Below are 70,636 nucleotides of genomic sequence, written 5' to 3'. Positions count from 1 at the left end.
TATTTATGTGGGCACTTTTTTCCTTCCTGAAAAATGCTTGCAGAGCTATGAAATTTCTCCTTAACACTTCTTTAGCTATGTCCCACAAGTTCTGTTAGCTCATGTCTTCATTCTCATTTGTTTCCACGTATCTTTTGATTTCTTCCTTGAATTCCTCTCTGACTCACTCATTGTTCAACATTGAGCTATTTAATTTTCAGGTGTTTGGTTTGACTCTTCGTTTCTCTGTGTGATTAACTTTTATCTTCAGTGCATCCTGGTCTGAAAAGAGAGTTGATACAATTTCTATCTTCCTGATTCCATTGAGGTATGTTTTGTAGCCCAGCACATGGTCTATCTTGGAAAATGTTTCATGTGCACCAGAAAAGAATGTGTATTCAGTTTTGGGGGGATGAAAAGCCCTGTGTACATCTATTAGCTTTCTCTCTTTCGTTTTTTCCTTCAGAGTCAGTACTTCCTTGCTGAGTTTTAATCTTGTTGATCTATCAAGAGGTGATATGGCAGGGTTGAAGTCTCCAGCTACTATTGTGTTGTTACCAATGAATTCTATTAGCAGTTGTTATAAGTATTTAGCTGGTCCCTCATTGGGTGTGTATATGCTTAGGAATGTGATTTCTTCCTGATGTACATATCCCTCGATAATTAAAAAAATGGACTTCGCTGTCCCTTCTACTCTTTGGAATCTATGTTGTCAGATAGTATGGCCACCCCATCTTTTTTGAGGGAGTTGTTCACTTGAAGAATTGTTTTCCAGGGGCTGGAGCAATAGCACAGCTGGTAGGGCATTTGCCTTGTACACGGCCAACCTGGGTTCGATTCCCAGCATCCCATATGGTTCCCTGAGCTCCCGCAGGGGTGATTCCTGAGTGCATGAGCCAGGAGTAACCCCTGTGCATCGCCGGGTGTGACCCAAAAAAAAAGCAAAAAAGAATTGCTTTCCATCCTTTGACTTTAATTCTGTGTTTGCTCTAACTGTTCAGATGTGTTTCTTGTAGGCAGCAGAATGTTGGGTTCAGTTTTTTAATCCATTTTGGCACTCTGTGTCTCTTAATTGGTAGGGGGTCTGTTTTGTTTTACAGTAGCCCATTTAGTTGTTGTTGTTGTTGTTGTTGTTATTGTTCTTCTTCTTCTTCTTCTTCTTCTTCTTCTTCTTCTTCTTCTTCTTCTTCTTCTTCTTCTTCTTCTTCTTCTTCTTCTTCTTCTTCTTCTTCTTCTTCTTCTTCTTCTTCTTCTTCTTCTTCTTCTTCTTCTTCTTCTTCTTCTTCTCCTTCTCCTTCTCCTTCTCCTCTCCTTCTCCTTCTTCTTCTTCTTCTTCTCCTTGTCCTTCTTTTAAGGTTGGTTTTGAATCTATGAAGTTCCTGAGCTGTTTTATATCCATGAAATAGTGTATCGTTCCTTTGAATTTGAGTGAGAGTTTAGCCGGACAAAGTATTCTTGGTGAGGCGTTCATTTCTTGAGTTTTTTTTTTTTCACTATATCCCACCATTGTCTTCAGGCTTGGATGGTTTCCTCTGATAAGTCTGTTGTAAATCTAAGGGGTGCTCCTTTGTATGTGATTTTCTTCTTTGACCTTGCTGCTTGCAGTATTGTGACTCTATCTGTGGCATCCGTCATTCTGATTATGATATATCTTGGAACCTCTTTTATTCGAGTCTCTTTTAGCTAGTACCCTTCAGATCTGTATGCCTGTGTTCTCCAGCTCTGGGAACTTCTCAGCAATGATATCTTTAACTATTGCTACTTCATTGGGGTTGCCTCCCCGTCCTTCTGATCTCTGAGGATTTTTATGTTTCTCCTCTTGAATTCAGCCCATAGGTCTCTGATTTGCCCTAGAGCTATTTTGAGGTCTTTTCCCATTGTATGTGGCTCCCTGTTTGCTTTCTGCAGCTCATCTTCAAACTCTCTGATTCTGTCTTCGGCTGTTATCTTTTTACTGTTGAGAGCACTCACTGAGTTTTTAATCTCATCTACCGAATCCTTTATTAGTGACACTTCTGTTTGTACCTTTCTTATTTCTACTCTCATCCCGTCCTGTATTTTGTTGGCTGTCCATTCCACTGTCTCTTTCATGTCCTCTTTTAATTTACTGGATACCTGTTCCACCAATTCTTTGAGCTCATTGAACATCCTCAACATTTCATCTCTGAATTCTTTATCGAAGAAATTGTATTTGTGGGTATTCCCTGTTGAGGCTTCAGGGCTCTTTTCTTCCACTCCTCGTGGTGGGGATCTGTGTCTTTTTTTCATGTTGCTATGGTAATATGGGGGTCAGTCCCGCTAGCTCACTATCAGCGACCCCCTCTCGCTATAAGGGAGGATTCTAGATGGGCTCAGTCAATGGTGGTCTCCTTTTCCCCCCATAAGGATACTCCCTCTTTGGTGCTCCTCTGTGCCTTATGTGAGGCCACTAGTACAGTTTCAGGGGATGTGTTCTTTTACATTAGGCTTATCTACATTCTTGTGTTCACCGTTACTTTGATAAGTTTTGGGAGTGTTTTGATTGGAATAGCGAGGTGGACTATTGGTCTAATGTGTTTGGGATAACCAAGTTGTCCTCATCATAATCAGGTCATGGAGGCGGAGGTGTGAGTCCAAAGCAGCGCTGTGGGGGGGAGGGGCTGCTTCGATGCCTGCGTGGGACCAGCAGTTCACTCTGACACCCTTTTAAGGCTTGCAGTGGTCCTCTTTGGCCAGGTGCTTGGAGGGCATCTCGACCAGGAAGGGGGCTCTTCGGGTTCCTAGGGTCAGGGAGCTGGGCACCAGAAACGCTATTTCTAAATAGGCTCATGAATATAGGATTCACCATTTTCTGTCTGCAGAGTCAAGTCCAAACTCCCTGACAAACCTGATTTCAACCCAGAAATCTCTGTCATTTTGAGCAATTTTTTTGAACAATGTACACTGGCTCCTTCACCTGAAAACTTTAGTTAATGCCTGAGTAACCCCCTAAGGTTGTTATGAAGAGTGTGACACTGAGCTTAAAATCACTGGGACATCTGACACAAAGTGAGATCTCAATACAAATTGTTTTGTTCTCATCTCTACTGTTATGATCTCTATCGCTAAGATTTCTACTGTTGCCTTTTAAATTCCTTCCAGGCATTTGAGTGAGTTTTATATGTGCATTATTTCATTTAGTTCTCTCAGATACCTAGAAAGATAAACACCATTAACCTCATTTTACAGATAAGAAAACTAAGGCACAGTGAGAAAAGATAATCCATACAATGCTAAAGTGAGAACAAACAGAAAAGACAAGTTTTAAACTTGGTTAAAAAAAAATTAAAATGTAAAAGCTTAACTAAAGATAAACCAAATGTGGCAACCATGTAGAATATAAAGAACATTCACACCTTACCATGGAAGTGCAAATAATATGCAATCTCTTTTGGGGTGGTGGGGAGAAGAGCTACAGTCAGCTAAGAGCTCAGAGCTTACTTCTGGTTCTGCCCCTCCCCCCCAATCACTCCTGTAGGCCCTGGGGACCCTGTGGTGTGCTGGGGATCAAACCTGGGTCAGCATGTGCAAGGCAAGTGCCCTCCTGCTGTCTGATCCTCTGGCTCCTAATATTCAATCTCTTCAGCAAGCGAAGTATGGCTAAGGTGAAGCTGTTCAAGAACCACGATTCCGCAGATGCATCAAGAATGTAGCCTAAAAATTCTCACATCTATGCAATAGGAAGGCGTGTAAAGAACGTTCATAATATGATTATTTGTTGACTAGAAAGATGTTTAAGTGAATTGCAGTACAATTTAAAAATGAAATTCTGCAGCATACAGAATTCTGTAGTATTCAGAATGAATTGTGTAGTATATAGCAGTTACAGCGGGTGAATCTCAAAAACAATATGGAGGGGGAATAAAAGGTGTTGTAAAAAGAGTGAGAGTGGGATACATTATATATAAAACCTAAAATATGCACAATAATCCATTATCCTTGTCTATTAAAAAAGAAGAAGAAGAAGCACCGTTAAATATGTAAGTCCCAAGTTTAAGGTGGCAGTTACCCAGGCAGAGGAAGAGAACTGGCGAGAATTTCAGCTGTAGATTCAATGTTTCATCTTTTAAAAGAACAGAAACAAAAAGAGGAAACCGCTAAGCTGGATAATGAGTAAAAAGAGATTAGATATACTCTCTTATGTGGTTTGGGGACCCCACATGCCCCCCACTCCAGGCCCCGCCCATGCCTGCCCCCCCCCCCCCCCCCCCCGTCCCAGCTCCTCCCCGGCCCACCCCAGCACCACCGCGGCCCCGCCCTGGCTCTACCCCAGCCCCGCCCCTGCTCCACCCTGCCCCTGCCCCAGCCCCGCCCCTGCTCCACCCTGCCCCTGCCCCAGCCCCGCCCGGGCTCCACCCAGGCTTCACCCAGGCCCCGCCTCTGCCCTCCCAGGCCCCGCCCCAGCTCTGCCCCAGCTTTGCCCTCTTCACCCCGGGCGTGCCATCCTGCAGCTTTGTTTTCTCCTGTAAGTGGCAGGGGCCAGGATTCCACTGAGAGCCTCATATTTCAGTTCAGAGAAGTTCCCTTGGCGCTGGCTAGTGCGCCAAGCTTATAAAGCTGTATTCCATCAATGCCATCACAACTGTCACGGCAGAGCCTGGCAAGCTCCCCTGGGTAGTCAATATGCCAAAAACAGTAACAAGTCTCACAATGGAGACGTTACTGGTGCCCGCTCGAGCAAATCGACAGGCCAACAGTGCGACTATCACAACTGTATTTGTGGGCATGGAGAGATACTGAAATATGTCATAAATATTGATAAGCATGAAAAGCAGATTGCATAAATCAAATCTCAGTTTTAAGCGTGTGTTGGGGAGAGGCAAAAATGGTGAGGATTACATGTATTTTCTAACTATTCTACAATGTTTTCATTTGTTTTTAAAACTAGAGTGGATGAGGGAAATCTCTGTCTTTATGCATATATGTGTATATCTCTATATATACTATAGATATCCATATATATTTACTATAAATATATGTATATTTGTGTGTAACCATTTTAACTCCTTGGCTGATATCCCCAATTTCAGAAAGAAATAATTGTTTAGGGCTTCAAAACTAAGTGTGGGAGGTATTTCACAGGGAGTAAGAAGACCGAATGTTTGGTAAACAAATGTTTGCTCATACAGGTAAATCCAGGTGAAAATATTATCTCTGATAGTAGCTTTCTTTCAGGTACAAGATGTTTTCTAAGTTATTTTCTTGAGGGTCCGGAGCTGGTATAGTACCTGCCTTGCACAAGGCTGACCGGGATACAGTTCCTGCATCCATATGGCATCCAGACCCATCAGGAGTGAGCCCTGAGCACAACAGGGTATGAGTTTCTCTGCCACATCCTCCCCACACCCCAGAAAAACCTGCTTTACTTCAGTCTTGGTTTTCCTTTGTTCAAAAATAATTCACAGCTCAAAATGATGTATTTAGGTGTATTTTGCACCCACCCCCCTTTATTAACTGTAAAAAAGAATGACAGCGACATAGCTTAAAACATTCACTACATACAAGAGTGCTAAAAAGGTGTTTTTCACTTCCCACTTCCTCAACCCTCCACTCCTGAGAACTTTGTGTTTAATGTTTATAGTCAGAAACAAATGAATATTTGCAAGAAATGGATATTTGTTTCTGGATATGCATCTTCCTTGAGTAACTGCAGTTATTAGGGATAGAAAGAACTCCAGCTTTGGAATCAGATAGAAATTTGATCATAGCTCTGTAAGTCTTGGACAAGTCACTGAACTTTTCTAATCTTCAGTTTTCTCATCTTTGAAGTGGAGAGAACTATCCACCGCAAAATTTTACTGTAAAGATTAAATGAGATCACAGGTACAAAATACTTGGGGTCATTGAACGCACTTTAAGTACACAGTAGCTTCCAGCTATAGTCATTACAGTATTTATTACAGGTGAGTGGTACGTCAACTGGATCTTAGCTATGGCTTCAGAGCTGCACTAATAAACCATTATATCGGGGGAAAACAATTTATGAGATGAAAAGCAACTATAAAAATGCTCCCCTGAAGGTCATGTGGGCTTCAAGGAACCACAAACTTCTTTGTAGCTTTAATAGCCAGTGGGTGGTACCAAGGGCTCCATATTGACGCAGAGGCTGTGCTCTGGCCAACATGGGCCCTAGGAGATAGTGAGTAAGCCCCAACATATATGTTCTCAAAAGGTTCAGAAATAGCCAGTAATCAAATCAGAGGGAAATAAAACAGGACTAGGAGTGAGTATGTGAATATGCACTTGCCCACTCTGCTGAACTCATTACCCTTGTCTTCTGTGGGTGAGTAATTCTCTGCAAGTACAGACTGAGTCTTTGGCTTAGGGCATAGAACTTGTAGTACTGGGTAATTGTCATAGAGATAGTGCTGAGTGGGAGGCGCAGAGGAAGGACATAGTAGGACCAGGTAAGAAACTAAATATACCAATTCTAGCTACACACAAGGCAATTTTACACGTTTTTCAAAATTTAAACCTCATGATTTTGTGAGGAAAGTGAACTGACCCTTCGTAAGGAAATACTCAGGTTGTGATTTAAGATCACACAATAGCTAAGTGATTAAACTCAAAACTTAAACTCCAAGGCTTGACTTCTTGTAAACTGTCATCCTTTCCCATTACGTCAAGCTGCTTTGTTGACTTCTGTTGTCTCGATGAAGACTCTTTGGAGGAGATAACTTAATGAAACAAAGAGCAAGGGCTCTGAGTTTGGAAAAACTGGGTTCCATTCTACAGAGTTTCTGTGTGGAACAATATGCTTCACTTAATGTCTTTGGACCTGGGTCTGTAAAACGGGCATGATGCTATCAGTAGTCCTGGATGGCTGGCAGAATGAAGAAGGTAGGCAGAGCTCCTTAAGCTTGGGACCATTCCACTCCATGAAAGTGCTCGCTGTCAGGGGCTGGAATTTTAGGGTGTCTCTGAAGGAGGCTAAGCCCTGCAGGTATCTCTGTTAGCACTGTAGCACGGGAGTCCTGTTGTTCATCGATTTGCTTGAGAGGGCACCAGTAACGTCTCCACTGCAAGACTTGTTACTGTTTTTGGCATATGGAATAAGCCACGAGGAGTTTGCCAGGCTTTGCCATGCGGGGAGGGGAGGGGATACTCTTGGTAGCTTGCCGGGCTCTCTGAGAGGGAATTTTTACTAGCACAGGAATTGAAAAATCCTTTTCTAGATTAGTGGGATTCAAAAACTTGAGGCTCCTGAGAGACGGGACAGCAGGGAAGGCGCTTACCTTGTATGTGGCCACGGTGGGCTCCATCCCGAGCACCACATATGACCCCCTGAGCCCTGTCAGGCAGGATTCCTGAGTACAGAGCCAGGAGTAAGCTCGGAGCAGAGGTGGGTATGGCCCCCAAACTAAGACAAAACAAAACAAAAACTTGAGGGGAGGGGGCTGATGACATAGCTCAAGTGACAGAACATGTCTTGTATGTTTGAGGCTCTCAGTCTGATTCCTGATGCCAGAGTCCCTCGCCCTGCCCCAACCCCCAGAACTGCTTGTTACAGTCACTGTAAGAAGAAAACAGGAAAAAAAAAAGGCCAGGGCTGGGGTGACAGTACAGCTAGTCAGGCCCTTGCCTTGCACATGGCCAACCGGGGTTCCATCTCCACCACTCAATAGGGTCTCTGCCAGGAGTGATCCCTGAATGCAGAGCCAGGAGTAAGCCCTGAGCACTGCCAGGTGAGACCTCAAAGCAAGCAAATCAACAGGGGGTAGAGAGATATGGGGAAGAGGGAAGGAAAGAAAACAGGGTGCAGCTAATAGGCTTCTCCCCCCAGAAGCAGAGCAATGCCTGCTGTTTCAGAGCCAGCTATTTGGGATATTCTTGTTATAAGACGAGAAAATTAAGCCAACATCTAGCCTGCTTAGCCGTGAGAAAATACTGTCTACATCTAGGAGCACATGGACATGTATTCCTGGATGAAGGCCAAGACTTTAGGCATCAGGTTAAGTATGTAGATGAGACAAAGAGAAATTGAATATATATGTGTGTATATATATATATATATATATATATTTTTTTTTTATTTTTTTTTTATTGTGGAAAGTTACAAAGTTACAAAGTTTTCAGGTTTAAATCTCAGTTATACAATGCTCGAATACCCATCCCTTCACCAGTGCTCATATTCCACCACCAAGAATCCCAGTAATATATATATTTTTAAGTGGTGCTAGAGATTGGACTCAGTATCTCACACATGCAAGGCAAGAGCTACAAGCCCAGAGAGATCTAATTGAGAGAGGTTCGGGCAGGGAGTGTTCCAGGTCATAAAGATGGGACTCATAAGAGTACCTACAGGCACTCTTTTATTTCAAGCACTTTCAAGTATTTTCAAGTCTTCAAACCTCTGTTAGAACCTGGAGAAAAGAGATGGAGAGAGATAATGTTTGCTCATTTAAACACCAGGTACTCTACTGGAAGTAGTTTGGATTAAGATGGATCTTTTCATCAAATATTTGTTATTCACCCTGAATCAAGCCTCTAAGCTGGCTCCTGGGAAGAAAAAGGAGAATAAAACAAGTCCTCTGTCACTCTGGGGTCCTCTTAAGGTGGGGACAGGAAGTACCACCTCTTATTCTTCTGGAAGCCCCAGCAACCACACTCACATTCCATAACCATTTGAACTCTGCCTAGTGAAATATTCTGGAGTTTCTGAAGCACTGGACTACAAAACCTAAACTCCACAATACTGACTTCCCAGTAGGAGTAGACCAAATTAGATGGAAAAATAACATAGTAGCCAACTAAGTTCAACAAACAAAAACATGAACACAGAACGCTCAACTAGCAACAACAAGTTAGTAAACCCTCAGACAAGGACTTAATGACCCCACCCTGAGATTCAACAATTTTCACAATTTTTTTTTTTACTGATGTACTCCTTGATAATTTCATTAGCCATTTAGTTGTAACAAGCAATGTAAAAGAAATTATTTTGTGCCGCTATTGGGGCAGGCTGAGGGTGGTTGGGAAAAGGGGGACAATGGTGGAAGGGAGATGACAGTGGGGTGGGATTGGTGTGGGAATATTGAGTGCCTGCAACAAATGTATCAGGCAACTTTGTAAACCACTGTTTAAATAAAGGGGGAAAATAAACCCAGATCCTCTCCCTAGCAGGAGACACAAGGGGTTAAAGCTACTTGACAGGCAGTTCTCTGATCTGCTGGGGAACAAGCATGAATGACTCCGGCACTTGCTAGCCCCCTGGGGGAGAGGCTATATAGCCTCCAGCAGAGAAGTCAGGAGTCAGCAGGGTAAGAGAGCACTGTGGAGATGGGGGTCTCCATGGTGGGCAGGGACTGAGAGAGAGGGAAGGCGGGAAGCAGCAGGCGAGAGATCAAGGTTCTTGGCTACTGGCCCTAGCTCAGGGGCGATCATCACAAGCAGTTTGAAACATAGGCCATGGGGAGTTTGAGGTCGGGACAGGAAAGGGGCAGCAATGGGGGCCAATGAGGGCGGGGGCTGCTGTGAAGAGTGGGTGCAGGAGACCTGGAGGTAGGTCCAGAAAGAAACTACCTAGGGGGTGGATGAGAAGGTGGGCTTCTCCTCTGAGGGTCCACTTCTATCACGGAAAGATGCGCTGTAGAACAGTCTCGACACTTGGTGTTACTCTCTCTCTCTCTCTCTTTTTTTTTTTTTTTTTGCTTTTTGGGTCACACCCAGCAATGTGCTGGTGTTACTCCTGGCTCTGCACTCAGGAATCACCCCTGCGGGAGCTCAGGGAACCATATGGGATGCTGCGAATCGAACCCAAGGCAAACGCCCTACCCTCTATGCTATCTCTCCAGCCCCTCCTCTCACTCTCTTAAATGTCCTGAGCCTCAGTGACAGTATGTCTTAACTGGGCTGCCTTTATGTGTACTCAGGGTGGTGGTAGAAATGAATTAGATCTAGACTGCAGTATCTCTGCTCCGGAAGACAGGCCCCAAGTGCTCCTAGCAGTATGACAACACCGAGGTCATCTGAAGTGCCCCTCAACCTAGTGGATTGACAACTTATAATGTGTATAGCTGACACTGTATTAGAATTCTATGCATCTACCAGCTTTAATCTCAAGAACATAATATTGACTAAAAAATAAGTCACAGAGGGACTGGAGCAATAGCACAGCGTGGGTAGGGTATGTGCCTTACATGCGACCCACTCAGGTTAGATTCTCCAGCATCCTATACTGTCCCCCAAACACTGCTGGGGGCGGGGGTTCCTTCCTGCAGAGGTGTGAGTAACTCCTGAGTATCACTGGGTGTGACCAAAAAACAAACACAAAGCCACTGAAAAAGATAAAGCACTCTAGTTTTATTTTGATATTATTTTATTTTATTAGTTTTTAATTAAAATCCTCCACCCCTCTCAGAGAGCCCAGCAAGCTACCGAGAGGATCCCGCCCGCATGGCAGAGCCTGGCAAGCTCCCCGTGGCGTATTCGATATGCCAAAAACAGTAACAACAAGTCTCACAATGGAGATATTGCTGGTGCCCGCTCGAGCAAATCGATGAACAACGGTGCTACAGTGCTACAGTGAGAATTAAAATACAATGATTAACACAGTTGTTCAGAATAGAGTTGTTTCAGGGTTGTTACAATAGCAAACACCAGTCCCACCACCGATGTTCCCAGGTTCCCTCCCACACCCCCTTCCCATCTGCCCCTTTGGCTCACATATAGCAAGTTTATTTCATATTTCTTGCTCCAATAACAATTAAAGCAATGGCAAATAGAATTATCAGCAGATGCATTAATAAACATCAGCTTGTGACTATAGCTTCAAGAGCTGTGGTGTCAGCAAGAATCAAGAAGCGTTGCCCGGGGACAACGAAAGTACTTGTGATGTTCATTTTCAGAAATGACTCTGTGTAGGTGAAGGGATATACATGATGACCTCTCAGTACCTATATTGCAAATCATAATGCCCCGAGGAAAGAGAGAGAGGAAGAAGAAATTTGCCTGCCATAGAGGCAGGCTGGGACCCGGGACGGGGTGGGTGGGGGGTGGGAGCGGTTGGGAAGGGTGGCAGGAGGGAAACTGGGGACATTGGTGGTAGAAATGTACACTGGTGAAGGGGTGGATTACTGGAACATTGCATGACTAAAACCCAGTCATGAACACCCTTGTAACTGTGTATCTCATGGTGATCCAACTAAAAAGTAAAGGAAAAGAAATTATTTTGTGTACATGCATTTTGTCCTGGCATTTACTTTTCTACCTTGTGCTTATCAGACGTGCTGCAGGTGGGGCCACTCTGCGGCGCCACTCTACGGGATGACGCTCAGCCTAGTGGTCTGAGAGCAAGGACTTGGAGCTGGTCCAGTGAAGCACTATTCCTTGGGCACAGTGCTCAGGAAGCCATGTGACCCTGGGGTTCTCACACAGGCCTCACATATGCCAGGCGTGTGCCCTTCCACTTGCACCATCTCCCTGGCCTCTATTTTATACATATTTCTTTTGGGGGCCGCACCCAGCAGTGTACAGAGGCTACTCCTGGCTCTGTACTAAGGGTCATTCAGTGGCAGAGCTCAGGGACTAGTGTGAACTCAGGGCCATGCCTGCTGGGGATCAAACTGGGCTTGGCTGTAGGCAAGACAAGCACCTTAAATGTAATGACTGACGGGGCTGGAGCGATAGATAGCACAGCGGGGAGAATGTTGGCCTTGCACACTGCTGACCTGGGTCCGATTCCCAGCATCCCACATGGTCCCCCGAGCACCGCCACGAGTGATTCCTGAGTGCAGAGCCAGGAGTAACCCCTGTGCAGTGCCAGTGTGACCCAAAAAGAAAAAAAAAGTAACAACTGGCTACTGATACAGTGTTCTAGAAACATATCCCATCTAATACCAACTGCTAGAAACTGCCTACTAGGTTTGAAAAGAAGAAAATCTAGGGAATTCTCTTGGAAGAACTTGGCTTTCAGTGAATTTGCTTCCGGTCTATTAATAACCGCTTGGCAAAGTGATGGTTTAAAGAAATGCTCCCGTGGGCAGCTGGCTTCTGTGGGCTGCTGGTTGGAAAATGGACCTAATGTCGGACGTGCTGAAGGTAAGGGCTAGTCACAGGAAGCAAGGGACCGGTGAGCCGGGGGGCAGGGAACAGAGGCCTGAGGAGTGAGTAAGCAAAGGACTGTCCTCAAGGGCCCTCCCCCCCTGTAGCTTCATATATGCCACTTTGCTGCACGCCCACTGCTGCCTCCCAAACCCAAGCTCCCTCCCTGCCCCTCCGCCCCATCCCCTCTCCCACTCCCCCTCCCCATCCCGGACAGCTCCTGTGAGGGCGTCAGCTGCCCGGAGTCCCCTGCTCTGAGGCTCTGACAACCTTCAGTGCTTCACAGAGAGAGGCTGGTGCCGTGAGTCTAGCTTCCTTTCCGCTGGGCACCAGTCCGTGGCTCCCTCTGACTCACAGGCCTGTCAATGATTAACTTCACGGGCTCTTGGACGATGAGAGCCGGTTAATGCTTGGGAAGAGATCAGAGGCGTGCCAGGCACCCGGGTGCTCCACAGGGTCGCAGCATTGACCTGCCGTGGGACTGTTGCCAGACTGTGTCCCTGCCCACACCTCTGCCGGTTCACCTCAGCATCTCCTGGTTCCTGGAATGTGCCTGGCCTTGCCTAGGGGGTAGCCGTGTGCGGGGATGGTCACTCAGGAGGATCCTCCCCGACAAGGAGCTTCCAGGGAGCAGACGCCAGGCACAAAGGGTGCCCCGGGAGATGGCAGGAGGGCCAGAACTCGGAGGGCTGATGGCTGAAACCCAGCCTCCCTCTGCTGCGGGCCGGGCTCTGGGCAGCGGCAGGACGTGTTCACTGGCCCAGTGTTTGGGGATGGGGGGTTCCCGGGGATTTCCTGAGAACCCTGACCCTGAGAACCACTCAGTAAACTGAAGTTCCAGGCGGGCAAAGCTGAAGTCACCGGAAGTTGGTCTGCAAAATCTGGCACTCTGCAAAGGAAATGACCGCAGAGTGCCTCAGGCCAGGGTCAGCTCTCAGCAGAGCGGCCCTCTTGACCCCTCTGGCGCCTCCCCTGCAGGTCCCCAGCTCCTGGATGGCGCCTCACCCCCAGTGAGGGCGGAAACAGGCAGGTTCTGGACCTGCTCCTGTCCACACAGGCGGGGCCTGCAGCCGCAGGAATCTGACCCGGGCAGCTGCCTGGCGGGGGTGTGGAGCACCTCTAACCTAGTGGGGTGCCCTGGGCCAGAGGGAGGGGATTTCCAGCGCACAGCCCCTCCTCCACAGAGGAAGCTCTCATCGGGAGCCGCTCTGGAAGCAGGGCCACTGTCTGTCAGAGATGTGGGGTGAGGAGCGGGAGCGCGGCATCGTTTGAAGAAGCGGGGGAGCATGTGCCCCGACACGGATGCAGGAGTGGCTGGGGGTGCTGTGGTCCTGCAGAGGGGCCTCAGGAAGGGGCTGAGGCTTCATGGAAGCCAGGCGAGGTTTGCAGCAGATGAGAGGCTGGAAGGTCGCCGGGGCCATCTGTGTGGGGCTGAGGGGGGAAGCGATGGCCGCCAGGGGCCGTGAAACTGGGGAGGCTGGTGGGGACTGGCAGGGTCATGGCAGGACCAGCAACAGCAGCTTGGACAGACACGGTTGTCCCCTCAGTCAAAGCTAGGTGGCTCACCTGTGGCGCCCGTATTATGCTGCTACCCAACTCAAGAAAACGTGTGTGTGAGAGAAGCAGTTCAGCGCCACGTACAGGCTCGCCAGCATGAAGCTAAAAAGCACGGGATGAGGTCCACACGGCAGGTGCACAAGGGGCAGATCTGTGAGGCCCCGTGGGAACTTGGTTCTCACCTGTGGCACTGGACAGTCGGGTGGAGAGGCAGCACCAAGGTGGGATGCAGGCGCTGGAGATGTCCTCCGCGGTAGAGCTCCACCTCTCACAGGTGAGACCCCGGTTTCTTCCACAGCGCCATATTAAGTGGGATACGGGATGGGGGAGCAGGTGCGGGCTCAGGAAAACCACATGAGCCTGCAGCAATATGAAGGCCCAAGGGACTGTGGTTCTGCTTGGTGCTGGCGAGTGTGTACGTCTGAGTCTGTGTTTATGAGTACGTGTGGGCGCATGTGTGTGAATGTGTGAGTATGTGAATAGGAGTGTGAGCATGTATGTGTGTACGTGTGTGGGTGTGTGTAAGTGTGCATGTGCATGCCAGGTTGGAGGTGGGTGAAGAGAGATCACAGCCAGGGCACACGGGGGTGCACGGTGCTAGGTGCATGTGCCTCAAATACCATATCCCAAGGATTGGGAGAGGCTGGGTTTGCCCCAGGAAGCACAAAGATGCCAGGCAGCAGAAAGCCGTGTGCAAAGACGATGCTGGCTGTGCTGTGTGTCAGGGGAAGCGCCGCTCCTCCCTGCAGGAGCTGCTCTGCAGAGTTCTGGGTGAGAGGAAGAGGCTCTGGGTGAGATTTCTGGCAGGACAGAAAGGGAAACCAAGGGTGAGCTTGGCGAAATATTGCAAAGGCAGCATCTGCAAACATCCACAATCTAATCACCCGCTTGAGGGCTCAGAGGCGGGGCGAGGCCTGGGGTGTGCGCTGACTCAGTGACCCCACTCGGGAGGGGCTCACGGGGCGGGGGAAGGAGAAAGGAAGCGCGTGTTGTCTTTGGATTAGGTGCTGGATGCCCTGCCGGGAGCAGGGAACTGCATGATCTTACGGAATCCCAGCTCTGCATCACATGGAGTGAGCAGCCTCCATTGTTCAGGGATGGAAACAGACCGGAGGCTGCAGTGACTCACCAAAGACCACACCAGAAAACAAGGAGAACCCTAAAGACCAGACTTTGTTCCCTGTCCCAGGGGTTTCCATAGAAGCCAGACAGAACTTCCTTTAGCAGTTTCCATCCAAGAACGCACCGAAAGTTCACCTCCTCAAGACCCAGTAGATATACACCACCCCTCCCACCCTGAGATTTAAGGATGCTGTGTTGGAAACCAGGGTCCAAGAGCAAACAGCACAGCTGAAGGGTCCTTGTAACTTAGGAAATGACAAGGTCTTTAAGAGGGGCCGGAAAGATAGTACAGCAGGTAGGACACTTGCCTAGTACATGGTCAACCAGGATTCACTCCCCAGCATCCTATAAGTCCCCTGAGTACTGCCAGTAATTCCTGAGTGCAGAGCCCTGAGCATCACTGAGTGTAGCTCAAAAATAAGTAAATAAATACATAAATAAATACATACATAAATAAATAAATAAAACAAGGGCTTTAAGAGCTCCAAGCCAGGAACTATAACCATAATTTCACAATTGACTCACAAACCAGGTGGCTTAATTTATTTTAAGCAAAATAAATGTATTTCTCATAACTCTGGTGGCTGGAAAATTCAAACCAAATCGCTGAACGATTCGTGGTCTGGTGAGGTGCCAGTGATATGCAGACAGCCACTTTCTTGCTGTTCTCACGTGATGGAGAGAAAGAAAGATTCTCTTTTGCGTCTCTTCTCATTAGGGCCCTCGTCCTAGCCACGGGCTTTGCTCATACGCAAATACCTGCAAATACCATCCAAACTGGGGGTGAGGGCTTCCAGCCATGAATGTCAGGAAGATCTGAGCACCCAGTTTGCAGTGTGACAGTGAGATTAGGCTGTGAGATAAAACCCTTGGCTAGGAGCCAGAGAGAGGGCAGAGAGGGTAGGGACTTGCCTTGCACGTGGCAGCCCACGTGGTCCCGGGAGTGATCCCTGGGAGTGATCATCCCTGAGCGTAGAGCCAGAGTAAGCCCTGAGGACAGCCGGGTGTGCCTCAAAACCAAAACAAAGCAATCCACACACCATTACTGCCCTACCCCCTCCTCGCCTGGCTTGCCTGTCACACACTCCTTAGCTTCTGTGCGTGTCGGGTGTGAGACTCATTTCCGCACTTTGGTCTGGAAGGGTTGGAAGGAATCTCAAAGACTCTTGGGTTTACATGAATGTTCTGGGGAGTAGACCCTTATTTTAGGGGGAGACAAACAACTCTGCCACTTCTCCAAGCCCCTCGAGGAGTCCCCGATGGTGGCCTGCTAAGTGGCCCCCTATCGGCCTGGCCAGGCTCCTGTCTGCTGCCCACTTCTGAACTGATCAAAATGCAGAATCTGCATTTTAAAGTGCTAGGGGTGACTCTTCAAACTGTGGGTCCGTGGACACCTGGTAAGAATGTTCTAGAGCATGCATGTGGCACACTGGTTTCCAGCCTCACTTCAGGCCCCACTGAGTAAAATCATTAGGAGAACTGGGCTACAGAACTGAGCTTCCAGTGGCAGGAGCTGGGTGGAAGGGTGTGGGGATGGGGGACACTAAGACAATGGTGGAGAGACGTTGATACTGGGTCCTGGAGCTTTTTATGCATAAAAAACCCTATCATTAACAGGATTGTTAATTATGGTGATGTGAATAAAATTTCAAACATTATATAGTGTTTATCTTTCTTCTTCTGGCCTACTTCACTTAACATGTCTTCCAGTTCTATCCATGTTGCCGTGAATTGCATATGTTCATCCTTCCTTATAGCTGCATAGTATTCCATTGTGTGTATATACCACACCCCCATGATCCACTGGTCTGTTGTTGGACATCTAGGTTGATTTCAAATCTCAGCTATTGTGCTGAGTGCTGCAGTGAATAGTGGTCTGCTTATATCCTTTAGAATGAATGTTTTTCTGTCCTTGGGATAGATACCCAAAAACAGAATTGCTGGGTCACATGGGGGCCAGTCCTGAGTTTTTTAGTCTAAGTGGTATTTAGAATAACTGGACAAGGAAATAAAGTGTTTTAGAGGGGGATGCTCAGATCATGCTTGGACGCAGAGTGGAGCAGGAAAGAAAGAGAGGAGAGGAAGGGGAGAAGAGACAGATGAGAAGTCACAGGGGCCAGGTCAGGGGACGTGGGCGGTGTGAAGGAATGACAGAGCCGGGTATCCAAACCACAGAGTCAGCAACACTGAGATCTGGAGACTCAAACAACAGGACTTAGAGAGTGCCTGTCGAGAGGGCGGGCTGAGGGGGTGGGGCGGGGATATGGGAGGGGACCTGGGAAAATAGGTGGCGGGAGGTTGGCACTGGTGGTGGGATTGGTGCTGCAATGTTTATGTCCCTAGGCCTTGGGGAATTTTAAGCTGTGAGGAAGCCCGCACCACAACCAGCAAACAAAGCTGGAATACTTCACAAGCCTTATAAAAAGTGTTTATTCACAGGCTCACTACTGGCTTACAGTGATAAACTAAATCTGAAATGGGTTCTTATTGACGATAAACATGGGCAGAGCATCAGGATAGGATGTCACCAGCCTCCAGCTATACAGCTGGGTGCGCTGGTTCAGTTCACAGTGCCCAAAGCTGCCCCGGGCCCCAGCCTGAACTGCACAGGACTGGCGAGTTTGTGCTGGCAGGGTGAGAAAAGACATAAACAGGCGATTACCAGTGATGTCATCTGAGCCACAAGAGAGAAACACGAACATCTGCAAAGACCAGAGGAGAGGCCGTTAGCCCAGTTCGGTAGAAGGCTGCAGAGAGGGCTTCCTAGAGGAAGTTTAAATAGTCTCATTCAAATAGTCTTTTGTCCTGGTGATATAGCTTCCACTAGTCCTTATAAAATGATATAGTTGGGGGAAAAGAAACTTTTTCAAAAGCACTTTCGGGGGCCGGAAAGATAGTACAGGAGTGACGACACACAATTACATGTGGGTCCAACTGTTACCATGTATGGCCCCTGAGCACTGCATGGAGTGATCTCTGAGCACGGAGCCCAGAGTCAGCCCTGAGTACAGCAAGGTGAGACAAAACCACTCCCTCAAACACAGCTACAACAAAACAAAAACCACACACACAACTTTAGTGTCTGGCAGAGATTGAGGTTATCCTGATTTGCCTCTGGGATCCTGATGTGGATATTTTGGTCACAATATATATGATCCTGAAAAAAAAAACCAAAGTAAAGTGGAGGAAAAAAATCTTTGGCAAAATATTATGGTTAAAAAAAAATAGGTTCTAGAGTGCTTCAATTATTTCCTTCATAGCAAAAATCCTTTGAGACTTAAGTGAAACAAAATTAATTTTGCTGTATAAAAAAATATAGGATTTACAGACAGAGATAGTGTTGGATTTAGAGATAGCATGACAGTTGGATCCCACCTGGATTCAATTTCTGGCACTCTCTGGTCTCCAAGCATTATTTGGTGCAACCCTGGAGGCCCCAACTATCATGGGGTACCCTTAGCCGCACAAGGCCCACACTCTGAACCAACAGCTTGGGAGGCCAAGAATGACAGGTGCTGCCCCCGATGAATCCTGCAAAACCTGCAGAAACCAATGAAAAACCCAGGTACCCAGCACCAGTGACTGCCAACTCCAGGCCTCTAGGAGCAACCCTGGGACGGGCTGCTCCTTCCCATATCCAAGCCCCTACAGGGTCCTGGCTGTCACACCCACAAGTTGCCTCTGGGTGCCATTTAAGCATATTAACAGCCTTGATCCAGAGACTCACAAATGAATCTTGGAACTGAGCAGCTCGCTGTAGAGATTTCTCCAGACTTTAATTATTTAAAATATTAGAATCCCAGGAGCACGTGGCCACAAAAGCAGCCGCACGAAATCTCATGCTATTTATAACAAGGAATACAAGGAATACAAAATAAATTATCTAGCATTTGCCTGTGAGGCAGGCTTGAGTGGTGGGGGGAAAATTCGAAATAATGATGATAGGAAGGTGTAATGGTGGTGGGATTGGTGTTGAAATATTGAATGTAATCAACCATTGTGAACAAATTCATGAAAATATATATATTTTTTCTTTTTGGGTCACACCCAGCGGTGCACAGGAGTTACGGGTTACTCCTGGCTCCGCACTCAGGAATTACTCCTGGCAGTGCTAGAAGACCATATGGGATGCTGGGAATCAAACCTGGGTTGGCCGTGTGCAGGGCAAATGCCCTACCCACTGTACTATCCCTCCAGCCCCCGAAAATAAAAAAAAAATTTTTAAAGAAATGAAAGGGGCTGGAGCTATAGTACAGCAGGTAGAGCATAGCCCTGCACATGGCTGACCTAGGTTCGACCCCCAGCATCCCATATGGTCTCCCCAGCACCATCAGGAGTAATTCCTGAGTGCAGAGCCAGGAGTAACCTCTGAGCATCGCTGGGTGTGACCCAAAAAGAAAAAAAAAAGAAAGAAAGAATCCCAGGTGCAGGCCCTAGGAGGCAACAACAGTGAATTTGGGGCTTAGAGCTTAAATTCTGTGCGTCTTTGTGGACAGTCCCAGGGAAAGTTCCCAGCACACACTCCCAGAGCCAAGGGTCTCCTGCATCCTAAGCCCGAGCCCGAGAGGCTCGACATCTCCCACAATTGGACCTTGGTGGTACTCACCATCACAGACACTGGAGTCACCAAAGTGAAACCTCAGATGAAAGGCTTAAATTCCTTCTAATGCCAGACGTGTTTGTCTAAATGACAGAAAGCAGTAACAACAAGAAGAGAGACAGCTGCAGCGTAGGTGATCCAGAAGGGGAGAGACGCAGGTGTAGACACGGCAGCTGGAGAATTAGCCGCTGAGTGGACTCTGCCAGATGGGGCATCAGTCAAGACACTGGGGTGTCCTACTCTTCCGGCTTCAACTCAATCATAAAACAAAGCGTTGACGGGTCAGGACCAGAGAGAGGAGACGGCCTTCTCAGGAGAGGTGGCAGGTGACGCCTGAGAGGATAAGAACAACTGTGACACTGGGCTGGTGTGATAATGCCGTGGGTAGGTCCCTGGCCTTGCATGTGGCTGACCTGGGTTCAATTCCCGGCTCCACCCCCAGGTACCACCACGAGTGATCTCTGAGTGCAGAGCCGGGACTCCTGAGTGAAGAGCAGGAATAAGCACTAAGAATCTCTGGGTGTGACCCCAAAACAAAACAATAAAACAGTAAAAAGCAATACCCTGAGGGCCCACGTGATAGAACAGCGGGTAAGCTACCTGCCTTGCCTTACACACGGCTGGACCTGGTTCCAACCCCAGTACCCCATACCGGCTCCAAAACACTTCCAGGAGTGACCCCTGAGTGCAGAGCCAGGAGTAAGCTCTGAGCACAGCTGGGTGTGGCCCCAAACAAACAACAACAATAAGAAGAACAATGACTGTCACAGTTTCGCAATTTTGTGTAATTAGGAGATATATGTATATATATATATATATATATATATATATATATATATATATATTTGCTTTTTGGGTCACACCTGGCGATGCACAGGGGTTACTCCTGGTTTTGCACTCAGGAATTACCCGTGGCGGTGCTCAGTGGACCATATGGAATGCTGGGAATCGAACCTGGGTCGGCTGCGTGCAAGGCGAATGTCCTAGCCGCTGTGCTATCTCTCCAGCCTCATTACCTTAGTTCACCTCTGTGTGTAGGTGTCACCACTGAGAAGATGAGGGGAGGGGAGAGGGGAGAGAGAGACAGAGAGAGAGAGTGAGAGAGTGAGAGAGAGAGAGATCTCAAATAAGAGATAAAAAAGAAACATAACAAGGGAACAACAAATGGTTGAAGTTATCAGAACTGAAGATTTTGTCTATGGAACTGAGCTTATGGGGGCGTACAGGAGGGTCCGTGGGACACTTGGGTGATGAGTGTGGTTTTCAAAAAATACATGAAAAGGATGAGTAATAATATTTTAAATCCCAGGACCTCAATAGAAATGGTTTAAAAGGGAAGGTATAACTGTCACAACAGCCCGTGACTCAGAGGGATGCTCCGATTTGGGGCTGAGCTTTAGAAAACAGAGGGCGCGTGTCCCACATGGGGCTGCTGGTGTGGGCTGCCTCAGTGAGGGCCCGCACAGCCAGGTATGAGTGTTTGTAGGGGGGTTCCTCTGGAAGCCGGGAGACATTGGGGTGCGGCTCTCTGGCCTGTGGCTGGGCAGTAAGTACCAGCGAGGATGGACAGCAGAGAGCCGGGAGCGGGGGCTGAAGGAGGAGAAATCCCACTTGGAAGCAGTGAAAAAGCCCCCAAACATCCAACATGGTGTGGAGGGCAGACTGAAGAGGGGAGAAATGCAAAAATGTACACCATAAAAATAAGTCGAGACCAATCTGGCCAGGAGGTCATAAATATAGAATATTTTGTTTGTTGGTTTGGTTTGGCGGCCAAACCATCAGTGCTCAGGGCTTACTCCTGGCTCTGTGCTCAGGGATCACAACTTGAAGGCTCAGACGACCATATGGGGTGCTAGGGAGCAAACCCGGGTTGGCTGCATGGACTATCTCTCCGGTCCCCGTAAGTACAGACTCTCATGTGTAGACCACACGATAACTTCAAAGCAAAGACACACAGAAGAAACACAAGAGAGTTTGGAAAGAGAACAAACATAAAGTGAAGATATTAAATCACAAGGGCAGTGTCAAAGAGCTAGCACCAGGATTAAGGCATTGGCCTTGCACTCAGCTGACCCCAATTTATCCCTGGCACCACATGTGGTCGCTGGAGCACTTCCAGGAGTGACCTCTGAGCACAGAGCTAGGAGTGATCACTTGAGAATGAGCACTGTGGCCCCCAAACAAACAAAAGCTTATGCACAAGAGCAGAGAATAAAAGAAAAACAAAAGAGCAAACTATGAAACACCCAAAAGTCAAATAAGAAAATGAATAATAAAACGGTGGCACAGGCTTAAGGTCTCAATGATTGCCTTAAATGTCAATGGCTGGCCTAAATATTTCCATTAAAATGTAGAAAGCAGCCGGATGAAAAAGCTAAATCCAACATTGCCTACAGGATACTTTGTTTTAGCTCTAGAGACAATTACAAGCTTAAACTAAGGTTAAAAAGCAATTTTACACGCAAATGGTAACCTTCAAAAGGCAGAGACAGGGACCTGAGCAATAGCACAGAAGGTGGGCCACTTGCCTTGCACATGGCAGACCCAGGTTCAGTCCTGGGGCCCCAGATTGTCCCCCGAGACATCCAGGAGTGATTCCTGAGTGCAAAGCAGGACCAGGAGTAACCCAGGAGTACTGCTGGGTGTGGTCCGAAAAGAAAGCAGAAAACTGTATAGATTTCATCAGAGCAGACCCCTTTGTATCCTCCCCTTAGGGAGACCTCAGAGGGTGGGAGAGGGCTCACTCCTGGCTCTGTGCTCACAGATCACTCTTGGCGAGTCCCAGGAGGACCATATGCGCTGCTGGGGACGGAACCTGGGTCCGCTACGTGCAAGGCAAGTGCCCTGCCCGCTGTACCGCTGCTCCGGCCCTAGGGAGGGAGGTTTACAGATGCTTCTTCTCCAGGAGGTTTTCATAGAACCGACTTTCTCTCTGCGTGATGGCAGGCAGAACCCACGCACTCTAGGCAGATCCGCCCTTGCACACTTTGCTTCACACTTGTCACACTAAGACACGCAGGTGTCAGGGAGCACCCCTCTTTGTTCTGTCCGGAGATGTAGGTGACAGGGAGCACCCCCGTTGTTCTCTTAGGGGGCGTGAGAGAGGAGGGAACTAACCGCTGCTGGAACTCCCTCCCACCAGCCCCTAGCCCAAGTCTTGGGTGAGACAGACCCCTGCCAGGTGCCACCTCATTGCATCTTCACGCCCTGGGGGGGAGCCGGGAGGGATTGTTTCCGGGTGAGAGTTCAGCCTCAGCTGAGGGACTCAGAGCTCAGAGTTGTTTAAGGTCGTAGGTTGGACAGGACAGCTGGCTCTGTGTGCAGGAAACACCGGGGTCTCACCAGGGTAGCTCAAGGGGACCAAACTAGTGCAGCCTAGTGGATGGGGAGCTGTCAGAAGGAGGAGGCAGGAGGGCTGCTGCCTTCACTCTCCGTCGCTGATCATTTATTATAGGCTGGGCATGGCCATGTGTGCCCTGCAACATTACCTCCTGAGACGTCCCTGCACCCAGCTTGCAGGGAAGGAGCCTGAGGGCCGGGGGAGTTCGGCTCCACCCCAGGGCTCCTCAGGTCAAGGGCTGGGGCTGGGGCTGGGGCTGGGGCGCTGCGGTCCCCTAGCTGAGAGCCTGAGTAGACCCAGACAACTTCCTGTTGGTCTCCATGTCCACGGAGGCCGCAAGGACCGGGGGTCAGGTCACCTGGAACTGAGACAGGAGAGGGAACCGTCTGCAGAAACGCAGGCTGAGGAGCTGGTCCCCTGGCGAGTGAACCCCGCTGCCCATCTCTGACCCTGCGTTGCCGCATCCTGACTGCCAGCGAGAGGGATAAAGGGGAACCTCTTCCTTCCAGAAGCCAACTGAGGGGGACTGCCAGGGAGGCGGCCACGTGGGCTTTCTGCCCCGCTACTGAAAACGTGGGCTCCAGCGCCCCCTGGTGGCCCAGTCATGAGATTGTGGCTGGGTCAGGATTAGGGGAGGTGCCTGTGGCCAGTGACTGGATTAGAGGCAGGTGACTTCTCAGAGGAACACATTGGTAAGGCATTCAGTCAAAGACGGCAAATCCAAGTTAGGAGACACTTTAATTCATTTGTTTGTTTTTATTTTTAATTGAATCACCGGCAGAGAGTCTCTTGCCCGCACGCCTGGCTATCTTCCCCAGGGCCCCTCGGAGGGGATGGGCTCCAGCTTCCCTCCCCACCCTGAGCAGAGCTCCTGGCGGCCGAAGACCACCGGAACCTAGCTACCGCCATGCTGGAGGCCCCTCTCCACACGTTCGAACAGGACTCACGCATGAAGGTACCGGCAGAGGAACCCAGGTGTGTGTAATCCCATCAACGGCCAACATCCAGAGACTTAAAAGCAAGCTCCCAGAAGATGTCTTGTAGCCTACTTCTCCCTCTGGGAGAAACTGGCAAGCTTCTGAGAGTTTCCTGCCCACATGGGACAGCCTTGCAAGCTTCCCATGGTGTATTCATATGCTAAATCCAGTAACAAGCTAGATCTCATTCCCCTGACCCTGAAGAGCCTCCAGTGCGACATCGACATCGTTGGGAGGACGAGTCGAGAGAGAATTCTAAGATCTCAGGGAAAGGATGAATAGAGAGGTTACTGAGCCCGCTTGAGAAATCGACGATTAATGGGGATTTCGTGATTCGTGATTGAATCACCGTGAGATACAGTTACAAAACTTTCATGTTTGATCAAACACCCATCCCTCCAACAGTGTACATTTTCCACCACCAACGTCCCCAGTATCCCTCCCCCCACCCCCTTCCCACCCCTCCTCCTGCCTCTATGGCAGACAATTGCCCTCTTTCTCTTTCTCCTTTTGGGCATTATGGTTTGCAATACAGATACTGAGAGGTCATCATGTTTGGTCCTTAGTTTACTTTCAGCACACATCTCCCATCCCAAGCGATCCCTCCAACCATCTTTGACTGAGTGATCCCTTCTCTATCCCAGCTGCCTTCTCTCCCAGCTCATAATACAGGCTTCCAACCACAGAGCAATCTTCCTGGGGCGGTCTCTACTGTCCTTGGGTATTAGTCTCATATTATGATATTTTATATTCCACAAATGAGTGCAGTCATTCTATGTCTGCCCCTCTCTTTCTGACTCACTTCACTTAGCATAATACTCTCTATGGCCATCTGTTGGTGTAGGGAAAAAGGGACTCTCTTTCATTGTTAATGGGAATGCCAACTGGTCCGGCCTTTATGGAAAACAATATGGATGTTTCTCAAAAAACTACAAATTGACCTCCCTTTGACCCAGAAATACCACTTCTGGGAATATATCCTGGGGGTGCAAAAAAGCACAGTAGAAATAACATCTGCACCTGTACATTCATGGCAGCATTGTTCACAATAGCCAGAATCTGTGAACAACCTGAGTGCCCAAGAACAGACGACTGGTTAAAGAAACGCTGGTACATTTACACAACGGAATACAGTGCAGCTATTACTTTTTAATTCTTTTTAGAAAAGTATTTAAATACTGTGATTTACAAAGTTGTTCATGATAGAGTTGTGTCAGACATTCAATATTCCAAGGCCAGGCCCACCACCATTGTGCCCTTCCTGCCACCAGTGTGCCTAGTTTCACACCCACTCCCACCCTGCTCCCTCAGCTTGCATTAATTAATTCACTTTATATTGTTTATTACAACATAATAAACAACATAGTAACAACATAGTAACGGTGTCACTACAGCCATGCCTGCGGATTTCTGGACGGTTCGGTGCGAGTGGGGCTTTCTGTACTCATTGAGCTCAGCGGGCTTCTGCTCAATTTCTCCATCTAATTTTCTTGTTCCTCCTGCGCTGTGGCTCTGTAAAGTTTGGAAGTGGTGGGCTGGAGTGATAGCACAGCGGGTGGGGCGTTTACCTTGCACTCGGCCGACCTGGGTTCGATTCCCAGCATCCCAAATGGTCCCCTGAGCACTGTCGGGGGTAATTCCTGAGTGCAGAGCCAGGATTGACCCCTGTGCATTGCCGGGTGTGACCCAAAAAAGCAAAAAAAAAAAAAAAAAGTTTGGAAGTGGTGTGTGACCGGATATGTGGCTGCATGCCTCAGGGGCTTGGGAGCTGGGACGGTCAGCTGCAGGGGTCTCTGTCTCTCTGAGGCCAGTCCTGAAGCTGGGCCATTTCTCTGGCAACAGCAGGAGCCAGATGTGGGTGCGTGAACCTGGGCCTTTGGCAGGGTGGGGACTCAGTTTGCCCCCATCCCACCTAATGTCCAGAGATCAAGGCCTGGCAGTGGCCGGGCCTTTCTGGGATAATTCAGCTGCTGACATCCCTCTGAAACCCCAAGTTAGGAGATTTTGCAGGGATGGCAAGTCTGGGAAGAATCCCTGAACCTCCCACAGGGCAAACACTGATGACTTCTTACAGCTTTGCAACAGAAGGCCCCAGTGCCCAGCGGGACTGTCACCCACCTCATCCATCCTCCTGTCCCCGCTGGACTGCACATGGGAACACAACCAGAGACTGGGGGTGGAGGGGCCCAGTCCCTCCAAAGGGCCCCCTTACGGGCCGCTGAACCACACCTCTTTGTACCCTGGACTCCATCCCTGCCTTCTGAGGCCAAGGGGACCATCGTTCAAATGAGTGAATGTTCTTTCCAGTGTGACGAAATACTCCGCATCTGGAACGGATCTATTGTTCCTTCTACTTTGGTTAGATCCAGTCGAATACTCCTTTGCCCTGAAACCACGAGAATGTGCCCTGGCTCTGACTTGGAGTCTGGTCACACTGCAGCCGCCCTTCTGTCCCGTGAGCACAAATGGCCCCGAAGGAAGAACATTGCTTGGACAGGAATTGCCCCATGTTTTCGTGTAAGGAAGGGTGGGGGCCCAAGGGAACACCTGGCCCTGCAGGTCATTTTGTACCTGGATGAGGGCGTGCTCCTGCATGGATGGTGAGAAAATACCTTGTGGACATGGCGAAAATGCCCGCCCCCCAGGCAGGACTTGGCCCCTGGGCCCCTGTGGCTGCACTAGGCTCACCAAACCTGGCCAGACCACCAGCCAGGCATTGGTTATGTAGGGGTCAGGTCGGGGGTTATCACTCTTACAAAAAAAACCCAAAACAAAACAACTTAGGCAAAGTACGTGTTCCAATCCACTGAGCTATCTCTCCAAACCTCAAATGTCAATTTTTAAATCTCAAAAGTCCAACTTTAAATTTATAAATGTCACTTCCTCCATGAAACAGTGACTTCCGCAGTGCTTCCTGTGACGTGTGGCTGCCCACTGGAGCCGTGGGGGATGTTTCCAGCCTCACATTTTCCGAAGATACTGGGGAGAGGCCAGAGCAATTGTATGGCAGGTAGGGTGTTTGCCTTACATGAAGCCAACCTGGGGTCGATGCCTGGCATCCCATATGGGCTCTTGAGCACTGCCAGGAGTGGTTTGTGAGTGTAGTAACCCTTAAGCACTGCTGAGTTTTGAGTTTTGTGACTCAAAAACTTAAAAAAAAAAGTTTCTGGGGAGATTTGGGATCCCAGCTCTGTGCCCCCACAGCGTGGCATTGGGCCTGGCACAGAGGAGCAGCTGGGTGATGAGGCGCGGAGAGAGCTGAAAGGCTGCCCCATGAGGGGACGGGCCCAGGGTCCGCCCATGAACCCTCCACTCTCATCGTCCGGGAGGTCCAGCTCCAGGCTGATTTCTCAGCCTCTGCCGAGCTTGGGGGTCAGAAATTACCATGGGGAAGCAGAGAGGGCAGGACATGGAGGAACTGCCAAGCAGGGGCCACCCCGACCTCTCAGGTGCGAGGTTGGTTCTAAGGCCAGACATTTCCTGGACGGCTCTGAGAGCCCCAGAAATTCTGCTGGCTGCGTGGAACCTTCAAGCCAGGCTAAGTGGCCAGAGAGGCTGGCAAAGTCACCACCAACTTTGACCCCTGTCCCCATGCCTCACAGATGCTTTTGAGTAGTAGGTTTTCAGGAGAGGAAGAGGGAAAAGGAAAACCGGTTATTCTGGAAGCAGAGAACATTTACAATGCACACGCAAAAGAAAATCGGGACTTCCTGCCAATTCTCACCATGTGTCCAAGGGCAACGTGTGTGCGTACAGGCATGCACACGTGGGAGTGTGTGATGTGTGAGTGTGCATGTGTGTGAATGCACTCACACTTGGGACTTGGGTGGAAGGCTCTTCAAGCCCACGTTCTCCCTTGAACACGAATCTCGCTTGCTGGGTTCGCTATCTCTTCACTTGCTTACTTGCTTTTTCAAGTGTATGTTCTCGGGTGAGCACTTATTTCTTTTCCTTCTCTCCCTGCTTGCATCTTTCTAAGTGAGTCTCGTTCAATAAAAATGACTTTGTGTCACTAAACAAAACAGAAAAAATGAAAAATAATTTTTTTGGAAAAGTATGAGAAAGAAATGAGTTTAGGGGATAACAAGAAACATCTAGTTTCATTTTTTTATTTCATGGGGGCCGGGCCCCTGGTGGGGGTAGCAGGGCCTTGCTCAGGAGCCATGGACATCTCATTCACCCATCACTTCTTCCTGGGACTGTGCTCTCATCATTTAGGGCTGACGGTACATGGTGATTTTGCACTTGGTGTTGGAGTTGGTATTATGATTCTGTGATTAACTTGCTTGATAAGAAGAAGGCTACTTAAAGCATCCCAAAGATTCACAAAGTTGATCTGGCTCCTTCCCTGATGCATTCAATATATGTTTATTTTATTTTTTAAAAAAATTTTTATTGAGTCACCATGTGGAAAGTTACAAAGTTTTCAGGTTTAAGTCTCAGTTATACAATGCTCGAACACCCATCCCTTCACCAGTGCACATATTCCACCACCAAGAATCACAGTATAAATATATGTTTATTGACCCTCTATCAGATGCTCCTGAAACAGCTCAATACCATCTGGTGATGTCATCATTTCACTTGTGCATATTCTAGGTAGGTGAACCTGACCCTTTTTGAACAAACCTTCCTGGGCCCTCCTAGGCTAGAGATCCTGAGTCAATTCGTTGGTAGCCTCTGGCCTGGCCACAGGCCTCAGGGATCAAGAAAGACTGTCCTCAGAAGGCACAGAGGGGCAGATAGAGAACCACCACCCCCAGTTTGACCGCCAGCACCTCACATGGACCCCCCAGCACTTCCAAGAGTGATCTCTGGCCACAGAACCAAAAACAGCCTCTGATCACAAGCTGAGTGGGGCCCACCCCACCCCCCAAAACAAAAATTAAAACAACAAACCTCCCCAGACAGCAAGAATGACAACAAAGGAATGCAGAGAAGCAGAGCTCAGCTGCTCCCTCAGACAGGGACACTCAGGGTGTCAGACAGGGACACTCAGCTCAGGGGGCTGGGAGGCACCAACTCAAACCTCTGTCATTGCTCTAAGGACCTGTCAGTCAAGACCTCAGTGCAGAAGACACAGATCAGTACATTTGCTGTTGTTCCTTACAAAAGAATGAGGGAAATATGCAAAGGAGATGGTAAAATTCCCCATGATTCATCATCACAAGGCAGCCACTTTGAATATTCTTGGGTTCGCTATTTCCTTGTAAAAACTCAGACATACACCTTACTTTCTTTCCCTTTTCTTTTTGCAAAAATACTTTTTTTTTGCCTTTTTGGTTTGTTTTTGTGGGTGCTCAGGGCTCATTCCTGACTGTACTCAGCAATCACTCCTGGTGAGTCTCAGGGGACCATATGAGGTACCAGGGATCAACCCATGTCAGCTGCAAACAAGGCAAGTGCTTTAGCCCCTTTCTCTCACTCTGGCCCAGGTAATACTTTTTATGATCCATGTTTAAAAATATGATTGTGACAATTTTCCATTTTTGTTCATGATATTGCCTAGTATGGGTGGAGCAGTTAATTTAACTTGCCTTTCTAGTGACTACATTGTTTACTTATTCCATTGCTCAAAAGGCAAAGGTTTAAGATGTGATGGGCCTTTCCTAGTACTTATACGTGTCCCTCTGCCTAACTTTTCCTTTTACTTCACCACCAACTTCCAGAATCCACCCGGATCCCTCCTCTGCTTTCTTTCACCCCCACATCCAGCCACTCACCTGCCCAGGTGTTCAGCTTGAGCTTGGACCGACCTTGTCTGCTAGAGGCCTCCTCTTCCTCCTCCTTCCCCTCGGCCCCAGGATGAGGCTCAATCACCCTCCACCATGCTCAGGGCTGAGAGAGAAACCAAGCGAGGGAAACTCTGCGATGGGGTTCACTAGCTCTGTGTTTTCTAGGGGCAGGTCCTTGGGGGTGGGGATAGGTCCCTGAGCATGTGACAGGGGAAGGGCCTCTGTCACTGGGGGTCAGAGTGCTGCTGGGGGCTCTGCAGTGCAGGTGTCATTCCGATGAATCTGAGTCCTCGCTTGACAAGACCAACGTTGCCATATTGTGCCATGGCTATGCCGAAGGTTTCCACTGTATGAAACTGGGTAAAAGGCAAATTGGACCTCCCCACACTTTAGTTTACAACTTCCTGTGAGTCTGTAATTATTTTAAAATAAAGTTGTAAATTCTAGAGGAAGAAGTGGCCGGGGAGTGGGGGCTGGCGTATTCTGTTCTGTTGACCTGGGCTGATTGCACGAAGGAGTTTGGTTTGTCAGAGGACTAATGGTCTGCACACTTTTTTTATGTCTGTATTAAACTTAAGGGTGGGGGTGGGGGGAGAAGGATTTTATGTTTAAATCTGCACAATATTTAAGGATGTGAGTAAAGATTCATCTATATATTACTTAAATAGATGTGTACATGTACATCTCCTCTCTCTCTTTTTCCCCACAGTTTTCACGTATTCAAGTTGTGTGATTTATCCGTCCTAGTTTTAGTTACATTCCCAGTCCCAGTTTGAGAAATATCTCATGTGTGTGTGTGTGTGTGTGTGTGTGTGTGTGTGTGTGTACACATGTGCATTATCTTAAGTAGAAATGAAGAAGCAGAGAACAAAGTGGCATGTATTATTTGGAGCAATACTGGTTCATAATTTGAAGTATATATGTTTGTTCCCAGAAACTTGAGTAAAAATGATATGGCAGGGGCTGGAGCAATAGCACAGCAGGTAGGGCGTTCGCCTTGCACGTGGCCAACCCGAGTTCGATTCCCAGCATCCCATATGGTCCCCCAAGCACTGCCGGGGTAATTCCTGAATTTAGAGCCAGGAGTAACCCCTGTGCATCACTGGGTGTGACCCAAAAAGCCAAAAAAATAAAGATATGGCAAAGCCCTGGTTACAGACGGTTATTACTCTGTCCTGCCTGTATTTTCAATACTCACTCTAATACGTGGATATCACTTTTTTTTGTTTTTGTTTTGGGTCACACCAGGAGATGCTCAGGGGTTATTCCTGGTTTTGCACTCAGAAATCAGTCTTGGTGGTGCTCAGGGGACCACATGGGATGCTGGAAATCCTGGGTCTACTTTGTGCAAGACACAGCCCACCTAGGTATTAGTTAAGACACAACAAAAGATTGTTCCAGGTGTTGATCCTTGGCATTTGTGTGGAATTTCCTGACAAGTTTGTTCTGTGATGCTGGAGATGGATGCAGGGCAAGTACTCTACCACGGAGCCCCGACCCAGCCTTTATAGGGGGGTTTAAACCATATGCTTAGAAAGATCAGTAGGAAAGAGATTTTTACTGGGAGTTAAATTTTTTTTTTTTTTTTTTTGCTTTTTTGGGTCACACCCAGCGATGCACAGGGGTCACTCCTGGCTCATGCACTCAGGAATTACTCCTGGCGGTGCTCGGGGGACCATATGGGATGCTGGGATTCGAACCCGGGTCGGCCGCGTGCAAGGCAAACGCCCTACCCGCTGTGCTATCACTCCAGCCCCCTGGGAGTTAAATTTTTTAAATTTAAATGATTATATTGCTATTAACCATGTCTTTGTAAATTTCTTTTAATCATTTTTAATTGACCCACAATGAGATACACAGTTAATGAAGTTGTTCATGATTGGGTTCCAGTCACACAATGTTCTGCACCCGTCCCTTTACCAGTGCACAGTTCCCACGACCGATGTCCCCAGTCTCCCTCCCTTCACACCCGTGTCCCCAGCCTGCCTCTATGGTGGACACTTTTCTTCTCCTTCTGTCTGTCTGTCTCTGTCTCTGTCATTGTCTCTGTCTCTCTCTTTCCTTTTAGACACCATGGTTTGCAGTGCTGTTACTGAAAGGTTATCAAGTACACCTCCTTACCTCCTTTCAGCACTCAGTCCAGAGTGATCATTTCCAACTGTCATTGTCATCGTGGTCCCTTTTGTCCTAACTGCACTCCCCCTCAAATTGTGGCAAGCTTCCTACTATGAAACAGTCCTCCTGGCCCTCATTTCTACTGTCTTTGGATATTATTCTCATACTGTGTGTGTGTGTGTGTCTATATCCTGCAGATAAGTGTGACCATTCTAAATCTGTCCCTCTGACTCTCTTCACTCAGCTTGATGCTCTCCATGTCTTCCATGTGTAAGCAAATTTCATGGCTTTATTTTCCCTAATGGTTACATGTATTCTATTGTGTAGATATGCCATGGGCTGGAGCAATAGCACAGCAGGTAGGGCATTTGCCTTGCACGCGGCTGACCCAGGTTCGATTCCTCTGTCCCTCTCAGAGAGCCCGGCAAGCTACCGAGAGTATCCCGCCGCCTGCACGGCAGAGCCTGGCAAGCTACCTGTGACGTATTCAATATGCCAAATACAGTAACAACAAGTCTCACAATGGAGACATTACTGGTGCCCGCTCGAGCAAATTGATGAACAGGATGACAGTGCTACAGTGCTACAGATATGCCATAGTTTCTTTATCCAGCTGTGAGTTCAGCCCTGGGGTTGTTTCCAGATTCTGACTACTGTGAATAGTGCTGCAATGAACACAGAAGTGCAGATGCCCAGAGGGTATTTTCCCAGGAATGGTACTGCTGGGTCATATAGAAGCTCAATTTCTTTTTTTTTTAGGAATGCCCATATTGTTTTCAAGAAGGCTGGGCCAGTGGACGTTTCCACCTGCAATGAATAAGGCAAGTTCAATTTTGCAGGGAACTGTAGTCCGGGGACTGGGCTGCTGGTGGGGCAGGGAAGAAGGCGCATTGGGTTCATGTCCCAGATCCCCTGGCTCTTTGCAACCCTGTACTGCAGCACGGGGGAACCCCAGGACTCGGGTCGGTCTGCCTCTGGCGCTGCGGTCCAGACTGTGATGTCTGGCACGAAAGCAGGGCTGGAGGGTGTGGGGGACCCTGAGCCTGGGGGGGGCTGCCCACATCCTTGAGTCACCCTCCCAGCACCCTGCAGGCTAAACCCACATATGGATTCTTTGTGCCATCTCCCGCCCGCTTCTGGAGAAGGGCTCCCCCTGCAGGCTGGGGCTCCTGACCGGCCTCTGGCGGGCGTGGAGAGCAGCTGTATCTCTCTTTCGCTCCTGTCATGAGTCTATTTTGGTTGGCATTTTAGCTTAGACCCGCGTGTGCGTGAGTGGGAAGATGACTGCATCAGAGCTCGGAGCACCAGCCCAGCTTTGGGGCGCGCGGGTGTGTGTGTGTGTGGGGGGTGGGAGTGTGTGTGTCCAGTCCCTGCTGCTCTCCCTCCTCCCAGGAAGCCAGCACACTGTTGAGGGGACAGTCTGCATGTGACACCCATCAAACCCCATGGTGCCAAGGCTGACTCTGCGTGGAATCATCTAGAGGCATTTCTTTTGAAATTTTAAAATTAAATTTTAAAAAATGGGCAGTGGGGCGGTGTGGGCCACACCCCAGGACGCTTCGGGGGCACTCCTGGCTCTGTGCTCAGGGGACCCTAGGCAGTGCCGGGGCGGGGGGTGGGGGCATTATATGCAAGGCCAGTGCCCTGTCCACTGTACTGTTGCCCTGCCCCACTAGAGGGTCTTTAAAAACTGACCCTCTATAACCTTAAAATTAAAATCTGGCACATTTGGAGCAATGAGAGATTTCCCAGGGCCTGTTAAAGGTGGGTCCTTCGGGCCAGCTCCTTTGGGCACTTTAACCAGAGGGCTACTGTAGGGTGGGGGTCCCCGGAGAAACTCAGAGACCAGGAGCTGGAGAGGGGAGGCAGGGCCTCATAGGAAAGACTGCCCCTGAGCACGGGTGGGGGGTCCTGTCCCACCGCACCCGTTTCATGGAGCAGGGAGGGCGGGTGGCTTCCAACGGAGAGGAATTCAAGCAAATTCTGGATGGCTCGAGACATCTTCCAGGAGCTTGCTCTGCAGCCTTGGACACACCGAAGGTCTCTGGGCTGAAGGTCACCAGACTGGTGGGTGTGAAGTGAGGGGTGCGGTCTCCCCGGCTCGGAGGCTCTGCTTCCTGTGCGTGAATAAGGGGGCTGGCTCCTGCCTGCCAGACGCTGCTTCCTGCACCCTCCACGTGTGCACACGCCGGCCAAGTCAGGGGCCCCGAGTGTCTGTGTGAGGACAGCTTAAAGCTTGTCCTAAGTGTGAGTCTGCCCGGCGTCTGCAGGAAGGAGGGGGATGGGGGCACGAGGTCTAAGGAGAGACAGGCTCAGTGAGGACTCCGGGATGGACGTCTGGCTCCCAGCCCTGCTCTGGCCCGCCGTCCCGGGGGCGCTGCTGACACCTGGCATCTTTGTCTCTTCCGGCTGCCATACCACAGCTGAACTCAGCAGCGCCTTCACCTGGAAGCCAGCACTGGGCTCAGGGCCATGGTGCTGTGACTCTTACTTTGCTTCTCTAGTGCCGTGACTCCAAAGGAGAATGGCTCAGAATAACTATTGTGTCATTATTTGTTTCTTTTTGGGGGGACAGGGTTGGGTCACATCTAGTGATGCTCCAGGGTTCCTCCTGGCTCTTCACTCAGGAATTACTCCTGGCATGTGGGACCATGTGGGATGCTGGGGCTTGAACCCAGGTCGGTCACTTGCAAGGCAAATGCCCTACCCACTATACTACTATCTCTTCAACCTGGAACAGCTGTTACACTTGGTGATTCCGAAGCCCGGGCTGGGATTGGCCGTCAGTTCTCCTGCAGCTTTCCTGCTCAGGTGCGGGGAGTGAGTGAGTGGGTGGGACTGTGAGATCTTCGGGAATCCAGGAGGGCCCCTCACCCCCCCACCTCCAGGGGCTTTCTCAAACCTCTCCTGGGACTCCACACAAGTTTCCCGGTTTGCAAAAGCTGACCTTTTCCAGACTCGGCTCGGGGTCACTTCCTGAGCCAAGCCTGCAGGAGGTCTGTTTTGTGTTCAGTTTGGCCGGTTAAGGCAAGCACCAGGCCCCGCCCAGGTTCCAGGGGAGCAGATGCCCCCAGGTGCTGTGGTTTCAGAGGTGTGGCTCCTGGGGCCTCCGTCTGCACGGAGCTGGTCGAAAGGCAGTGACTAGAACAGATTTTCTCTCTCCACTACCTCCTTTATGCCTCTCAGTTTGCCTCTAGCAAACAGTCTCTTCAGGAGTACTAAAAATTTAATTAAGCTGTAATTGACAGGCAGTATTGTATTTGTTTCAGGTAGACACCACATGGATTCAATATTTGCATAAATAGCTGGCCCCTGAACAACACAGGGGTGGGGGGCGCTCACAAATCTGAGTATAATGTTGAACTGCCCCAAATCTTCCAGACAGCACAAGCAATCCACTAGCACAGGTAATGTTTGAAGTACATTTATAGTACATTATTTCACGTACTGTATCCTTGGAACAAAGGGACCTTGAGAAAAGAAACCACTTTAAGGTGACCCTAAGGGAGACAAAAATATTTGCAGGCCTGGACTGTATTTACTCGCCACACTCACATCTTCAAGAACATGTCCGCCTTCATGTTCTCATTCACATCCGTGTTCGTGTGGACCAGAAAATGTGCATAGAAACGATCCTTCACTTAGGGCTGGAGAGATAGGGTAGCGGGTAGGGCATTTGTCTTGCACATGGTCAACCCAGGTTCGATCCCTGGCATCCCATATGGCCCCCCAAGCCCACCAGGAGTAATCCTGAGTGCAGAGCCCCAAGCATCGCTGGCTGAGACCCCCCAAACAAAAAAGAACTCACACAGTTCAAAGCTGTATGATTCAAAGGCAAATTGTATTGATCAATGGTCACCATAACAAGTTGAGATTACACCTAGAGCCAAAGAGATAGCACACACGGTAAGGTGCTTTCCCTGTGTGTGGCCGAAAATTCTATCCCTGACACCGAATATGGTCCCCTGAGCACCTCCAGGAATAATTCCTGAGCACAGAGCCAGGAGGAAGCCCTGAGCAGCACCGGCTGTGGTCCCAGTTAGAAAAGAAATAAACCGAAAGGTTAAAAGAAAAAACACAAAGGTGTCCGACATTTTGTGGGTCCTTTGAGGAGGTATGAACTTTTGGCGCGGAAAAAAAAAATGTGCTTTGAACTTGAATCAGCCACGGGATACTGGGGCAGTCCCAGCCGGGGCCAGTGCTCGGCTCCAGCCGAGTTTCGACCTGGGTGCCCATGCCTCTGCACAGCCGGTGGATGTGGAACGAGCGGGAACCAGAGACAGCTTTAGGATTTGGGTTTCTAGCAAGTGCTTGCACCCATGTATGGAGACTGTGAACTAAGCTTTTGCTACATGCTGTTCCAGGAAGGGAAATGATTCATTTTCCAACTTAAATCTCCGCGACTTAATTACTATAATACAGAAATTGTAAACTGCGCGGCCGCATAGTGGCCGCGCGACATTTTATCTCTTCATTCTCATCAGTGGAAAACTTATTATCAAATATTTCCTTGTTAATAGAGCTGTATTCTTGGGGGATAAATTCCAACAAAAATAGTGAGTCTGTTTTGAAACTCTAACAACAATAGTGAGTTGTGTGTTGAAATCTGGAATGTAATCAAGGTAAAGAGAAAAGGAAGTGAAATTATCACTCACGCACGGGGGCGGGGTTGGGGGGTGAGGGGTGGGATGTATACTCTTTTTTTTGTTTTTGCTTTTGTTTTTGTTTTGTTTTTGTTTTTATTGGTGGTGGAATATGGGCACTGGTGAAGGGATGGGTGTTTGAGCATTGTATAACTGAGATATAAGCCTGAGAACTTTGTAACTTTCCACTTGGTGATTCAATAAAATAAATTAAAAAAAAAAGAAAAAACACAAAAAGCAAAAAGGAAAACACTGTCACCACACAACTACAAATTGCTTCTTCTTGTGAGAACTTTTAAGACAGACCCTCTTGGCAGCTTTCAAATGTATCATACAGAACTATAAGTCACAGAACTGAACAGTAGATCTCAGACCTCGAAGTTCCTACTGTTTGAGCCCCTTCACCCATTTCATTCTCCCACCTTCAACCCCAGCGTCATAGTTTCGTCCCCACACATTTTATCTAAATACCATGGTTGATAAAGTTGGTCCTGATGATTTGTTGCAGACATTCACTACTCCCACACCAATTCCACCACCCCTGTCACCTTCCCTCTACCACTGTCCCCATTTTCCCAGCCACCTCTCAAGCCTGTCTCCATAGCAGGCCCAAAATAATTTACTTTATATTGCCTATTATCAGAGGCTATAAAACCAAGCTCCCAGAAGCATGACATCTTATAGCCTACTTCTCCCTCTGGGAGAACCTGGCAAGCTACCGAGAGTTTCCTGCCCACATGGGAGAGCCTCGCAAACTCCCCATGGTGTATTCATATGCCCAAACCAGTAACATGCTGGGTCTCATTCTCCTGACCCTGAAAGAGCCTCCAATGCGGCATCGTTGGGAAGGACGAGTAAAGAGAGGCTTCTAAAATCTCAGGGCTAGGACAAATGGAGACATTACTGAGACCACTCAAGAAATTCGACAATCAACGGGATGATGATGATGATGATGATGATGATGATGATGATGATGATGATGATGATGCTTGTTATCACTAAACAGCTAACAAAACGATCAAAAATTATTTCCATAAGAGAAAATTTGTGAAAATTGCTGTATCTCACCATGGGGACATTAAGCCCATGTCTGAGGGTTTACTGAGCTATTACTCAAAGTTAAACCTTCTGTTAATGCTTTCGTTAGTCCAGGTTGGTTGGCTTTTCCACTATATCCCATCCAATTGGTGTGCTACTGTTGGAATGTCAGGGTTGTAAAGTTTGGAGATGTCATCTGTATGCTCCAGAAAATCCAGAATATTTAACTGGGCAGTGCAGTCGGAGGCAGCTTTGGAGTGTGTGAGCACCGGGTCTCGTAGTTTTGACAACTGACAGCCGTTTTCGAGAGTGTAACATGTTTTGAGACAGAGGTCAATCCCCCTGGCTCCTGATTGGCTGTGGATGCCTCTGACCTCAGTGACCTGGGCATCTGTCTCTCTAGCCAGGGCAAGACAGCCCTGGTGGGAGCCATAGGCTTCAGTGGGTCTACAGGCCCAGCGAGGCTGTCGGGAGCGTGCGCCATCCCCGCCCGACGGCCAGCCTGGGAGGACGTCAGGAGCACGTTCCCAAGCAGTGGGTCCAGACAGGACTAGGTGGGAAGGCCAAACGTGGCACATGGTGGCAATTTTTACACATGCTTTTGACTCAGAACCTCTTTCTGGATAAGTCCTTGGGCACACCCATGTCTGCGGGTCATCCACGGGAGTCGAGACCACCGGAGGAAACTGTTGGGACAGTGCTGTGCCTTCCTGGGTTTGACCTGGGAACTGCCCCCCAAAATAGTTTGTTGTTGGGCCACACCCTGCGGTGCTTGGGGCTTGCTCCTGGCTCTGCACTCAGGGGTCACTTCTGACGGGCTTGGGGGAACATATGGGGTGCTGGGGATGGAACCTGGGTTCACCGCCTGAAGGGCAAATGCCTACCTGCGTGCTCTCACTCTACCTCCCCAAATAATAATCGTAATAATCTCTTTTTTTCTTTGTTTTTTGGGCTGCACCCGGCGATGCTCAGGCGTTACTCTTGGCTCTGCACTCGGGAATCACTCCTGGCAGTGCTCGGGGGACCATCTGGGATGTTGGGAATCAAACCCAGGTGGGCCACGCACAAGGTGAGCTCCCTACCCGCTGTGCTATCACTCTGGCCTCCAGAAGAATGTTTCTTATAGTCTGTTCCTTGACAATTTGTGCATGTCAAGTGCTGCTGGAGATGTTGACACATGATGAACTTCTCCATTCCCACCCACTCTGTGCGTGCCCCACAGAGGGATGGGGTGTGGGGGAGCCTTGCCCTCGGGAGCTCTTGCTTATGGAGCTGTCCTTTATTCAGGAGTTTGCGGGGGGCGGGGGGAGCTGTGACCCTGAGCAGGAGGCTCAAGGCTCTGAATCAGCACTCAGCTTCCAGGTCTCTGCTTCAGAGTCGGCTCGCTAGTAAAGTGTCGCTGGGTTGAAATGTCTGGCCTCAAAACACTTTCTCCTTTTCTGGGGCTGGAGTGATAGCACAGCGGGTAGGGCGTTTGCCTTGCACGCGGCCAACCCGGGTTCGAATCCCAGCATCCCATATGGTCCCCTGAGCACCGCCAGGGGTAATTCCTGAGTGCAGAGCCAGGAGTAACCCCTGTGCATCGCCAGGTGTGACCCAAAAAGCAAAAAAAAAAAAAAAACTTTCTCCTTTTCTGTCTTCCTGTATCGTGTACAGAATTATAGTTAGTTGTCATGTGTACATACATGTGATAGATACATATAAAGAGAATGAGGCTAGAGAGATAGGACAGTGGGTAGAGCACTTGCCTTGCAACATGGCCGACCCAGGTTCAATCCCCGGCATCCCATGTGGTCCCCTGAGCACTGCCAGAAGTGATTCCTGCGTGCAGTCAGGAGTGACCTCTGAGCATCGCTGGGTGTGGCCCCAAAACTGAAAAAATAAAAATAAACCAAAAACCAAAAAAACCTGAAATGTATGTTTGTATTTCTCTGACTGTTTTGTTACCAAATGGGTAAGCAAAATCAAACAATAATAACTTTAGAAATTAAATAGTAAACACAGGAAGAATTTCCTGCCCTCCTCATCAAACACAATAATCTTCGAACACAATAATCTTAGTCTATTTATTTAAGTATCAACCACTGATACTTAAATAGACTAAGCACGCCACGTGCCTCACATGGAGGGCCACTGGCTGTGCTGGATACTGGGCTGAGGGCTGACAATATTAATACACAAAGCAATAATAACCATCGTCAGGGCTGGAGAGAGTACACAGCATGGATCTGCACAGCAGGTAAGGCACTTGCCTTGCACGCGGCCAACCTGGGTTTGATCCCATGTGGTTCCCGAGCAGCGCCCGAGTGATCTGAGCACAGAGCCAGAACTGCTGGGTGTGACCCAACACCTCCTCCCAAACGATCATAACAACAACGATAATTGGAATTAGCTGGGGAACATTAGCCGAATGGAACACTGAGCACGGACGTGCAAGGTCCAGTTAGCCTTCGCTCTCCATCAGGTGGCTCACAATCAGGTGAACGGACATTGGGTGGACATTCTGTATACTTTCTGGACAAGGAAGTCCCACATCTCCATTTCTACTGGGGCCCGCAAATTGTGGAGACCGTCCTGAAGCCCAGAATCCCGGCCTTCTGCTGGATGTGACCTTAGGCTGTGCGTCTCTAAGCCTCGCTCTCCCCATCTGTGAAATGGGAGCGGGTGGGGGCATGATGAGGAACTTCCCTCTCATTGTTTGCTTTCATGCGCTAGGTGCCAGAATTAGTGATGTATTAGGACAGTTTTAGAGGTGTCTTGTGTATACCAGTTGCTTTCAACAGAAAAATGAACGGGCTCTAGCGTCTTGGGGTGCCCAGAGCACCCCTGTGGCTGCAGGGCATGTATCTGTAAGCTGGCATGGGACGAGGTGAGCATGAGAGATTGACCCGTGACAAGAATACCCCGGCAGTTTCTGGGGGAGGAACGGGAAAGAAAAGCCACAAGTAACAGAATTCAGACCCAGTGGGCGGCAGCTGGGTGTCTGGTGAGCTCAGGGACGCCTGTGCCAGCATGCTACGCCTCAGGCAGTGAGGTTTACTGTGTTGGGCAGAGGCCCTGCGGCTGAGTGCTCCCCGGCTCTGCACGGCACAGTCAGGCCTGAAGCATCACTCCGAGGTGACCTGCCCCGGGTGCGAGGCGGGAGATGAGAAGCCTCAGGAACAGAGGCTTTTCCCGGCACTGGCCCTGATTCTCGAGTTTTTTTCTATTTTTTTTTTTTTTTGTCAGCTGCTCAACGGTGTTTGGGGCTTACTCCTGGCTCGATGCTCAGGGACATTCCTAAATAGTGCTCAGGGGACAGGGGGTTGAACCCGGTACGCTTATAAGCAAGGTAAGCGCCCAATCCACCGTACTACTGCTTTGACCCTCGAGTGATTTTTCTTCACGTGGGGCTGTGTTCAGGGGAACCGCGGGGTACCCAAGCCCCCCACAAGCAAAGGCTGTGCCCAGGCCCTCCAATCCCTCCCCCTCAGTGCCAGCAACCTCGACCCCACACCCGAGTCCTGTCCAGACCCCGGTGACGGGATGGACATGCCCTGGCCCTCATGACCACCAGGTGGCGCGATGGGCCAGGTGACGCTGAGGCTCATGAACAGCTAGCAACACGCCCCCACTTTCCCCACTTCTTGGTGGAAGTGACACTTGTACAAGACCCCGGGAGCCCACTGACCTGCCTTCAGCACAGCTTTGCTCCGAGCTCTCAGGCTCCTTCCAGCGGGGCTCTGGGGAGGGTCCAGCCCACCTGTGCCACTGGGTCGAAGTCCCGGGGCCCCCAGTCTTGCATGAGACTCATGGTCTCAGGTAATGTGGGAGGGCTGGAGCACGGCTGCTCGCACACATGCCCTCTCGGCTTGAACTATGCCCCGCCCAGGGCGGGGCTGTGCAGGTACCAGGCTGGGCATGGTCCCCACCCACGTCACAGCCCGAAGGCTCTGGGATCTGAGAGGCAGGGACAGGAGCAGGGACCAGGGTCAGTGCGTCAAGTCAGAGCTGTGTATGGGCCTGACCCGCCCGTGGAACTGGGTGGCAGAAAGGGAAGAGAATGAAGGTGGATGCAGGCCCAAGCACTCCCCTGCACCTCCCCAGCCCGAGACGCCTGTTTGCAACCCCTGGCGAGAATGGGCTCCAGACGAGGGCCAGTCAGTGGAGGCCGTTGGCATCAGAGGGGTTCTGTAAGTTTATTGAACCAAGGGCTGGTGGTGTCGGGCGGGGCTGGCAGGCGAGGGCAGTCTTGCTGTGCTCTGGACGTGTGTGGCACTAGCCCCACACAGCTGGCTTCCACCCATCCCTCCGGCCCAACACATCCCAGGACATTCTGGTACAAAAGTGAACAATCATAGGGGCTTCCCCGGCTTGTTTTACAAATGATGCATTTCCAGCCCCTGCCAGCAGGGGGCAGTGGGGGCGGGCAGGAGGTGTGAATCCACTGAAAAGGCAATGAGAGCACTGAGAGCTCTTAGAAAAGGGAGCAGGAGCAGGACTGGGAGTGAGATGCCGGATGGGGGGCAGGGGACGCCCCACGTCTCCGCCCTGACTCTCCGCAGAGTGGCTGGCTGAGCGCTCAGGGCCCATGGGGGCCCACGGCAGGTGGGGTTCCAGGGCCGGGCGTCTGCTCGTGGGCCCCCCGGGACAGCAGCTCGGGGTGCACTGGGGCATTTCCAGTCTTGTTGCTGGAAGGCGGGGTGGGAAGCAGGGGGGCTGCGCCGGGCGTGCCTGCGGCCTTCAGAGGTCCAGCAGGTGAGTGGGTTCCACTGGCTCCTCTGGGCGGCCCCTGGGCCTGACAAGTGCCCCCCCCCTCCCGGGCCACTGCCCGCCTGGCCGCCACCCTCCCGGGGAACGAATGGCAGGAAGGGCACAAGCGGCAGGAGTGGGTCCTGAGCTCCCGGGGGCCGGGCAGGGCAGGGCAGGGCACGGGTCAGAGCCGCGCCCTTCACTGGGTGGGCTGCAGCCGAGAGGACCAACTCCATCGATCCAGAGGCACAGGGGCCTGCTGGGACTCTGGCCGGGGTGGGGTGGGGCAGGCCTGGCTGGGATGGTGGGGGCTGTGGGAGGGGGAGAGGAGGGGGCTCCGCTGCTGCAGCCACGGCCCACGCCTCTCCCCTTCTCACTGGGCTTCCTGTGGCTCAGGCCCCACCCAGGACCCCGGGGAAGTGAGCAGTGGGGCGTGGGTGCCGCCCAGAGCAGAGCGGGCCAGTGGCCAATGAGCGCAGGGCTCCACCATGGACCCGACTCTGCCGCCAGCAGCATCTACCCTGGCCCTGGGTGGGGGGGCCCAGGCCCAAGGGAAGGCACTTCGGGGACACGTGGGGAAGAGCAGGGGACTGCGGTCTTATCTGGCATCAACCACCCTCTGCTTATGGGCGGGGGGGGGGGCAACCAAGGCCACAGGGCAACACTCTGCTCCGGGGGTGGCCCACACAGTGCCCCCTGGCATTGGCACATGATGAGAGGATCGCCCTGGACGGCAGTCTGAGAGGTGGCCCAGGAGGCCACGCGATTTGTCACAAGGTGTCGGGGCCCCTGAGGGCCGATTCCCGAGTGTCCACACAGTGCAGGGCCACCTTGGGGCCGGAGCCCGGCTGGCGGGGGTACGTGCCCCCCCGCACCAGGCGCCGGCACTGCACCCCGTGGCCCATGCCCACGCTCTGCAGCGAGGGCAGGTGCAGCAGCAGTGTCTCGGGCAGGGGCACCAGGCCCGTGCCCGCCAGGTCCAGCTCCTGCAGGGAGTCCAGGCCTGAGAAGACCTCGGCGCCCACCCACTGGAGCTGGGGGTTGCCCGACAGGTCCAGGACCTGCAGGCCGGGCAGCTCTCGGAAGCCGTGGGGCGCCAGCTGCGGGCGGCCCTGGAGGCTGCCCAGGGACAGGTGCGTGAGGCCGGCCAGCCCCGGGAAGGCGCCGGGCCCGATGGCGGCCAGCGGGTTGCCGTCCAGGTTCAGGTAGCGCAGCGGCAGGTCCCGGAGGTCGGGCACGGCCCGCAGCCGGTTCCAGGCCAGGTTGAGGCTCTGGATGGTGGGCGGGGGCAGGCGGGCGTCGTCGGGCCACAGCAGGCGCTGGACGCGGTTGTGGGACAGGTCCACGTGCAGCGCCCGGCCGGGGCCGCGGGAGGCGAAGGCGGACACGGGCACCTCGCGCAGCCGGTTGTGGCTGAGGTTCACGTCGCTCAGCGGGGAGCCGGCGAAGCTCTCGGGGGGCAGCGCGGCCAGCCCGTTGTGGCTGAGGTCCAGAGACTCCAGGTAGCGCAGGCGGGAGAAGGCCGTGGGCGAGATGCTGGTCAGCAGGTTGCGGCTGAGGTCCAGGCCTGCCAGCGTGGTGTAGCCCGGCCCGGTCAGCACTGACTCGTTGACTGTCTCCAGCCGGTTGGAGGACAGGTCCAGGTGGGCGGTGTCCAGGGGGATGGGGACGGGCACGATGTGGGGGCCCAGGCCACTGCAGTCCACTCGGGTCAGGCTGAAGCTGTCGAAGAGGCCGAAGGTCTCCACCTCACACTGGCAGCCCGGGAAGCACGGGCGGGCGGGCTGGGCCCCGCTCACGGCCAGCCACAGCAGCGGGGACAGCAGCAGGGCCCACGGCATGGTGCCTGCTAGGGAGAGAACCATGGGTGAGGCTGGCGGCACAGCCCCCAGCCCGGACGCAGCACCGCCGCACCAGGGGCATCCCTCTGGAACTTTCCAGAATGTGCCCGTTCCTGTCCCCTGTTGCTCTCTGTTCTTCCCCATCTGCCGGCTGCAGGGAGTGAGGCCAACTGGTGGTTTGGGGTTTCTCTCTCTCTCACACTCACACACACACACACACACACACACACACACACACACACACACACACATTTGTTTTTGGGTTACACCTAGAGATGCTCAGGGCTTACTCTTGGCTTTGTGCTCCTGGGCAGTGCTCGGGGAACCAACGTGTGAGCAGGAAGGCAAGCCCAGGCCGGTCGCGTGCCAGGCCAATGCCTCACACCCCGTATCCCTCCCCAATCGATAATTTTTACATTAGAAGCAACAGAACATTTTCTTCCACATGCTGATGCCACAAGCTGTGCTACACCACCTTCCGGCGTGAGTGAGTCCCTGGTGGACACCCGGCACAGACATGTTAGATACCATCAGTGGAGCTCAGAGATAGCACAGTGGTTAGAGCACAGGCCTGTATGTGCCCCTATAAGCACACAGCTCCCCGAGCAGCCCCGGGTCTAGCCCTGGGGATATCACTGAGGACAGGCCTAGTGGCCCCTGAGCACTGTCTGAGTGGCACGGCCTCCCTGGGCTGGACCCCGATCTGCAGGCTGGCTGGCCGAGTACTGCCGGGAGTGGTACCCACAACCCTGAGCACTGTCACGGAGGATCACTCCCCACTAACCCCTCCCCCCCATTTTTTTTTCTTTTTGGGTCACACCTGGCGATGCACAGGGGTTACTCCTGGCTCATGCACTCAGGAATCACCCCTGGCGGTGCTCAGGGGACCATATGGGATGCTGGGATTCGAACCCGGGTCGGCCGCGTGCAAGGCAAACGCCCTACCCGCTGTGCTATCGCTCCAGCCCCCACTCCCCCTTTTTTTAAGTACCAAACAGAAAGCGGCACTGCTTTGGCAGAAGCGAGGGTGTGGCCCGGAACCTTACATTCCTGCTCCCCATCTCTGCCACTGGGTGGCTAAGGGGCCAGAGAGACAGTGACGCGGGAAAGGTACTTGCCTCGCATGTGGCCAGCCCAGGTTCAAGCACTGGCACCCCAACAGGACCCCCAGCACCGCGAGGAGTGAGTGACTCCTGAGCACTGGGGGGGGGGGTGAGCCCCAAGCACTTCCGGGTGTGGCCCCAAAGCCAAGCAACAAAACCCAGAGGTGTCAGGGAGCCCAGGAGGAAGGCCCCGTGGGCTGGTCTGCCCACAGCCAGGGGTGAGAACCGCGCCGTGACCCCGCGGGACGACACTGCTCTCGCCAAGTCACGGGCTCCAGAGACAGCGACAGCAGAGCCGGGAGCCCAGGGCCGTGCGCGCCCCGGAGCCCGCCTGCGCCTCCCCGACACAGGTTCTCGGCCTGCTGCGGACGGCCAGGCCGGGGTCACCGTCTAGGCCGTGTCGGCTGCCCTCCATTCCAACTGGGCCCAGGGACGGTCTGCAGACCCCACCCCAGGTCCTTGTGCCCACCCCCTGCCGTGCCTTCACCGCGCAGGTGGCCACACTGGCCCCTCTCAGCAGAAGCAGCAGCAGAGACTGCGAGAAGCAGGAGTTCTTATTCCTGCCCTGCTGAGCAGGCCGGCCAGGCCAGGCCAGGCCGAGGGCCCGGAGGGCTGGAACCCGAGTCCCCTCCTTAGCACACGGCCCCCACCAAGTGCCACCAGGAGCAACTGCTGAGCACCTGTGCGTGTGGCCCTGATGCCACGGCCAGATGGGCAGGACCGGCGCCTGGCTGCTGGTGGGAGTGCTGGCGCCGAGACGGCTTTCCCCGCCCGCCGGTCCGAGCTCTGGAGCCCAGAGCCAGGCGAGCTGGGCCCTCTGCGGCTGGCGGTACCTGAGCACTGTCACAGGGTGCCCGGCCGGTGCTCCACTCCGCGGGGCTGGGCTGAAAGCCTCGACTGGCTGCTCCGGGCCTCTCACCCCAGACGCGCGAGGCTCAGTCCAGCGGGCTTCTTATTGGGGTGTCCAGCTCCACCCCCCCGTCCTGTCCTCCAGCGAGGAGGGGGTGGGCCCGGGCCTGGGTTTAGCAGGGTCGCATTACTAGCCGGGCATGAAACTTTAACGGGAGCCACTTGAGCTGTGCCCTGGCTGCACACCAGGGCAGGGAGCGGCACCCCGCCACGCCTCTCCCCTCCCGCCCCTTTCTTTGAGGAGACCAATTTGTGGATTAAACTCGGCCCAGGTGCATCCTGGGCTCGGTCCCAGCTGAGGCGGAGCTGAGCGTCCCTGAGTCTGCATCAAGAAGGGAAACGCTGAGTTGGTTCAGGCCCCTTTTGTTCCCTGGGACAGCCCCGAGCGGCTGGGGGCTCCCTCCCGGCCGGGGCCCCACCTCCCCTGCTAAGCCGATCAGCTTCAGACCGACCCTCCCTGGGGTTTAGACAAACACCCAGAAGCTGTGGCCAACGCTGGGCGGTTATACAATGTGCCTATTAAATGTCCGATGTCCCGCACGTGGGCTCTGCTTATGTAAGGGCCACGCCATACACCCCCCCGCCCCAGCAGCCTGCTCTGGGCCTTGGCCACCCTCCCTACAGGGGGTCAAGTCTACCCAGCCTCCCGGAGACGGCGAACCCCACACAGTGGCCCTCGGCAGGCCTCCACAGCGAGGACCACCGGGACCCAGGAGGCAGAGCTGGGGCCATGTTCTCTCCCTCAGCCCGGCACGGCAGGAGGTCAGCAGTCTGTTTGTCTGTTTGTTTGGGGCCACAGCTGGCGATGCTCAAAGGTAATTCCTGGCTCTGGCGGTGCTCGGGGTAGCACGTGGGATGCCGGGGACGGAGCTGCACGCGAGGCAGATGCCCAACTGTACTATCACTCTGGCCCCCGGGTCGGCATTTTGGCGCGGGGGAAACAGAGGACCAGACACAGGAAGAGGCAGAGCCAGGAAGAAGCACGTTGTACAAGCACCGACCCTGCAGCTTCGTCATCGTTTGGTTCACGCTGGAACGAGCACTTCCTGTGTGTCTGGGACGAGAAGAGAGTGCCCAGTGCCCTCGGGCGGACCCAGGGGCCACCAACACCAGGTGCTGAGGCGGCCTCAGCTCTGCCCTGCTCGATGGGTCTGGGGTGCCTGGGCTCACCCCCAGCCTCTCCAGGGTGTCCCACCTGGACTCGGGGGAAAAATCCCCACGCGGCTCGACATCTTCAGACCCAGAAGGGGGCAAAGACAGGTGTGGCTGGGGGCTGGGAGGGGGACCCTCCATCCTGCTCAGAGGACGCGTCCTCTGCGGGGCGGCTCTGAACAAGCTGGGGTCTGACCTGCTGCTCCAAGTCCTTCAGGGCCCCTGGAGGAGGCAGGATGCTCCCAGGGCAGGGGTGTGGCGGCACTGGTGGAGTGACAGCATAGCGGCCGAGCCGACCCGGGTTCGACCCCCGGCTTCCCCTAGGGTCCCCTGAGCACTGCCAGGAATGATTCCTGAGTGCAGAGGCAGAAGTAAGCCCTGAGCACTGCCAGGTGTGAGCCCTAAACCCTGCCTCCCACCCCCCCAAAAAAGAAGAATGTTCCCAGGGAGGAGGACCTGGAGGAAGACCCGGAACCTGCCGTGGGCCCTGTCCTGTTCACAAGCCCTCGCTTCACCGCTGAGGAGGGCAGCGGGCACCGGGGGTGGGTAGTGGGGCAGGGGGTGCTCAGGCTCCAGGCCCCTCCCTTCCGGCCGCTGAGCTCCCTGAGGACCCCAGCAACCCGCAGACAGGAACGTCGGCAGCCTCAGGGAGGGGCCCCTCGTGCCAGGGCACCGTGCCACGGGCTAACCTGCGCGTCTGAGAAAATTACAGCTCTGCCTTTCAAAAACAAACCCAAACCTTACTGTTGGAAAGTCTCAAAGAAAGCTCAGCGTCCCCTCTCCCCAGGGATCGAATTTTGCTGCAACCTGTTGCATCTTTCGTTTCTTCCTAGTTTTGTTCTCTGGCTGTCTGAATGAATCAAACTCAGGGAGCGACAGAGGCTCCCTGGAAGATGCCCTCACGCTCTGCCGTCCCTGCTCTCAGCCAGGCGGGGTCTCCTGTCTCTGAAGCGAGAGCCGGCCCCTCCCAACTCAGGGCACAGTGAGCAGTGAGGCGGGGCTGGGCGGGCCTGCTCCCAGCGCTGGTCTCCGCTGTCTCCTCTCCCTCCTCTAAGAGCAAGCACACCCGATGGCATGTTTGATGGGTGCCCTCAGAGGGCTTGGACAGGCGTCCCTCACCCAGCCTGAGCCCAAAGCCCAGCGTCTGTCTTTGCCTCTCTGGACCTTCCTTCCTTCCCTCTGAATCTGGGATGGCGACAGTGGGCCGGACAGCCCAAGACAACGTTATGGAGAGGACTGAGATGCTGAACACTCTCGGGGAAATGAGGCCCCAAGACCGTGCTCTCCTCCCGCTCCACTGCACCCCGCTGCCCCAGACACTGCATCCCTGCGACAATCCATCAATCACCGCACCCCCCAGTCCTTCAGCCACTGCACCCCTCAAACCATTGCCAGGACAGCATGCTTGCTGAGGGGGAGCACCCCTGCAGCACCCCCGCCCCTGCAGGGCCCTGAGCATGGTGTTGAGGACAGTCAGGGGTGCAAGTATTGGTCCTGGGTCTGTGTGGGTCACTCAGGTATGTGCTTCCTGGAGCCCTAGGGGCTCAGTCCATGTAACCTCGCGCTGGCCCTCCGGGCATTCAGAATGTTACAAAGCCCTTTCTGGGGCCTGAGTGATAGTACGGTGGGGAGGGCACTTGCCTTGCACGCAGCTTACCAGGTTCAATACCTGGCACCCCAGATGGTCCCCTGGGCACTGCCATGAATCAACCTTGAGCACAGAGCCAGGAGTCAGCCCTGAGCACTGCTGGGTGTGGCCCCAAAGCTGAAGGGGGAAAAAGGCCCTTGTTGAATCACTACCAACTGCCCAGTCTGGTGAACCCTGTGCCAAGGTGGGGAGGTGCCGGGGTACCTGTCTTCGTGGGGGGGAAGGAAGGTGCCAACACAGGGCCGGTTCAGCTCCCACACACCCGGGACCCAGAGACCAGGAGGCTGGACCCAGGTGAGCTGCGTCAGTCCCCAGGGCTCTGCTCTTCTCCGAGGCGCAGGAGGCACCCACACCTCTTCCTGGGAGCTGTGTGCACCCATGGAGGAGGGGACCGGCAGCCCAGTGGCCATGATGGAAGGCAAGGGGACAAAGGCCCTCTCTCCCCGGGTCCCTCACTTCTCCAAGCCCCACTCTGCAGGGCAGAGACATCCCGATCGGGCGGGTGCTGGTGGACAGGACTGTCATTGCTCTGGCCCCCTGCCTGGGGGACATGTCTCAGTTCCTCTGGGAAGGGCTCACAAGGCTGAGAGTTGTGGACGGCTGCCAGGAAGCTGCCCCAAGGGCCGAGAGCATGCTCTGCCTGAGGAGGCCCGGCTCTGCAGGTCCTGGGCAGGGAGCCTCCAAAGCAGCACTGGCCACGCCATCCCCTCCACACACCCTCCCCTGGGCCAGACGGAGTGCGAGTCCAGCGGGAGGGCGCTTGCCTTGCTCACAGCTGACCTGGGCTCAACTGCCGGCACCCTATATGGTTCCCTGTGCACCACCAGGAGTAAGTCTGAGTACAGACCAGGAGGAAGCCCTGAGCATTGTCGGTGTCCCCCTACTTTCGCCCTCTGGGCTCCCCCAAGCCCCCCAAAACCCTTTCTCCTACTTTGACCTATGGGAATCAAATTCTCCCTGCGTGGGGACAGCTGTATGTTCTCCTGACCTGTCCCTCCCCACGACGGGACGCTGTCCTGATCTGAGCTGATCATTCTCAGCCTCTACTGACACGGCCTGCAGCTCAGCTGGAAAGTTCCAAGGAAACTACGGCCCAGAGACGGCCTCTGATGGCCAGGCTGGCCCAGGCCTAGTTCTGAAGCCGCCCCGGCGGCCAGCAGAGCCTGCTCCCAGGGGCCAGCCCAGCAAAGCCCACCTGCGCGCTGGCCTCCAGATGTCCCCTGCCTGCTCCAGGGCCTCCTGCACCCCTGCTGGCACCTCCTCCTGCCCTCCCCGATGAAGCCGGTGCCCGGCCATTACTGGCCTGCCTGCTTCCTGACTTAAAGTGCGAGTGAGCAGCACAGGACGAGAGGGGCTTCTCCGGCCAGTGCAAATGCAGCTGGACAGAACCCAGCAGTTAGGAGTTCAGTGTCAGGGGAAGCCAGCTAAGCCCCCTCTGGCCCCCTGCCCTCTCTCCCGGTCTCGAAGAGCCCCAGTGTCCTGCACAGGGAGCCCTCCCTCACCCTCCCCCCAGCCGGAGCCCCTAGAAATATCTCCTGTAAGGGTGTGAGGTGCAGTCACTCAGCCTTCATGAGCCGTGGGAAGCACTCGGGTGTGGTGACAAGGATGGGGGTGACAGGCCAACTCTGGAGGGGTGGGGCACGGCTGCCAGTGCTCTGGACATATCTCCGAGGGCCCACAGAGGGGGCAGGCAGCCCCCTGACCATGAGCTGCAGGGGTTCACGGTCTCCATTGCTATGCTGGGGTCTGCTGGCCTCCCTGAGATTAGGGGTCCCAGCCACCAGGCCAGCCCTAAGGCCCCACCCTAGCGTCTCCCGCCCAGAGGACTTGCCAGTTTTGCCATGATTTTGAGAGGCGGTCTCGGGCCCAGGGAAGAGATGGGCAGAGGGCGGAGCCTTGGGTGGGCCAGGACCCCCTGAAACAGGCCTTCACCTCTGCAGCTAGCTCCTGGAGCCACTTGCTTCCTACCCCATTCCCCATGGCTGTGAACTCACAAGCTGGCACCAAAGAAACCCCCAGGTGGGAATTCCACAGACGTCCGGCCCTGACCACTCAGCCGGCTCAGCAAATGCAAGGCAGAAAGAATTCAGGGCCAAACTCCAGGGCGAGTTGCTAATGCTCCACATCTGTATAAACACGTCGGCTCACCACGCACTCCACCACCGGCCATTCGCCGTGCCTCGCCCAAGTGCCTGACCGTGGCGCTGGCTCCTCCGCCTGAAAGGGACGTGCTGTGACCGTCTGTCGAGGAACTGGGACTCAGAGCTCATGCCTCAGCTCCAGACCCAGTGCTCTGAACACACTCTGCCTCACTCACAAATGGGCGCATGTGGGGGACGGGGGCGGCGCACGCTTCCCGCCTGCCCGCGCTGGGCAAGGAGGCGGTCACATTCTTTGCCATGCCCCTGCTGCCCAAGAGGGCCCTGAGTCCTGGGCACCCCGCAAGCTTTCCAAAGCCTCAACTAGATGGCCTGACAGCGGCCTGGCAAGGTCAGCAGGGGCAAGGGCACGGTGGGCCACGGCACAGTGCTTGGAGGACACTCAGGGGGCTTCAGCAACTTGCCCAGACTCACAGCCTGCAAAAATGGAAGCCGGAAGGGACTGAGCTCTTCTGACGCCCGCTGGGGCCCGGCCTCATCTTTGTCGTCATCGCTGCTGAGGTCAGAACCCGGCAAGCTGGCCCTGGAGGATAAACTCCGGGAAAGAGCTCCAAGGCTCCTACTGCTATTCGCTCCTTCCTCCAGGTCTCCTTCCGGAAGAGTCTGTGCTCCCGTGGGCCACACGGAAACAGCCCAAGTGCCGCACCAGAGGAGCTGGGGGAGCCTTGCCCCTCTTCACATCCCAGGCTAACTGCAGCTTCCCCCCCCCACCCCGCAACTCGCCCCGCTTGGGAGCAATCCCAGCCTTTGGGTTCTGTGAGACCAAAGGCAGGCAGCCCCCCGTTGTCGGGACCAGATGCATTTGGGTTCCAACTCTCTCATCCCAGGGGGTGGCCTCAGGGGCCAGCAAAGAAAAAGGCAGAGACTGGCGCCGCCAAAAGGCATGGCCCTGCTAGGATTCGCTCTCGGGCCCAACCCGGCTGGTAAAAGGAAGGAGTCAGGAAGGCCGCAGAGGCCTGGGCGGGCTAAAGTTTTTTCTGCGCCAGGACAGATGAAAATGGGCCCTATCCCGGGGGTGGGGTGGGGGCTGCATCCTGCCTGCCTCTGTGCCCGCATCAGGGGGCAGCCCCTGCTCCAGTGGCCTCCCACTTGGCCCCCTGCCCACAGAGGCCAGGCACGCCAGTGCCCGCGTGCGCGGCCCAGAAGCTAAGACCCCACCACTGCTCCCGAGCCCAGGGCACGCGGGCCGCAGAGGCTTCCTTCCCTGGGGAGGGCCGCGGGCCGTGCCCCCGCTGCCCCTCTGACGGAGCCGGCGTGCCCACCTAGGGTGCAGAGCACGTGGTATCAGCGTCACTTCCTCTGAAAGGCCTTCCCAGTCTAACCCCGGCCCCTCGGCCAGCCAAAGGCCACCCCCACTGTGGGCTCCCAGCCGGCTTGCCAAGGTCCCACAGTTTGGTGGGCCACGGCCCCTGGGGATTTGTGTCCAGCGCCTCTCCTGCCCGGCCTGGCGGGGGCTGCATGGGCAGAGGGGCTAAGCCTGAGAGTTTAGGTCCAGGGGCGGACAGCCGAGCTCTGCTTGCAGAGAGCTAAAAGCCCAGCCCAGCTCCCAGGTGACGGGGCATGGGTGGGGGCGCTGCCCGTGGTGAAACAGGACGGAGGGCCACAGCTGACCCCTCGATCGTTGGCCAGTGCTGCACAGCCCAAGGATGGAGAGACGGAGGCGCAGGAAGGTGAAGGGCCCTGGGGGAGCCGACTCGGGCCGTGCTCACTCCACGAGGCCAGCAGGGCCTCTCTCACCACCCACAGGCCAGATGGCCTCTTGAGATGACCTTTCCCTCCACCCCCTGCCCTACTTAGCCCTCCCCATATCTCTCCCTGCTGCCTCCGGGTCCGAATCCCCGGCCCTGACGAGCCCTGCCCAGTCTCAAGTTCATTTCTCCTCCAAGCCCCCAAACTTGCATCTGGCAATCAACACAGCGCCCAGCAAGGGCTCTGGAGGAGCCGGGCGCCCGCCTGGGGGAACACACCTGGCTTCCTCCGAGCCAACCCCCCTTTCTTCATCCCTACCTCCCTCACAAGAGCAAATTAGTAGCTAGGGAAAGGTACAGAAGGAAGCTGACGCGCTCGCTGGGTTTGTGTTTCCAGGCTGGGGGCTCAGTCAGCCAGAAGGAAAAGGCCATGATGCCTTCCTTTCCAGAAGGGAAGCTGAGGGCCAGGGGCACTAACAGAAGAGGTGGTGAGGGTCTCCAGCCACTGGCCCGGGCCTCTCCCACAATCTGCAACATCCCGGCAAAGTGTTGGGGGCTGGAGGGGGCAGTGTTAGGTCCGCTGGGGGTCAGGAGGGGGTATCTTCCACTCAAGAGATTTGAGATCCCGAACCCTGGAGGCTGCCGCCAGCTGGGTGCTTGGGGTCAGCCCTGGCTTGGCAAGTCTGGGCTGATCCAAGACCAGGCAGGAGGCTCGGAAGGATGGGGAAGTTCCTGAGTCACCCCGCGCCCGGCCAAGAATGGGCGGGCCTGCTCCCAGGTGGCCGCGGGCTGGAGATGCGACTGCACGAGGCTGCTGTGTCCCCCACCCCGAGGCGGGACTGCGCCCCAGCTCCAATCTGGCGCGTGGAAGCGTCTCCTCCTGGCTGCGCGGGGACGTCGCCTTCTCCCAGCGCGGACCCGCGGACCTGTCTCTCGCCGACACACGCACCTTCGCCCTGAGCAGCGCAGCCCGGGCCACCCCGCTGCCCTCTGCTCTCCACGGCCCAGCGCGCCACAGTCCAGGGCGGCTGGACTCCCGCTCCCCACCAGACCGGGGCCTGGAGGGGATGTCAGGGGCGGTCACTGGGCCTCCCGCCCGGCCTGTCCCTCCGGGCCGAGCCCCCCACCTCCCAATCCGATCTGGTCCCCTCGCAGGCCCGGGAAGGGCAGGGGGTGCAAGGGGGAAAGGCTGGTCAGCGTCCAGCCCGGTTTCAGCGCCCGGGCTGCAGTGGTGGCGGCGGGGGGAGGGGGAGGTCCCGGGGCGGTTGCCCGAGAAACCGGGAGAAAAGTTTGCAGCCAAGTCGGGGGCCGGGGTGGACAGCGGGGGCGAGGCGTCGGGCGGTGTCCGGCCCTGGGCGCGCACTCGCTCCACGGGCGCCAGACCCCGACACGTCGACAGCACAGACCACGTACGCGGACACACCGCGACGTGCGCCCCCGGCCCAGCCCCCCGCGCGGGCCCCGGCCGCGCGGAGCCCCCGACACAAAGGCGGAGCCCGACCCCGGTGCCCGGACCCCCCTCCACAAAGACCCCCCCCCCCCCGCTCCCGGTGCAAGATGCACGTGTCGGCACAAAGACCCCGGCGGCGCCGGCCCACACCCACGGGCCGCGGCCAGTCTTTGTCTCCTGGAAGCCCCCCGCCCCGCACCCCCTCCCCGAAGTCGGGGTGCCCCCCGTGGGACCGCGTCCCGGCGTCCGGCGGCGGCAGCCTGCGCCCGGGGTCCGGGAAAAGTTGCGGGGCCGCCCCGCGCCCGCGCGCCCGGGCCCGAGGCGGGGGGTCCCCGACACCGGCCCCGCGCCCGCGTCCCCCCCAGGCCCCCGCACCCACCTGGAAGCCGCCGCCGCCGCCTCCTGGGCCCGGCCGCTGCCCCGGGCCCGGCGCTTTTCTCGGCGCCGCGCGGCCCGCCCCCCGGGCCCTCCCCGCGCCCCGACGCGCCCGGCGTCCAGTGGCGGCCCGGGCCGGGCGGCCGGCGGCTCAGGGAGCGTCGCCAAAGTGCCGGCCCGGCCCTGCGCGCACCCCGCCGCCCGCCGAGCCGCGCCGAGCCCGGGTCCCACCCCAGGGAGCGTCTCCAAAGTGCGCACGCGGCGCCCGCCCACTCCGGCGGCCGCGCTCGCAGCTTCCTGCACCGCCCGGGATCCCGGGCCCCCCCTCCAGCCCGGGGACAGCTGGAGCGCGCCCGCCGCTGCCTGCGCCGGGCGCGCGGGTGCCGAGAACCGGGTGGCCCCGCTTCACCACCCTCCCCACTCCAATTTCAAAAAGAAAAAAGAAAAAAGGACGGAAGGTCCAGAGACTGAAAGTCACCGGGAGACCGGGAATCCGAAGCCCGGGAAAGCTGGCGGGGAGAGGAGGCGCGGACAGGCTGGCAGGGGAGCAGGGAGCCAGGCACAGACTTACTTTTTCTGCGGGGGACCCGCGGGCTCCCGTCGGTCTGTGAGGGCCTGTGAGGGTCTGTGTGACTCGGCTGCAGCCTGGCCAATGCAGCCCACCTCCTGGTCCTTCTTACTACTTTCTTACTGGGAAACGGGGCCGAGAAGCAGCCAAGAAGTATTACAGTGCGGGGAGTTGCGGGGGTGGGGGGGCTGGGAGGACTGCCTGGTGGCCGCTTCAGGGTCCCCTGGGGCCCCTTGTCTCAGTCTTCACTGGTAGGCAGAGTTGGGGTGATAGGGTTCCAGGCTCCCTGGAGGCATCTGGACAAGGTGTGTGTGGGGGGGAGACTTTGATCCACAGACCTCCCAGGAACTTGTGTTGTGTTGAGGCATGCTTTCCCCCCTCCACCCCCCAGACTGGGCAACGTGCCCCCTGCCGTGGCCTGGGCTTGCACACCCAATCTTTTTGCTCCTTCTTACTGCTTTTCCGTGTTTTTTTTTTCTTTCTTTCTTTCTTTTTTTCTTTTTCCACTTGGGCTCCTGTGTTGGCCTGTCTGCCTGCCTTGGGAAGGAGGGAGCTGAAGGCGGAAGGCCAAGGCGGCAGGATGAACCGGGCTTCCGGAGAACAAAGCGTTCCTGCACCCCCACCCCCCACTTCTGTGATCCTACTCACTCTCACCCTGCCCGGCCTGGTGCAGATGGCTGGAACCTGCTGGGTGTCCGCAGTGTGGGAGCTGGAGAGCCCCCCCACCCCAACCTCTCAGCCTGACAGCTCCCCCAGCCCCAATTAGAAGCCCAATTTCCTGGGAACTGGGAGGCCAGCGGGGTGCTGGCTGCAATTTCTCAGTCTTTGAAATTGTATCACAGACCCCTGTGCATCCTGCCACCTCCTCACAGTGGGGCTTCGGCCATCAGGCTGCTGAATGCCTTCTCTAGGCATCCTGGGCCGCCTTGACAGCGAGTCTGCAGGGTTCCAGGTCCCAATGGCACAGGCTCTGGAACACCCCGCCTCAGGGGACCCTGGGCCTGCCGCCTCTGCAGGTCTCTGTGTGAGGGAAGAGTCCTTCAGAGATGTCAGGTCCCTGTGAAAAATGCAGCGGGGGCCAGAGTGATACTACATTGGCGAGAGCTCTTGTCTTGCACGCAGCTGACCTCGTTTCTATCCTGGCCCCATATATGGTCCCACGAGCACTGCCAGGAGTAATTCCTAAGGGCAGAGGTAGTAGTAACCCTCAAGCATTGCCAGGTGTGGCAACAAAACCCCCAAAAAATTCAGGGCCAGAGAGAGAGTACAGGGGTTAAGATGCATCCCTTGCATGAAGCTGATCACAGTTTGATCCTGGATCCACCCAGAGCCAGAGTAACCCCTGATGGGCCAGAGCCTTAGTACAGCAGGTGGGCGCTTGCCCTGCAGCAGGCCAATGTGGGATTGATCTCTAGCACCCCAAACGGTTCCCGGAGCACCACCTGGGGTGATCCTTGAGTGCAGAGCTAGGAGTAACCCCTGAGCATCTTCAGGTGTGAAAACTAAAAACAAACAAACAAACAAAAAATGTAGCCCTTGAGCACACAGCCAGGAGTGGCCCCTGAGCACCCCCACCCCTAATGACAATGGCAAGGATTGGGGCAGAATCTGGTAAGCACAGGGGTCTCAGGAAGCCAGGAAACAGCAGGAGAGGGTGACTGACCTTCTGACCCCAGTCCCCTCCTCTTCACCGGTCCTTCCCTGCCCCATTCTCAGTGTGGTTGGTGTCAGGATCCAGCTCCCGCACAGCAGGAGGCAGAATGAAACCCCAGGGCCCCAGGCCTTCCTTAACAGGGAGGGTCTGGCCATCGGCCCATCCCCTCCCCCATCTCGGTGCTGCGGGTCAGAGGCCTCTGCCTGCAGCCTCCCACTCTGTCTGCTGTCCACACTGCAGCAAAACCCACCTCTCTTAGCAGCCAGCCAGCAGAAGTCATTCTGACAGTTGCCAGCTTCAAGAGGTTCACTGACGAAAGCCAAATGCCCTGCCCCGGCTTTTAAGGCCCCTGGGATGTGTCCCTGTCACTCTCATCCCCCACACCCTGAGCCCAATTCCTCTAGAGGAGGGCGGGGAACCCCTTTCTGCAAGGGCCTGTGGATATTTATAACGTCATTCGCTCGGAGAGAGTGTGAGAATCCTTTTGGGCAGCCGAGAAGCATACATGTCTGCTTCGTCAGAGATCAGACCGCAGCATGTCGGAATTCCCCAGCCCAGCTCCAGTGACGTGGAAACTAGGAGAGGCAGGCTCTTGTCTCTGCGTTCTTCCAGTTTCTGTCCCAATTCCTTTTCCCCAGGACGCTCTCTGTCTGCCAAAGTTGCTCTCCGCTTCTCCAAGTTGCCTCTCCCTTCTGGACTGTTCTCTTCATTCTTCCTTTTCCCCAGCCAATGGTCCTACTGGCTGCTGGCATTGACCAGGAACTGTCCTGGAGACAGTCCAGGTCTTCGTTACATTCTTAAATACAATCTTTAAGATCTTCACTGTATTCTTGAGACCTTTGTCCAGTCCTCGTTGATTGAGATAAGCCACAAAGATGGCAGGAGATCTGTCCAGGGCACGCAGCATGTTCTCTGCAGACTAGAACAAGAGTTAGGGACATGGTAAACTCATTCCCAATCTACCCATCTACACGGTTTAGGATGTGCTGCCGTGGGAAGGACTTGGGACTCACAGGCCCCAGGGCAAACTCCCTGTAGATTCCTCACCTGATAAGTGAGAGGCCCCTGTCTCACTCAGGTCCAGGAAGAATCAGATAAATGAACATAGATGTGGACCGGCGAGTGTCGGAGCTGGGTGCTTTAACTGTTCTCCTGAGTCACCGTATCAGGGACTAGATTGAGGATCTCTTTTTGCACAGAACTCCCAGACTAGAGACCCCTTTGGCCGCCTTGCTCCTCACACCCCCCCACCCCCCACCCCACCGTCTTGAGAAAGCCGAAGGTCTTTCTTTTTCTCCGCCTTACTTTAGCCTTCAAGCCCTGAACAGAAAACCTTCCTAGCCCAACGTATTTCTCTGAACCTCCAGGATTCTGTTTGTCTTCCTGCGTGTTCCTTCCCGCTGTCACGGCAGGGCTCTCTAAAGCGAATAGAATGGCAGGCCCCTGTGTGGGGATAATCGAGAAGAACTAGAGGAAGCAGTGATGATGGTCCAGAATCCTTCTGACTGGGACCCTGGTGGCCTGCGCGTGTTGTTGTGGGTTTAAGAAGCTCCGTGGTAGGTAGGAGACGGCTCAGAGGGCTGAGGGCAGGCTCAGTTTCAGGAGGCCTGGTTCAGACCCCACATGGTCCTCAAACATTGCCAGGGGTGACTTCGGTGATTTTCCTTGTAATGTTTACTTGTGTTTTTTTGGTTTTGTTTAGTTTTGTTCTTCTGGTTTTGGTTGTTTTGTTTTGGGGGGGAGGGATTTTGGCCATACCCAGCAGTGCTCAGGGCTTACTCCTGGCTCTGTGCTCAGGGATCACTCCTGGTGGGGCTTAGGGGAACCGCAAGGGCTGCCGGAAGTCAAACCCCGGTCAGCTACATGTAAAGTGAGTGCTCTGCCTGCTGTGCTCTTTCTCTGGCCCTGGCTGTGGTGATTCTGACTCAGTGTGGGATGGGGGGACATGGCAGAAAGCCATGACAAAGCCCCAGGGGTTGGGAGTCCTGTCCCGTTTGTTCTCATTGGTCAGTCTCTAAGCAAACCTTCTGGTGGTCACTGGCCACCTTCGCCGTGCTTAGCCCCTGGAGCTCAGGAAGGGCTGCCCAGCCCGCCAGCCGCTCCCCTGCAGGGCCGGACGCCACGCCTGGTGTCTCAGCATCACCGCACCAGAGGCGTCCGCCTCTCCTGCCAAATCAAATGCTTCCCTAAATATTTCTCTCCCACTCTCCCACCTCCAAGCCTTTCCCCGTGTGGAATGACTTTCTCAGCCAATCCACCAGCTGCAGGCCCCGTGTCTCCCAGCCCGCCACCTCCTCCACAGAGACATTTGCCACATTTCTCTTCCTCTGAGCCTGGGAGAGCTCAGGCACAGCCGCGGGCGGCCCCTCTGCAGTTCCCCTGCAGACTCCTTTGTCCCTAGCTGTTGGGGTTCCCCAGTCCTGACAGTCCCTTCCTTGCTCCCTCCTTTCCCACTTGAGAAAGGGCCCCTGATCCACCCTTATCCCATTCATTTTATGCAGCATTTAGTTCAGTATTGCCTCTCCCAGGAAACCTTCCCAGCTCTTCTTTTTACCAAGGAAGACCCCACAGAAGAATCTGGGGAGGGGCCCTTGCCCACAGGCACGACTGTCCACTTGTTCATGTGTTGTGGCAAGGTCCAGACTTTGAGCCACACAGCTCATAAATGAATCCCAACTTCAGAAAGGATGGTCTGTAAACTTCTCTCTGCCTAGGCTTTCTTAGCCCTCAGAGAGGAGAAGGAGGAGCAGGAGAGAGAGCCAGGGTGAAGGTGCACGTGCCCAGACTGGCACCAGAGGAACCCCTCTCTCCCAGCACCACCAGATGTGGCCCAGAAGCCACTGAGCACACCAGGGCATCTCTGGATGTTCCCAGCAGCGCAGGACCTGAGAGCACCCCAATATTCAGCCTTATGGCTCAGCTGGCTGAGAATTGCTAGGAGGGACCTCCAAACCCCTCTGAGTACCTTTGGGGACTCCATCACCGAAGGTAAGTTATGCACTCCTGTGTCACTGAAGAACTGTTTACAATAGCCAGAATCTGGAAATAACCCGAGTGCCCGAGAACAGATGACTGGATAAAGAAACTATGGCACATCTACACAATGGAATACTACGCAGCTGTTAGGAGAGATGAAGTCATGAAATTTGCCAATAAATGCATGGACATGGAGAGTATTGTGCCGAGTGAAATGAGTTGGAGGGAGTGGGACAGACATAGAATGATTACACTCATTTTCAGGATATATATGTATGTGTATGTATATATGTGTATATATACACACATTACATATAATGAGAATAATATCCAAAGACAGTGGAAATGAGGGCCAGGAAGACCAGTCCATGGTAGGAAGAAGCTTGTTGCCACAAGTTGTGGGGGAGTGCAGATAGAACAGAGAAGGGACCACGATGATAATGACAGTTGGAAAGGATCACTCTGGACAAGAACTGGGTACTGAAAGGAGGTAAAGTGACATGCATGGTAACCTTTCAGTAACAGTATTACAGACAGTGCCTGAAGGGAGATAGAGAGAGAATGAGAGAGAGAAGAAAATTATCTGCCATAGAGGCAGGCTGGGTGGGGAGGGAAGCTGGGGGGACACTGGCGTGGGAAATGTACACTGGTGAAGGGACGAGTGTTGGAACACTGTATGACTGACACCCAACCACGAGCAACTTTGTGACTACGTATCTCATGGTGGTTCAACACACTTTTTAATTAATTAAAACAAAGAAGAACAACCTGAGAACTGTCTCTAGTAGGAAGCGCGTGGCTGTTGGGGAGACGGGAGAGCTGGGACATACGGGGACCCTGGGATAAAGGTGGCAGGATACTGGCACTGGTGGGGGTGTGGTGTTGGAATGCTTTGGCATGAAATCCTGCCATTACCAATATTATAAATCATGATGCCTAAAATAAAGTTCAATAAATAATAACGCAAGGTTCTAATGCCCGACGTTGTAAGGACTCACTGAGTCTGCCCGTGTGCGTGTGGACAGCGCCTGAGTGGAGGAAAGGCGAGTTCTTGATGAATGTTGGGGATGGCTACTATGTTTCGTCCTCTCATTCTACAGCACAGAAGAACAAAATTTGCAAGGCTGGATGGGGAAGTCGAGGAAAGAACCAGCTGGGAGATCACAGAGTGGGGTGTGGGGAGACTTGGCAGGCAGATCATTAGCTTTGCCCCTGCCAAGAAAAATAAATAAAAGGAGGTTTGGACTTGGGGAGGAGAGGGACAGACAGGGACGTCCCCTCAGCTGGAACCATGCTCACCTGTCAGCCCGTGGGCAAGTGACCCACTTGCAAAAGCTTCTTGGTTGTATCTGCAGGGCCCGAGCCTCCACCGGCCTGAGTTTGGGGGCAGAGTGGGTCGGGAGTCAGGACAAACTCAGTAGCAGCTGCAAACTTGGTCTGCCAGGAGCCCCGGGCCACCTCCAGGACCTTCTCTGAGGGGCTCCAGGCTCCCTCTGACCCCCACTCTGCTCTCAGCCCCCGTGCCACTGCCCTGTGGGTTGGAAGCACCAGGACGAGAGCTGGAAGACACGGGCAGTGGACCGGCATTCTGCTGCTCACCTCCCTCTCCCCCCAGGGGTGGCCGAGGGTAGAGGGGACTTGCCGAGGTCACAGAGCAAACGGGCACAAAGGCTTCTAGAGGCGAGAATGGAGTTGGCCAGACAGAAGCCCTTTTCTTTCTTTACTTTCAAAACAGAGGCCACAGTCAGCGGCGGGCAACGCAGGCCCAGGGGTTCAGAGCTCAGGGCCACAGGGTCACAGCCAGGGATACTTCAAAAGCCACGTGGTGCCGGGACAGAATTCAGGGCCTCCCACATGCAGGCACGGCTCTGCACTTCCGGGCGGGTTCCTCTTGTTTACTCAAATCGGAGTTTAGTACCGAAGACTCTTCCCTACGGTCCTTATGTTATTTCTAGTCCATCTTCAAGTGCTCTTTCAGCCTTTATATCACCACCATCACTACAGACTTCCTCTTTATCCATAGCATCTTCCCCCCTCTGCCCTATTTCTTTACTTCCTTCCTTCCTTCCTTCCTTCCTTCCTTCCTTCCTTCCTTCCTTCCTTCCTTCCTTCCTTCCTTCCTTCCTTCCTTCCTTCCTTCCTTCCTTCCTTCCTTCCTTCTCATCCTATTGAGTGTCTGGCACACGTCTGGTCTGGTGCTGGGCTCTGGGGAGCCACAGTAGAGAGCTGGGCGTAGAAGGCTCGGGAACATGGGCAGAGGGGAGAAGGATAGGGCATTTACAGCAGCAGCCCTCTGGCCAGAGGGGTACGACGGGACTAACAAGTGCATATTCTTGTGTGTGTGTGTGTGTGTGTGTGTGTGTGTGTGTGTGTGTGTGCGAGCGCGCACGTGTGCAGGGCATGAGGGGCCCTGCAAAGAGCCGAGGGAAGGGGAACAAGTGGCAGAGAACAGACCTGTTGAGGTGACAGGCCTTGGTGGCACATGCAGGGGAACTCGGATCGTATCTGCATTTTCAGACCCAGAGTAGCATTTCCAGAGAGGAGGAGGGGCCATGTGGGGGTGGGGGCCTTTGTCACTGACATTAGCCTGTCAGTGGAGTCTGGCTGCTCCCTCCTGCTTTATGCCGATCTCCACCCAGTGCTCCCCCTTTCTCCTCCTCCTCCTCCTCCTCCTCCTCCTCCTCCTCCTCCTCCTCCTCCTCCCCCTTCTCTTTATTTTCCCCCTCCCCTACTTCTCCTTCTTCCTCCTCTTTCCCTTCCACTGCCTCTCCTTCTCCTTCTTCTACTCATCCTTCTCCTTGTTTTTGGAGGGGTGGGTGACACTGGCAATGCTTAGAGGTTACTCCTGGCTCTGTACTCGGGAATTACTCTCAGCGGACTCTGGTGCTGGGGATGGAACCTGGGTTGACCTCTTGCAAGGTAAACACCCCACCCACTATGCTATCTCTCCAGCCACCACACCCCACCTCCTGTCTTTTTTTTTTTTATTAGCTATATTGATTAGTCTCCTTTAATGGATTATCTGGACTCTCCTCGTCTTCTTTTTGTCAGGCTCCCTGACAGGAACCAGCTGTGTCCTACTCCACAGACCCAGAGCCCCTGCCTGGGCCTCCACTCCTGGCTTTACTGCCAACCAGCCTGTACAAGAACAGCTTATTAACAACATACTTATTCAGGGGGGCTGAGTGATAGTACAGCGGGGAGGGCGTTTGCTTGCACTGGGCTAGACCGGGTTCAACACCCCCCACACCCCACCCCAGCGTCTCTCATATGGTCCCCTGAGCCCTACTAGGAGTAATTACTGAGTGCAGAGCCAGTAGTAACCCCTGAACATCGCCGGTGTGACCCAAAAAATCAAAAACAAGCAAACAAAATAAACATAATTATTCATAGCATTGGGCTGGAATGATAGCACAGTGGGTAAGATATTTGCTCTGCATGCGACTGACCCGGGTTCAATTCCTCCGTCCCTCTCGGAGAGCCGGGCAAGCTACCGAGAATATCCCGCCCACATAGCAGAGCCTGGCAAGCTACCCATGGCGCATTCAATCTGCCCAAAACAGTAACAACAAGTCTCACAATGGAGACGTTACTGGTGCCCGCTCAAGCAAATTGATGAGCAATGGGATGACAGTGATACAGTGATTCATAGCATCAAGGTATTAATAAGCAAGAGCAAAATTAATAACATTTGCAGGGCAGTTTCCACTGTCAAAGCCTGCCCTCCCTCAGTCTTGCGCCCTCTACAGGGGAGGAAGTTTCATTACACCTGGTGGCTAAGTCTCCAGGAGCAGGTCTTGAACTCTGTAAGAGCCAGTGAACTCTGGGGAACTCTGTTATCAGGCTTGGCGTGTGGATTACTGTTACTGTGTCTAAAGGCACTCCATTTATTACTTCTGTCCTGGGACAAACAGGAGTACATAATGCTAGCCCCATGGTTTACTCTTGGGCAACACTTCCTATACCTCAGCAAACAAGCTTGAGCAAGAGCTTTTTAACCTGAATTTATTTCATTTATACAGGTTAAAATCACAGAGCAGTCATCACAAATTGATTTTGATTGATTTGTTGCCTGATAATTCTATTTGCCATTTCATTAAGTTTTGTTGGAACAAAAAATATGAAACAAATTCATTATGTCCCCATCAAGGGGACAGGCTGGGGGGGGCAGGGAGGGGAACCCAGGACATAGGTGCAGGGAAGGTCCCACTGGGGGTGGGGGTCTGTCTAGGAACGTTGCATTCTGGAAAAAAATACTCTAATACTCTATGATGAACAACTTGATATATTATAGTGTCTTCATAAAAATAAATTTTTTAAAAAAGGGAACAAAAGAGATTTTGGGGGGGTCCAGGGAGCAGTGGGGTCTCCCCTGCAGTGCTCTGGAGGCCTAGGTGGCCCCATTGGTGATCTTCAGTCAGCCAGGCCAGAGCTCACTGATGCCACTGGGCCCTGCGATCTGGACACAGCTGGGCTACCTTGGCAGTGCTCAGGGACCTTCTGGGCTCTCCTCTGTGGTGCCTGGGGTCACCAGGCTGCGCCTTGACATCCATGGGGACCACCGGACACCAGGAATCAAACCAGGATTGGCTGCCTATGAGGCACGTGTCTTAACCCCTGCACTATCTTTCTGGCCCCCTGTTAATTTTTAGGTATTTGTTTGTAGGCCACATCTGGCAGTGCTCAGGGCTTACCTCTCAGGCTCTGAGCTTAGGGATCACCATGGCAGTGCTTGGGGGACCCTAAGGGGTGCCAGGGGTCAAACCCAAGTCAGTTTCATGCAATACAAGCACCTTAGCCCCGTACTCTCATTCCAACCCTGAGGTTTTCAGATTTAAAAATACTACTAACCAAAGGTAGGCTGGAACAATAGCACAGTGGGTAGGGCGTTTGCCCTGTACGAGGCCAACCTGGGTTAGATTCCTCCGTCCCTCTTGGAGAGCTCAGCAAGCTACCGCGAGTATCCCGCCCGCACAGCAGAGACTGGCAAGCTACCCATGGCATTTTCAATATGCCCCAAAACAGTAACAACAGGTCTTATAATGGAGACGTTACTGGTGCCCGTTTGAGCAAATCAATGAGCAATGGGATGACAGTGCTACAGTGCTACTAACCAAAGTCCTTAGTAATAAATGCCTATCACCAGGCAGCTAGCGAAACTGAAACAAAGATAATAGACTCTACCCTGCTCCCTGAGGAACAGGAGCCCCGCTCACAGCCCTGGCGCTGATTTCCCATTCTGCAGGCTCCCACGGGGATGGAGACTTCTGCGGGGCATGTCTACGTTCCAACCAGAAAAGTCGGAGGCAGGAAGACACGCGCCCGCCCATCGTTCTGCGGCTACGCTCCCCTCCCAACCATTTCTCTAAAACAGTCACTGGGAACAGCGGCCCCAGCACCAGAGTCGCCCAGCCCCGAGTGTGCCTGGTGCCAGCTTAGCGCAGACGACAGCCTGGAGGCCGTTTTCGGCCCCCTCACTCCCCTCCATGGAAATCACGCATCAGCCTTTGCTGCTTAGCTTCTGGCCCTGCTCGCCCTGGGCCACTGGCCCCAGATGCCTCTCTCTGGGCCTCCCTTCCCCTCCCCTCCCAGTACGCCAGGCTCCTCCCCTCCACTCCTTTGCCGCCTCCTCCTTGGGTTCCAGCCAGCATGGGACCACCCGCCTGCTCAGTGCCCCCCACTGGGGAGGCCCCTCGCCTCACACTCTGTTCCCTGCAAGCAGAGGTCTGGGGTTTGCCCAGCCGGCCCCGAATAGCTCTCATCTCCCTGTTGTACCAGTCTGGGACTTGTCCACGAGTCCCCGCTCTCCTCTCTGTCCCCACAAGCCCTGGATTCTCCAGCCTCGCCATAGAGTCCCCTGCTGTCCCTTGGCATCTGACCTCAGCCCAGGGCCTGGCATTTCTTGCTGGGGCCAGTAAAGCCACCTGCTGGGTGCAGCATCACCTCTAAGCCGAGCTCTTTAGGGCAGCCCCTGGGGTCCTTTGAAAATGAATCTCAAAGACTCCAGCAGGCAGGCGCTTGCTCTGCATGTGGCTGCCGGGCTTCCATCCTCAGGGACACCCCGAGTCCCAGGAGCCATCCCCAACACTAAGGGTGTGGCCCCAACAAACGGGGAGAAACAGAGTCTGATCTCATCTTGTTCCTGCTGGAGCTAAGCCCTCTTTGCTATGGAATTCACCGCGGCCCCACAGCTTCCCGTCATTGGCCCCGCTCATCTCTCTAAGCTAATGGAACACGGGCCAGGCCTGGCACTCTCCAGGCCCGGGGAGCTGACGGCTCTCTTAGAGTCTGGGTTTCCTGTCATTGTTGTTGTTGTTGCTGTTGTTGTTCTTTTACCCATACCTGGCAACGCTTGGGGTTACTCCTGGTTCTGTGCTCAGGAATCACTCCCAGGTCAGCCACGTGCAAGGCAAACACCCTCACCACTGTACCACTGCTCCGGCCCTGGCAGCTCTTTTAGGAATCTGTTCTGCCCTGGTGTGGCTCAAGCCCCCTGCCCTGTGCCTCTGCCACCCCCCGCCCAGCCCCCGGCATCCTCCTTCTACCTGCCCGTCCACCAGACTTCGCCATTGCCGACCACCCCCGCTTCCCTGCCTCTCAGCCCCCGCTCTGAGAATCCAGGGCGCTTTCGCTGCTGGGACCCCAGTGTTGGGCCCAGGACTTAGCTCAGCAAGGATCTGCTAACACAGCTTCAGACACGGTCACTCTTAGAGCGGCAGGGTGTGGACGGGACGGGGCTGGAGGGTTGGGGCAGAGGCCGCTCAGCAGGGAGTGGGTTTGCTGAGTGTCCATGACGGGGCCCCAGGGCGGGTCAGTGCCACAACCCCCAGCTCTGGGTGTGTGAGCAAGGTGCCAGGTCCTGTCCCAGCTCCCGACGACTCTGTGTCAAGGCCGGAGCAGAGGCCTGGGAGCTGGGCCTGGTGGGGCGGGGGTGACTGGCGCACGTGTCTTTGTACAAATGGCTGTCCCCGGGCTCTGACGGGGTGGCACTCGGAGGCACTAGGACCCATCCTAACCAGGCCTTGGGGGTTGTTTTCCTCGGGATTCAGAGAACAGAGTTTCTTCCTGGGCCTGGCTGTATCACAATTCAGGATTAGGGTCTGAGGAGGGGGCAAGTCTCCGTGAGGGAGAGTCTTTGCTTGTAGCATGCAATGAGCTGCCTTAGAAGCTTCCCTTGCATGGGAATCTGCAGCCCAGAGAGGGCAAGGGCCTACTCAGGGTCACACAGCCTGTCAGGGCAAAGCCACAGTTAGACTCCATTCCCACGCTCTGACTCCCAACCCCCCTTACTCTAGCCTGTCTGGGGGCACTGCTGGGTCTGAAGCAACACAAATGAAGCTTGGAGTCTCTGGAGAGGATGATGTTTGGGGTCTGCTCTAGGTGGCTGATCTTCACTTTCTGAGTCCAGCCGCTGAGCAGAGAGTTCTGGTCAGCTGCTTCTGGGCCCCTGGCAGGGATGTGTGGACAGAGCAGCTCTGGGCAGAGAGAAGGGTGATGTGGTTCGGGTCAGGCTTGGCTGTACGCCTGCACCAGGTCCTTAGTTGAGGACTCAGGTCAGAGGGGTCTAATGATGCTGCTGGGCTCACAGATAGAAAGGTGGACTCAGACCCAGGCCGCTGACCTGGGACCTGCTTGGGTACTGGCCCTTGGCACTCGCTGCCGCCCGCCTTGGCAGGTGAGTGCAGGAAGGAGGCAGGTTGGGGAACTCTGGGCCAACAAGTGTGGTAGGACCGGAGAGCTGGTTCAGCGGCTAAGGGGCTTGCTGTCCACTTGGGCTCGGTCCCTGTCACTACAAGCAGTGCCTGGAACAGCACCTGAAGTGACCTCTGAGCACAGCGTCCGGAAGAAGCTCTGAGCTACTGGGTGTGCCCCCCTGAACAAGAGGGAACGAGGTGTGAGCAGATGCGGGGGGTAGCTGAGCTCTCAGACCCACGGAATTTGGGCTTGACTCAACTCGGCTGCTTCCGTAAGCCCGTCCACACTCCATTTCCCTTTCTCTCAAGTCACATGCACACTGGCAAGGAGGTGGAGGGACACGGCGGAGGCCTAGTATGGGGCAGCACGTGCAGTTATGGACACTGCGATTGCCCAGGCCGTGTTCATCATGACAACAACAACACCGGCCTCTGTGAACACTTTATTTATTTATTTATTTATTTATTGCTTTTTGGGTCATACCCGGCAATGCACAGGGGTTACTCCTGGCTCTGCACTCAGGAATCACCCCTGGCGGTGCTCAGGGGACCATATGGGATGCTGGGAATCGAACCCAGGTTGGCTGTGTGCAAGGCAAACAACCTACCCACTGTGCTATTGCTCCAGCCCCCTCTGTGAACACTTTAGAAGGCGGATTCCGTAAAGCCTGTTAAGTAACAGGGGTGAGTCACTTCACATGCCTTCCCTCCAAGCTGAGAGCAAAGGGCAAGGGGCAGAGGGCACAGGAAGGGAACAACACTGAACTCTCCAGTGGGCCAGCCCTGGGTGCAGGGTGAGAATCAGGCCCCCTCCATGAAGGCTCCCCACCCAGCAGGTGCCATGATTCACCTGCTGCTAAGACTGGGGAAACCGAGGCTCGGAGAGGGAGGTGGTGGGTGGCTGACGAGTCAGTGAAGGGGGAGCGAAGCCTGGGATCAGCCACACCCCTCCATGGTCCGGCTCCTCTTTCAGAGCTGACTCAGTTTTCTCACTAACCAAGGGGTCCCTTGGTCCATGTGGCCCTGGGTCTTGGGAGATACATCAACCATGAGGCTCCCGCCTGCCTCAAGCCCCTGAACACAGCTGTGCTCCCCAAGCAGGGCCAGCGGTCACCCTGACTGTGTAACATGGCCCCAGAAACCCCAGTGCTTTCCATCCTACACCCTACTCCCATTGCTTCTGATGACTCTGCCCTTCACCCCGAAGGTGGGAATCCTGGGTATCTGCAGCCCCAGGAGCTGGGAGGGCGTGCTCTGTCCTCAAAACTGGAACACGGGCTGGCGAGCTAGCACGGTGGGCAGGCGCCTCCCTTGCACCGGGTCAGCCTGGCTTTCATCCCCGCATCCCATGTGGTCCCTTGAGTCTCGCCAGGAGCAATCCCCCCCAAACCATACCAAACCAACAACAAAACCCCTGGGATTTGAACACAAGCCAACTATTTCCAAACAGCAGCACAGACAGTGGTCTCATCCTGTCTGATTTCAAGGCTTTGCTTGCTTAATTCAGCATATTTCAACGAAGAAATAAATTGTATTGAATAAGCTGACATACAAGAATGGGTACTCTGTTGATTGATTGTGGTGATGAAATTATGTGTATGAGAAACCACTATTAACAGTGTCATAATCCATAGTCTCAGTATTTAAAAAATGACATTACAGGGGCTAGAAGTAGTACAGTGCTTGTAGCATATGCCTGGCCAGTACCAGACCTGGGTTTGCTTCCAGTACCACGTGATCTCCTGAGCATTCCTGGGTGTAGCAGGGGCGTGGGGGCAGGTACCCCCAGCACTGCACGGCTCAGCCAGCATCATTTCCTCAGGCCTCTGCCCTGAATTGACTGAGGCTCGCAGATGGGGCCCCCACAATCTCCCGAATGCCTGGGGTCCCCCTCTCAAAATAGGACATAATAAAGCATACCAAAATCCAAGACTTGGGGCGGGAGGAAGAGGGTCTGAATTTAGGGAGGCAGCTTGTGGAGAATGAAAGAAGTGAGAGGGAGAGACAGGCGGGACCGGAGTTGGGGTGGTTTCGTGAGGGTGCGTGTGCCCAAGGCCTCGGCACATGAACCCGGGTGCCCTGCGAGGTAGGTGAAGCGGGTTCATCGTGCTGGTCGCTCTCAGCCAGACACAGCAGGAGTGCTGACATCAGGCTGGGGTTCTGTGTTGGCCCACAGCAAGCTGCCAGGGCCGGGCTCAGCCCCAGAGCAGCTCCAGGTCCAGCTCCGGGAACTGCTTGGAGCTGCAGAGCGATCCCACACCAAGTCAAAGGAACAGGGGCGGGAGCCATAGTGCAGGGGGGCGGGTGCTCGCCTTGCACTTGGCTGACGAGGTTCCATCCCCCGAGGCCCTTGTGGTCCCGTGAGCACAGAGCCAGGAGTAAGCTCTGAGCCCTGAGGGATGTGGCTCCAAAAGCCAAAAAATAAAAAAAATTAATAATAAAAGAAGGGATACCATTGCGCCTTCTTGAGATCTCTGGGGCAGGTCACAGGAATGAAACATCCACAAACGTTTCATGCTGTGGCCACCTTAGGGCTCAGCCTCATTCTGCGAGGGGGCCTTGTGCCTTCTGGGGACAGGCAGGAGTTCAGCCACACAGAGAGCCAGAGGTGAGCCGAGACTGGGGGACAGTTGTCCCAAGCCGGCAGGTCAGCAAACGTTAACAAAGATGTTAAGTGGCCACAAGCCTGAGAGCAGCCGCTGATGGAGACACACAGAGACAGGTCAGATATTTCAGTTTCATTCACACACCAAAACACACCCATACAAGGAACTCAGCACTGAGGGTTCGAGAGCTGGGATGGCTACTCGAGCTCGAAACCCCGAGCACCGGGCTGACTTTTACTTTATACTTTTCACTCCACGATCCTTTAGGGGGCCAGTAGGACCAGGTGGCATTTGAATCTTTCGCCTCTGCAGTGTAAAGTTCACTAACATCTAATCTAATCTAGCGGTCTCTCCTGCTAACATATAATCTAAGCCCCCAGGAATGTGCCCAGTCCCAGTGGGGTGCTGACCAGGAATTCTTCTTGGCCGTCATAACTGTAGAGTTGCATGCCCCCTCCACACACCCCTTTTCTGCCTTTCCCCCCTGAGACGTTTCCCTCCTGGTGTGTTTGCAGGAGACCTCGGAGACATACTCCATGTGGCGCAATAGAAGTGTCCCTGCACACACGTTCAGATGGTGCCCCCCAGGGCATACCGAGTCCTGGGTTCCAATCGGGGCTCGCTCCCTTTCCTTCATCCCACACTCATAAGGGGTTAGTCTGGGTGGGGGTCTCATAAACCCCAACGTTGCTCCAGAGAGATTCAGCATCGTTTGAACTTTTGTATTGGGTAATGGCCAGTTCCGTCCCACGTGAGCTTTGGTTGCACTGAAGTCATTGGAGGTCTCACTACCTCACCGTCCACTCTCCATTAGAGTCCATGTGCAGTTAGCCAGAGCCCGGGGGATTCCCTCTGTGCTGCTCGAGGGGGTCTCTGTGGCCATGATGACTGGAATCCAGCGGATTCTCCCCACCTG

General features: G+C 53.7%; 1 protein-coding gene across 2 annotated transcripts; it reads right to left on the bottom strand.

Annotated features, from left to right (window-relative positions):
- Nucleotides 1–42,144: 42,144 nt before the first annotated feature.
- TSKU (tsukushi, small leucine rich proteoglycan) lies at nucleotides 42,145–54,381 on the bottom strand. 2 transcript variants are annotated; one of them, XM_055121749.1, is made up of 2 exons: nucleotides 54,227–54,381; nucleotides 42,145–43,746 (listed from the first exon to the last, which is right to left on the bottom strand). In XM_055121749.1, the coding sequence occupies exon 2, from the start codon at nucleotides 43,736–43,738 to the stop codon at nucleotides 42,668–42,670; it is 1,071 nt and encodes a 356-aa protein (XP_054977724.1). In that variant the 5' UTR covers nucleotides 43,739–43,746; nucleotides 54,227–54,381; the 3' UTR covers nucleotides 42,145–42,667. The 2 variants fall into 2 exon arrangements, with proteins under 2 accessions (XP_054977724.1, XP_054977725.1); XM_055121750.1 differs by having other exon boundaries at nucleotides 42,145–43,743; nucleotides 54,227–54,374.
- Nucleotides 54,382–70,636: the final 16,255 nt, after the last annotated feature.

This window comes from Sorex araneus, chromosome X (assembly GCF_027595985.1).
Source record: "Sorex araneus isolate mSorAra2 chromosome X, mSorAra2.pri, whole genome shotgun sequence".
NCBI classification, from domain to species: domain Eukaryota; kingdom Metazoa; phylum Chordata; class Mammalia; order Eulipotyphla; family Soricidae; genus Sorex; species Sorex araneus.
The sequence above is the reverse complement of the archived record's forward strand: the minus strand, read 5'-3'. Positions and strand labels throughout refer to the sequence as shown.

What these genes read in the sequence shown, in the direction of transcription:
- TSKU (XM_055121749.1), bottom strand. Translation starts at nt 43,738, where the DNA reads ATGCCGTGGGCCCTGCTGCTGTCCCCGCTGCTGTGGCTGGCCGTGAGC.